The 72,089-nt window shown below is 43.9% G+C and overlaps 1 long non-coding RNA gene across 1 annotated transcript; it reads right to left on the bottom strand.

Annotated features, from left to right (window-relative positions):
* Nucleotides 1–38,360: 38,360 nt before the first annotated feature.
* Nucleotides 38,361–69,680, bottom strand: LOC138830871 (uncharacterized). Its single transcript, XR_011373076.1, has 3 exons — nt 69,569–69,680; nt 39,463–39,544; nt 38,361–38,424 (listed from the first exon to the last, which is right to left on the bottom strand). It is a non-coding gene; the product is annotated as an uncharacterized lncRNA (long non-coding RNA).
* Nucleotides 69,681–72,089: the final 2,409 nt, after the last annotated feature.

Below are 72,089 nucleotides of genomic sequence, written 5' to 3'. Positions count from 1 at the left end.
AAGAGGAAGCAGAAATGTGGAAAGGAGTGCTGTGACAAAATATTCTAGTGTTCCCAGTAATTTGTTCCCTTCCCCAAGGAAGGATTCTACCTCCCTACCGAAATGACATCAGAGTTGAATGTGTGATGCCTTACCAATAAAGTATGAGAAAGAAGGACACCTATCAACCTTAGGTAAGCACTTTGAGAACCATTGCAGGGTTCATCATGTTCTTGCTGCCATGAGAAAACCATTGTTCTCAACAGAGACGATTTTCATCAGCTTGGATTCTGAAATGAAAACCACCTCCTGCACAGCCAGAACCAATCCATAACGTAAGTAAGTAAATCTTTGAGTTTGTTAAGCCATTGAGTTTTGGGGGTCATTTGTTATTGTAGTCTAACTTAGCTTATCCTGACTAATACAAAGATCATGTTTGGTTTCAAGAATATGTAATCAATGGGAGAGGATAGAGGTGAAGTGGTGGTGAGAAGTGGGGCCAGGAATCCAGATGTCAGGCAAGGAAGACTTGAAGCAAGGTGACAAGAGAATACCTGGAAAGAACAAGAAAACTTCAAGAGCCGTTGCGAAGCAATATAGATCAGGTTTTGGTAACAAGTTGGGAACTATTTTGTTTAAGCTACCATAACAACATACTACATATTGTGATTTAAACAACAGATAGGGGTTTTCTAACAGTTCTGGAAACTAGAAGTCCAAGACCAAAGTGCTAGCAGAACAAGTTTCTTTGGCGTCCTCTTTCTAGCTTGCAAATGGCCATTTTCTCTGTTTCCTTATCTAGCCTTATCTGTATCTGTGCACCAATGAAGAAAGAGATAGATTCTGACATCACTTCCTCTTCTCAGAAGGATACCAATGTGGTGGGTTAAGTCCTCCACCCTTATTGACCTCATTTTACCTAATTACTCCTTTAAAGGCTCTGTCTCCAAATACAGATGTCATATTGGGGGTTAGAAGTTTCGGGGAATTCCTAACATAAAAATTTGGGGGATACACAATTCAGTATATGTAGATTAAAATAGGAAATAAAAAGTAAAGGGTGAAAATCTACACTCATTAACTTGTCATCACTGGAAGTTGGAATGTTTCTGGGGCCAAGATTGCAGGAGAAATTGAATCCAAGGTGTTACAGTTGGTGACTTCCTGTGGACACTGGGTACGGGGCTCAGGGCAGAGACCGAGATTTGAGAGGCTTCAGCAGGATACTGAGAGCTGGGCTGATGAGTTTATGAAAACTGCCTTTGGAGGTTTGTAAAAACAAACAAACAAGCAAACAAAAGTTGGTTGTGAGAAATGGAACACAGAAACCACATCTGGGGAGAGGCTAAGGCAATACCTAATGATTGGAAGGAAGTGGAGAGAGTCAAAGATCTTCCAGCATCATCCCTCCACCAATGTGACGGAGGGGGGGGGGCACGTGAGCCTGCCCTCCTGAGAGTTGTTGCCTGGCATAGCATTCAGGCCAGGATGAAGCCTCATACGTGAGAGGGCCCCTGGCAGGTGCTGTTCAAATGCCTCTTGATCAAGCATCATTAAATGCAAGCTAGCGATTGTTTACCAGTGTTCAAACCTCATTCATGCATATTCTTCCATTAAAGTCTCCCCCAGGAAACCCACAAGATAGGTATTATCTCCATCATTGAGCAGATGAGACAAACACTCGGAGATGCTAAGGAACCTTCCTGAGGCAGAGAGCTAGGAAGGGACAGAAACAGGACTTGAATTCTGTACTCCTGCTGCTACCCACATTGCCTCTGTGATTCTACTTGATTCTTCTTCCTGATAGGTCCCCTTCTCTGAGACACTGCAGGGTGTGGCTTTAGCACAGTTCAAGGCAGGGCAAGAGACCACATGAAGTAACCATTTCCTGGCTCTGCGGGCCTCTTTCTTTCCTATGCATTTCATGCTTGCAAATTTTCCAAAGAGAGCATATGACTTTTGCTCTAAGAAAGAACTGCATTGGATTTGAGGAAGGCCCTAAATAAAAAGTACAATATTTGCATTTTCTCGTTTGAAGAGGCGACCAAAGCATCCGCCACTCCCTGGCACTTCTGTGAAAGCTCTGTGTTCTGGAATGGACTTCCCCGATCCCCTTGGATTCCAAAAGAATATACCCGCAAGTTGCCCTGGTGAGGTTCTCGGGCAGAACTGAATGTACACAGTTGATTGTAAGGCTCCAGGAGAGTGCTCACTGCTGGGTGACAAGTCAAAGCACAATGACCCCTATTGTTCCTGTTGGCAGAAACTGACTTCTGGCTCCAGTTTCATTTTCGACCACATCTTGGTCTCCTTTAGGAGACTAAAAAACAGCTGGAGAGATGAGGTGGTTGACTCTTACACAATCGACCCTGAGAGTGCCTGCCATTCTCTTCCAGCTGTACCAAACTAGCTTGGCATGGTTCTGTACAGTAAGAAGTCATAGTGTCGCAGAGTGACACCGGCTATTGCTGTGTCCCCCAGTCGCAGTGTGGGTTGGTCCCACACTGCTCCCAGTGTGTTCCACTCAAATCCCTCCCACAAGGAAGGGAACAGTTAGCTGTATTCTTGTCCAATCTTTAAAATAAGAAGCTGGGAAGTCTCCCAAAGGCTCTGAATCTACACTTCAAGGGCAATTTTTAAAAAAGAAAAAAAAAACATTAACCTATTTTAGCTGTATTTTAGGAAACAAATACTGGGCATCTGAAAGCTGGAGTTAGGCTTCTAGCTATAGACTTTCCAGAGAGAAAACAGAGTTCAACTAGGGATGTGAACATGAATAGGACAGAGCCATTGCTTAACGATCCTGCAGATCTGGTGCCTCTGATGAGGAAGTCTGGCAGAAAAAAAAAAAAAAAAAAACACATGTGACTATATTCTGCTAACTGTGTGCATTTATAGGATGCTTGTGGCTCTGGCATTTTTCAAAGAGCTTCCTGTCTTGGAAGTGTTTGTATGGTAGACTGGGAGACACCGACAGGGATAACTGGGGGTGGGGAGGACAGGCTGGGTGCAAGCTCTAAACACACACACACACACACACACACACACATACACACACACACACACACACACACACACACACACACACACACACACACACACACACAGAGCATGGAAATACCATCCTAACTGGGAAGTTGGAATCATGGGAGGTCATTCCATTGCCTTTAAGATTCAGGGCTGCTATCAAGGGATTCCACTTTAAGAGTGCTTAGGAAGCTCATACATTATGCATTTTGTCTGGTTAACATTGCACTGGCCCCACGATCACAAGCTCTATAAAGGGAGCTAGTATATTTTCACAGCCCACCTACTAGAATTCTTTCCCTTAGCCCAGAAAGATCACTGAGTCCTGTACCAATGAGCATCTCTCCCCAGGACTCTAGGGAAGAAGCTTCCTTTTTTCTGACCTGCCATAGTTTTACCCTCCAGAGTGATATAGGACAAGGCCTTGGCTGGAGATGCTGGAATTTACCTTCATTTTACTTTTCCCCAGGGAAAGATGCTGTTCTCTCTTGCCATAGGACATAGAACAGAGAGAAAAATGTTTTTTCTCTATTTGCCAATGACTTTTCAACTTAGTAGCTTCAAGCAGCAGGTATTTATTACCTCACAGTTTTGTGGGGTCGAAATACATGAGTGGCTTAGCTGGTGACTCATGGGCTCTTACAATGGCAGCCAAGGTGTTGGGCGGGAGGGCAGTTACCTGAAGGCCTGGCCCAGGAAGGATCTGCTTACAAGCTCAGTCATGTGCATGCAGTGGGCCTTAGTTTCTTACTGGATGTTGGCCAGACATAGCAGTTTCTCACAAGTAGAGCCTCTCATAACGTGTTTGAATGTCCTTAGGACATGGCAGCTGGATTCCCTGCAGAAGGAAGACAAGAAAGAAAGAGGGTAGAGGGAGAGAGACAAGAGAGACCAAGACAGACACCATTGATAGTCCTTTATGTTTCTCTCAGTAGTAACATTCTATCATGAGGGGAGGTGGGACCTGTTCTCCGTTCCTCTAAATTGTATAGAATGTCAGTTTAAAGCTGAGCCTAGTCTTGGCTTGCTCTATTTGGTTCAGCAACAATTTTGACCTCAGTTACTCTATTTTGAGTATAAGCACCAAGGTAGAATAACTCATTTATATAAGTAAACAAGCCACCAACAACTGGCACACAAGAGACACAAACTGACTGATGCATTATTTGTACATAGTAAATCATCATACCTGTGAATATATCACATCAGATCAGAAATACTAGACCAGTCCATTTATGGCCACACCAGATGTAAGTCCCTCCTGTATAAAAGAATGAATAGCCAGAGACTAAGTTGTAGCAGGAACTCTGACCCATCACTCAGCCACATCCATGAAAATTGCCAGAGGGAAAGACTTATGCCTTTATCCTGGGCTCCAGCTCCGGAGTAATTTCTCCTGGCCAAGACACATGGCCCACTTCAAATTCACACTCAAAAATGCCTGCCACCCAGGCCTGCATTTGGCAGCTCTGTGCCCTAAACAACTCTGAACCTGAGATTCAGAAAACATCTTCTCCGGTTCTCTTTTCTTTGCATCTGTATCAGCTCTATGCTTTTGCCTGGAGCCTTTAGTACAACTCTCTGAACCCTGCATCCTCTTTAATGTTTTTTTTAATCCATTCTGTAACATGTATGATACAGATTCATTACAATTTTTATATTATGTTCACAATAATTATGTAGGGTATAATGTGTCATCTGAGGATTAGTATTAGTAATTAGTATTGCAATAAAAGAATGTGTTGGCCAATGGCCACAAGTACCGAGTGAAATCAGGAGGACTTGGTAAATGAACACCAACAAAATTGGAATTGCATGTGAATCTATTGTCGTTCAGTAAATTCTGATCTTGAGAGAGACAGATGTGCCCTTCTATATAACTGGCACAGCTTGCTCACTGGTGTCACATTGCTTTATATACTATTATATATGTACTATTATACTATATACTTTATATACTATTAGTCACACAACTAACCCATGGGCAATGTGAGAGGAAGCTATGGATGTGGATGAATATTGGAAGCAGGGGTCTTGAAGACCATCTTTGAGGCTGGCTTCCATACTTGCTTTCAGAAAGAAGGAGGTCATGTACTTAGAAGGTTAATGATATGTCCAGTTAACAAACAGTTTTATTAACTTCCATGAATGTCCTTCAAAAGGCAATATCTTTGCTGGGTGCCGGTGGCTCATGCTTGTAATCCTAGCTACCCAGAAAGCAGAGATATGAGAATCATGGTTTGCAGCCAGCCAGGGCAGGAAAGTCCAGAAGATTCATCTCCAAAAAAGACTCATCTCAAAAAAGCTGGAAGGGGCTGGGAAGGTGGCTCAGTGGTAGAGTGCTTGCCTTGTATGTATGAGGCCCTGGGTTCAATTCCTCAGCACCACATAAGAAAAAAGAAAAAAGCCGGAAGTGGCACTGTGGCTCAAGTGGTAGAATGCTTGCCTTGAGCAAAAGAAGCTTAGGGACAGTGCCCAGGCCCAGTGTGCAAGCCTCAGGACCAGCAAAAAAAAAAAAAAAAAGCCAACATCTGGACCTGGCCTATAAAGTCAGATTTGCACACTAGCATGATCTCGAAGTTTTCTAAGGTCTATGGAATTTGTAATTAGAGGTTAGTGAGGAGGGGAGAGAAAAAAAAAAGGGAAGAGTAGGAAGAGAAAAGAACTGAGCCTCATGAATCAGCTCCAAGGCCTGAGCCCTGAGCCTGAAGTCTGCCCAGTGTGTCCTACAGCCCCAAGATTAGGCTGAATGCCCTTGTCCTGACATTGACTGATTAAAAAGCTGATAATGCCTCTAATCCTAGCTACTCAGGAGGCTGAGATCTGAGGATCGCAGTTTGAAGCCACGTGGCAGAAAAGTCTGAGACTCTTATCTCTAATAAGCTAATCAGAAAGAACCAGAAGTGGTGCTGTGGCTCAAGTGGTAGAGAACGAGCATTGAGGACAGAGAGGCTCAGGACAGACCCCAGGCCCGGAGTTCAAGCCTTAGGACCAGCAATCAAGCAAGCAAACAAATGAACAAACAAAAGCTGAGAATGGAGTCCAGTGCTCATGCCTATAATCCTAACTACGTAGGAAGCTGAGATCTGAAGATCATGATCTGAAGCCAGCCCAGGCAGGAAAGTTTATGAGACTCTTATCTCCAATTAACCACCAAAAAGCTGAAAGTGGAGCTGTGGCTCAACTTTTAAGAGTGTCAGCTTTTTTTTTTTTTTGTCGGTCATGGGGCTTGAACTCTGGGCCTGAATGCTGTCCCTCAGCTTTTCAGCTCAAGGCTAGTGCTCTACGGCTTGACCCACAGTGCCATTTCCGGTTTTCAAGTGGTTTATCAGAGATAAGAGTCTCATGGACTTTCTTGCTCAGGCTGGCTTTGAATCGTGAGCCTCAGATCTCAGCCTCCTGAGTAGCTAGGATTACAGGCGTGAGCCACCGGCACCCGGCTAAAAGAGTCAGCTTTGAGTGAAAAAATTAAGGGGCAGCACCTAGGTCCTGAGATCAAGTCCCAGTATTGGCACAAAAAAAAAAATAAGGAAGGAAGATAGAAGAAAAGAAAGAAAGGGAGGGAAGGAAGGAGAAATAGAGAAATGTAAAAGGAAGGATGAAAGAAAAAAGGAAGGAAGGAAGAGAAAGAGAGAAAGAAAGAAAGAAAGAAAGAAAGAAAGGAAGGAAGGAAGGAAGGAAGGAAGGAAGGAAGAAAGGAAGGAAGAAAGAAAGGAAGAAAGGGAGGGAGGGAGGGAAGGAGAAATAGACATATGTGAAGGAAGGAAGGAAGGAAGGAAGGAAGGAAGGAAGGAAGGAAGGAAGGAAGGAAGGAAGGAAGGAAAGAATCTGAGAATGGTAAGCTCTAACTTAACAGTTGTTGCTTTGCTCAGATTTGTCATGAGTGACAAATCCAGTGGACCAGATAGATTGCATTATTCAATGTGTCTTTCGAAAATCTGATGAGTTAGCTCACTTTATGTTGCTTTAACAAAATGCCATAGATGGTCATTTATAAAGAACAGAAATTTATTTCTCACAGTCCTGGAGGCGACAAAATCCAAAAGCATTGAGCCAGTGTCTGGTTAGGGTCTCTATGGGGTCAAATAAGGCAGAGGGGACAATCAGGAGAGCTCAAGTCTCTCTTCCTCTTTTTTCTTTTAACTAAAGCTACTAATCCCATCCTGGGGACCCCACCTACATGAACTCATCTAACACTAATCATCTCTCAGAGGCCCCACCTCCAAATTACTAGGAAAATGGGGATTAAGTTTCTAAAGCTTGTGTTTCTGGAGCCCAATTCAAACCAAATTAGTCTAATCCAGCTTGTGGATGCTGCTGGCTGAAAGACCAGAACCAGTCTTCATGGGTTCAACTTGCCTTTCTTTCTTTGGGTTCAGCATTGAGTAATTCTAGCTCTCAAAATGAGAGATGCATGGTGTTTTGCAATTTTTAAAATGAGCAATTTTATGCAGAGATGAGTTATTGACTTCAGTAACAGTCTCGAGCATTCCCTGGGAGCGCCAAGGCCTTGTGATTACCCGTGTAATTTCTTGGCATGGGTGGAAGTATCTGAGTCATCCCAGGAAACATCCTGAATGTCTATTCCCAGATGCTGAGGTTTGCTCCTCAAGTCCTGAGCTTCCCCTTAGGACAGCTTCCAATTTCAAGGTTCTCATTATTAAATAACTATCTTTAAGTACGTCAAGAAGCCCCCAGGGCTGAGGGGTGGGGATGTGTCCAACATTTGCCTCAAACAAATCACTGAATACTCCTGCAGAGCTGGAATGAGACAGTGAGAGAGAGAAACAGTGGGGTTCTGGTTGAGCCAAATCTGAAATGCTAAATCCTCAGCGAGGTTTTCTTCTGGGAAAAGTTAAAGAAGCCCACTTGGAAAGAGAGCGGATTATCAGAAAGCCAGCTAAGATTTTCCCATACAGACAGCATCATAATATTTCAGACAGTAGATCTGAGGCTCTCTGTTGCCATTTGAACTGAGTTGGGATAAAATTGTACTCTCATATGAGTAGTCTCCCTAATAGCTCTGACACCTGGAAGAAAACTCATTAGCCTAGGGAAGAGCTACTTCCCAGTTCTGAATGGCTCAGGATGCTTCGCTCTTCAAGGATTTAAAAAAAAAAAAAAAAATCAAGTAATCACCAAAAATTGGCCAGGCTCCACTAGGATTCACACTCCTCTCCCTCTTTTTTTCCCCCCTTTTCTTTCTCATTCCTTCCCTTGCCTGCTTTGGTCTCAAAAGGACATTGAGTGATTCCAGATTGAGGGGTTCATGACTTTCTTACTATCATACCTCAAGAGATAAATCGGACCTTAGAGATTATCTAGTTCAATCTCTACCTTAATTCATACTTCTTCAAAGGCTTGATGGACATCTTTGCAAAAAGAAAGGACACTGTGGCTCGAAGAATCCATTTTCCTTGGAAGTTACTATAAAAAACTAATTTGGGCTGAGAAGGTGGCTCAGTGGTAGAGTGCTTGCCTTGCATGCTCAAGGCCCTGGGTTCAATTCCTCAGTACCACATAAGCAAAAAGAAAAAAGCCGGAAGTGGCGCTGTGGCTCAAGTGTTAGAGCGCTAGCCTTGAGCTGAAGAGCTGAGGGACAGCGCCCAGGCCCAGAGTTCAGGCCCCATGACCGGACCCAAAAAACAAACAAACAAACAAAAAAAAAACCCTAATTTTCCTATAGACTATTTTATTCTTAAATCTACCTTCCTGAAACTCACATTGACTCTTAGTTTTCCTTCTGGGACAAACTAGAATATAGCTACTCATTCTCTATAGTATCATTTCCAATGTTTGAACAACATTGTTACAAGACAGGGTGACACTACAGTCAAAGCATACACTGGATTTGGGCTGAGTTCCAGATATGCCACTATGGGTCATGTGTGATTTGGGGAAGGGCCCAGGATCTCATCTGCAGTTTTGAATGGGCACTGTGTCCCAAGCAGTGCTAGGGCCTGCTGTATTTCCTCCCACTTCAACATCCAGTGCCCTCACCTTAGCCACTTGAAATTAGCATTGTAGAAATATTTACAACATGGAAATTGGCAAGTGTTACACATTAGGTGGTTTGGAGGGGGTTTTGTTTTGTCAGTCATGGGGCTTGAACTCAGGGCCTGGGCTCTGTCCCTGAGCTTATTTCCTCAAGACTAGTGCTCTACCACTTTGAGCCACAGCACCACTTCTGGTTTCCTGTAGTTACTGGAGATAAGAATCTCACAGCCGGGTGCTGGTGGCTGACGCCTATAATCCTAGCTACTCAGGAGGCTGAGATCTGAGGACTGCGGTTCAAAGGCCACCCCGGCAAGAAAGACTGTGAGATTCTCATCTCCAATAAACCACCAGAAAACCGGAAGTGGCGCTGTGGCTCAAGTGGTAGAGAACTAGCCTTGAGCTGAAGAGCTGAAGGACAGTGCCCAGGCCCAGGGTTCAAGTCCCATGACCGACAAAAAAGAAAAATAGAAGAAGAATCTCAGACTTTTCTGCTCAAACTGTCTTTGAACCACAATCCTCAGATCTCAGCCTCCTGAGTAGCTATAATTATAGGCATGAGCCACTGGCACCCTGTTTAGAGATTTTTTTATTTTTACCAGCACACCACTAACCATATCTCAGTTTGATTGTGATGTTCAAATAAGTTAGTACAAGTAAGGTTTGTTTTTGTTGTTTTTCTTTTCGTTCTTTGGCTGGTCCTGGGGCTTGAACTCTGGGCCAGGGTGCTGTCCCTGAGCTTCCTTTGCTCAAGGCTAGTGTTCTACCACTTGAGCCACAGCACCACTTCTGGCTTTTTCTGAGTAATATATTGGAGATAAGAATCTCACAGACTTTCCTGCCCAAGCTAACTTCGAACAGCGATTCCAGATCTCAGCCTCCTGAGTAGCTAGGATCACAGGCATGAGCCATTGGCATCTAGCTAAGGGCTTTTTTTTTTTTTTTTTTTTTTTACTGTTGTTTTATTGCTATTATATTTTGTGAGCTCTAAAGATGCTAAAATAGTATGTACTAGTTATTTGACATCCATAAACTTGTCCCCATTCATAATATAACACTCCTGAAGAAACATTTGCATGTGTTCATTTTCTACAATGGAGTTGGGCTAGTCCTAGGACTCACTTGATCCAAAAGAATGGGACAGATATTCTAGTCCTATATCACTAGGGGATAAGTAGTAGCCACATGTACCATCCTGCTTCCTAGAGAAGCCACAAAGCTCAGGTGACACTCCCTGTAGGTGAGAAGCCACCTGGATAAGCCCGAAGGAACACGAGGTTAGAGATGCAGCCAGTCTCCAGATGTTCCATCCATCCCAGCTGAGGCAGCAGACAAGCAAGGAAAGTCACGATGGCTCTCCCAGCCTCAGGTGACCTCCCAGCTGGCTCCAGGTTTATCAATGAGCCCAGCCTACACCATTGCACTACATATGAGCTAATGTACAGTTGTTGTTGGTTTATGACACCAACTTTCAGGTGTGGTTTCTACACAGTGATAGAAGACTATTACAGTTATTATCAGTTCAAGTCTTGTCTTGGCCAAATCAAACTCTCCCAGGTTCTCTGGCTGACGTCCCGGTCTTCCTCTGAATGGGCTGTTCACCAGTTCCTGGGCTGTTCCTGGGATGGATGTGGTATTTGTTCCCACTTCCCAAACTGTGCAGAGACTGAGGGATGTATATCCTGGATCCTGGCTGATCACTACTATCAGAGAGGGAGCTGGTGTTTTTGGCAGTCATAGCTTACTCTGTGAGCTCATCCCAAGCCTTTGCGGTCAGCTCAAACCTCAGGCTGTGAAACTAAGCCCTCCCATCCTGGCATCTTCTTAAATCTCTAAGTGTCAGGTTTATAGTCATCCCCATTATCTTGCCACTTTCTACTTTGTTATTTCAGTCTTTCAAAATCTAGATGCTAATTCGATCAAAAAATGTGCAACTGAAGCATTTCTAAATGAGTCTCCCAAAGTCCACATGTTGGAAACCTAACCTCTAATGCAACAATAGTGAGACGTGTGATGGTTAAGAGGTAATTAGGTTATGTGGGCTCTGTTCCCATGAATGGATTATTATAACAGGAGTGGGTTCATTATCATAGAGTGGTTTGTTATAACCAAGTTTGGCCTCTCCCTCACTTCTCTCTCCCTCCTTCCTCTTCATGTGATGCAAAACTATAGCTCTACTAACTTAACCAAAGAGGTTTGGTTTTCTCAGACTTTTTAGCCCATGCTTAAAATAGAAGTTAGGTACCCATGCTTAGAATAGAAGTCCCACGATTTCTCTGTAATCAGTACACTTTCTCTGTATCATTCTCACGATTTCAAGATGGCTGCCCCACCCCTAAGTGTTATTACACACGATTCCAGACAGGAACAAGATAGGTAGGGAACAAAAGAAAAGGAAAAAAGGCAAGTGCCACTGAATCTCTTCCCTTTTATTCAGAAAACAACAGCTTTCCTGAAGGCTCTGCGCAGGAGATTTCTGGGTCTATTCATTAGCAGAATGGTGACCGCAGCTGTTAGGGAATCCGAGGGGAGTGAGTATCTGTGACTGGGCACATTGCCACCCTGAAAACATAACTAAGATTCTGTTAATCAGAAAGAAATGGAGAATGAATAATGAATAGGGAACTAGCAGTGTTTGCCACATTCTCCCACGCATACTACAAGTTGTTATCTTTATGTGTCCAGACACATGCTGCATTGATTGAAAAAGAGTTATAGAAAACGAGATATGGGAAAAATAAAAGCCACAATTTCCTCTTATTCCTGTAAACCAACTCTTTCCTATGTGACTTCAATGTTCCATCAAGAGTCTGTTTCTCATGCTGGGTGGGGTGGTACACCTCCCTAATCCCAGCACTTGGAAGGCTGAGGTAAGAGAATCACATGTTCCAGGTTAGTCTGGGCTACAGAGTGAATTTGTAGCCAGCTTTATCTACAGAATAAGACCTTGTCTCAAACAAATAAGCAAAACCAAACATAACCACAGAGCTGGTTTCTTTACTCCTTTTATTTTACCACTCATGGATTATTTTCACTGGTAAAATTTGGCAAAAGTATTCTTATGTGATTTTCTAGAGCTTGAACTTTGGGAAGCCTTTCAGCTTCCAATCTTGCTCTCTTAGAACTCAGTACTACACATGAAGAGTCCCTGGAAAGTCTTCTTGAGGATGAAACTCCATGTATATATCCACAGAAAAGCTCAACCAACAGCTAACACAATCAGATGCTTGGATGAGGCCATTTCAGATGAGCCAGGCCCATTCCAGTCTTCAGATGACTGTAACTGTACAAGGACAAACCACCCTGCTGAGCCCAGACATGGGGCCAACCTGCAACATTATAAATAAATAAACTGGGTATTGTTTTATACTCCTAAGTTTGGGGGTGAACAAAGAAACATCATGCATTCGTGGAATGCAAGCACAGTGTGTGATACTGGTGTTGGTGGTGAAGCCTGGACTGACTCAGACCTGGTTTCAAACTTTTTTTGTTTCTAGAAGACAACAGGAAGGCCCAACTAATTGTTCTCAGCTCCTCCAACCAGTCAGTTTGCCTGGAGCTATCGTGCAGATTTGGGTTCTATATCACGTTTTATTTAAGAGAAATATTGAAAAAAAACTAAAGATTATTTCTAAGTTTCAATGATCCCTTGTAGAATTTACTGGTCCTAGTTTCTCTCCATATTTCTGTTCCTTTGTTTTTGCATTTCATTTCATTCACTGCCATTACAATCTGTGGTGAGCATTTGGATTTCCTTCAAACACTCCCCACCCCAACCACCAACTAACTACCTACTTGCTTCACATCCAACCCTCTTTCCTTTCTTTGAAATCCTCAATAAGGACTGGGTCCTGGACTGGGGGCATGGCACAAGGGGCAGAGTGCTTGCCTAGCATGTGTGAAGTATCAGGTTCAATTCCCATTACCACAGTAATAAATAAATAAATAATAACCAGGTCTTAGGTTTTATCCTGAAAAACTGAAGGCAAAACTAGGAGCGGTGGCAGGATCTGTAACTCAGAGGGACAGACTAGATACGGTTGTAAGTGAGAACAGAGGCCTTTGAATGACACTTGCCTATTGACAAGACCCAATGGTAAGTCTTGAACAGACATTTTCTAGAACTTTCCATGTGGCATGAGCCATCCTAGCTGGTAACTTATGTCAACAAATCCTGACAGCCCTGTAAGGAAGATTTTTCCTCTCACTTTGCAGAAGAAGAACATGAGGTTCAGAAAAGAGAGCCTGGGCCAAATCATTCCCAGGGGCCTCTTCTGAACTCAGTTAACTTCCAGGGAGCAGGAGGACCAGGGGACATTGTAACCTATGCTGACCCTAGAAGTTTCAGAGGTGGTCATTACATTCTTGCTGTGAGCTAGAGATTTTTCCTTTGGGAACCACTGTCCCTCCAGGAGAGCTAGTATAGTTGGGACTGTCAGTCACAGCTCCTAACCCCAGATCCCACCATTACTCTGCCAACAAGGATTGGCTCAGTGTGGACACCTACAGACCTCCCTCTTTCTTATACAAATCATGCTGAATACATCCATTGGTTACTTCTCTAGGGGTGTGCAACACATACCTGTATAGTACCACACAATGGGAGCATAATCCTGAGCTCTGGAGTCAGACTGTGTGGGTTCAAATTCCAACTCGGAAATGCTTCTTAACTTCTCTGGGCCTATTTCTTCATTGGCAATGGAAGTAGTAATGACACCTAACTTATAGATTTTTTTAAAAATAGAGAGTAAGTAAATTTAGTGCTGTCCACCATTCAAACAGTGATCAGCTACATTGTGTTAGATTTTTAAAAGACAGTAGGCTCCAGCTCTAAGATTTACAACTGTTGGTGGGAATGTAAACTTGTTCAACCACTCTGGAAAGCAGTATGGAGGTTCTTCAAAAGACTAAACACAGAGCTCCCCTATGACCCAGCAATCCCACTTCGGGGCGTTTACCCAAATGACCACAAACAAGCCACACTAAAGTTATCAGCACAACTATGTTCGTTGCAGCATTATTTACCATAGCTAAGATATGGAATCAGCCCAGACACCCCTCAGTAGATGAATAGATCAAGAAAATGTGGCATATATACACAATGGAATTCTATGCTTCCATCAGAAAGAATGGCAGTGCCCCATTCAGAAAGAAATGGAAAGATTTGGAAAAAATCCTATTAAGTGTAGCAAGCCAGACCAAAGAAACATAGACTCCATGGTTTCCCTCATTTGTAATAATTAGTATATGTCTTGGATAGTCCTAGCAGAAGATCACAACAGTTCAACAGTTTTGTAATATGACCACATAAAATGATGCTAATCAAAATGAACTCCAACATACAGAAACAAGAGGGTTGTCTCTCTCTCTCTCCTCTGTGTGTGTGTGTGTGTATGTGTGTGTGTGTGTGTGTGGTGTGTACTGTTTCCAGTTACTTCATTTTTTTTCCTTAGGTTTATCCCTTCTTATTTTGGTACCCTTTGTCTTGATATAAGTAATTCTGATTACGGGAAGTTGAATCAAAGAAATGGTGAGACAAAGGACAAAGGGTGAACCAATGCAAAAGTGATACTCACGGGGCTGGGAAGATGGCTCAGTGGTAGAGTGCTTGCCTTGCATGCCTGAGGCCCTGGGTTCGATTCCTCAGCACCACATAAGCAAAATGAAAAAAGCCAGAAGTGGCGCTGTGGCTCAAGTGGTAGAGCGCTAGCCTTGAGCTGAAGAACTGAGGGACAGCGCCCAGGCCCAGAGTTCAGGGCGCACAACTGGACCCCAAAAAAAAAAAAAAGTGATACTCACAAGACACCATGGTGGAAATGAATTGTACAACTTGTGAGGGAGGGGAGTCAGAGGGAAGGGAAAATGGGAGAAAATGAGGGAGGGGGTAACAATGTTCGACAGGAATTATACTAATTTCCTTACTTACGTAACTGAACTCATTATATATCACCTTTACAATCAAATAAAACTGAATATTTTTTTTAAAGCTGCTCCTTGAGTAATGAGATTGCCTGCTACTTGGTGGGTCAGTCTCCTCCTCACCAGAGCCCTAAGCTCCTCTCTGGCTTCTTCTTACCAGATTTTAATTTACTGTGTGCACACATTCTGACAGATGAGACCTGCAGCTAAAAGTGAATCCATAGCCATCCAATGTTGTACTCTAATTGGGCTTATGGAATTCATGCAGCTGCATCCTGGGTACCTGGGACCCGCAGCAGGAATGTTAGTGGCCAATCAGGCAAGAAGCAGAAAGAAAGGCTCTCTGGAAAATCTCTGATGGCAGATCTAGGTGGCAGCCATCCAAAACCCAGCCTTCTGTCTGCTGAAATCTCAGCCCCGCTCCACTGGTGCATTGCTGCCTACGACCCAGAGTCAGGAGAGCTGTTGACTCTCATAGGGGAGCAGCAGGCAGGGAATCAGGGCTTGTTTTATAGACTCTTTTCCTGGCCTCTCATTTCAGAAATTAGGAGCAAGAGCCCCAGTACTGGTCCTACTTTTATTGACACAGAAAGAAAGTGCTGAGGGGGTAATTCTCTGGGAAGTGCTCACCTCCTGCCATGATTTTAGGGGATTCCAGAATCTAAATGGCTAAGCCTTAATTTCTTAGCATCTGTGATTTCCAGTCATATCCACCTGCTATGTTACATAGCCTTCCTCTCACAGGCCTCAGCTTCTTTCTCCTTCAACTTCACTATATCCTACCCACTTCCTTCTGCTCTGCCCTGCTAACTTCCTCTGCTCTGTGTGTGTGTGTGTGTGTGTACTGATACTGAGGTTTGAACTCAGAGCCTGAACATTGTCCCTTAGTTTTTTCACTGAAGGCTTGCTCTCCATTACTGAGGCTCTTCTTCTGTCTTTTTGCTGATTAATTGGAGATAAGAAATGGACTGCTCTATCCAAGCTGGCTTTCCAACTGGGATTCTCAGATCTCAGGCCTCTAACATATCCCTAAATAAATGTCAATGCTTTATCATGGGGTATGATCTCCACTTACACCACTTTGTTCTGCTGATACTTCTCTATGTTAAAGTGTCGTAAAATGTAAACCCAGGCTGGGAGCTAGTGGTTCACACCTGTAATCCTAGCTACTCAGGAGGCTCAAGGACAGTCCCCAGGCCCTGAGTTCAAGCCTTAGGACCAGAAAAAAAAAACTCAGCAGTGAGCCCAAAATGAAGCCTAACTTTAAGATATGGCCTGACTTGTGACAAGTTCAGGGACTGTCATTTCCCTTCCTGGAACTTGTGACAATCAACATGGGCAAAGGCTGTTGAGGTTTCTAGCGACTATGTCTGTCCTTCATTTACCCCAAGCTTGTAGTCAGCTTCCTATATAACACCATCAAATTGGTTGTCATTGTTTTTTCTTTTGTTTTAGAAGTTGAAAACTCTACATCTATCTACATCTACTCGTTTTAAATCTTATCTTTATTTTGTTGCATGGTTCCTTAGCTTCAAAGGAGGAAGTGACATTTCAGACTTGTCAGGTGATTGAGCCCCACTGGCATAGTCTTTGTTAGTATATGCGCTGGCACAGTGTTTGTTAGTATATGCCAGCACCTCTCAGTTCCCTATGGACAAACAGGAAGTTCAGAAAGGGCTTCCAGCATCTTGTTTTACTCCCATGCACATTTTATCATGTCTGCTGTCTCTCATCACTTCTGACAAAAGTTCACTGAAGATGAATTCAAAGACAAACAGCTGAGGCTGGGCATGGTGGCCCATGATTGTGATGCCAGCTACTTGGGGTGGGAGAATGAAGGCAGGAGGATGGACGCATCAAGACTTTCCAGGCAAAAGCTGAAGACCTTACTTAAAAAACAAAGTCAAGCCAGTGGCTCATGTTTGTAATCTTAGTTACTCAGGAGGTCAAGATTAGAGGATCGTGGTTCAAAGCCAGCCTGGGCAGGAAAGTTTGTGAACTCTTATCTCTAACTAATAAAAACTGAAAGTAGAGCTGTCTATCAATGGGTAGTGTGATAGCCTTGAGCAAAGAAGCTCAAGGACAGCTTCTAGGCCCTGTGTTCAAGCCCCAGTACTACTGCCCTCCCATACACACACACACACACACACACACACACACACACACACACACACACACACACACACACACACACAAATCGATAGGACTAGAGGTATGGCTAATAGGTTAGAGAATTTGCCCCGGAAGTATGAAATTCTAAGTTCAAATCTCAGTACCATCAAAAAAGATTCAATGAAAACTGGTTTTCAGGAAGATCCATGTGCTTCAGGGATTGTTTTCAGAATACAAGGAAGGGTGGAAGCTATAAAGACTCCAACAGAGTTATCTTACCTTCATCAGAAGCAAAATGAGGCAGGCACCAGCTAGAAGTAGATAGGAACCATCAGGAGGTGCTGCTGCTGGACAGGGTTTTGTTGTTGTTGTTGCTGTTTCTTCAGTTGTGGGGTTTGAGCTCAGGGGCCTGGGCACTGTTTCTGAGCCTCTTTGTGCTAGCACTCTAGCACTTGAGCCACAGTGCCACTTCTGGTTTTTGAGTGGTTAATTGGAGAGAAGAGTCACATAGGGAGTTTTCTTCCTGGGCTGGCTTCGAACTGCAATCCTCAGATCTCAACCTCCTGAGTAGCTAGGATTACAGTCATGAGGCACTGGTGCTTAGCCATTGAACAGGTTTTATTTTTACAGGGACAGCATTCTACCTGAGTCCCCAATACCTGGCCCACATGAGCCACAACACATCTCTATTCTTTCAGAAGGCAGATATGGGAAATTTAGAAACCAGCCTCTTCAGGACACTTCCAAGCTGGACATGGTGGTTCACACCTGCAATCCCAACACTTTGGAGACTGAGACAGGAGGATGGTGAGTTTGAAGCCACCTGGGCTACATCTCCTGTATCTAAATGATCAAGGACTGGGATGTTGTTCAGTGGCAGAGAGCTGTAGCCTGTCCAGGGCCCAGGGTTCCATGATCCCCAATAATAAAAGATAAACGTGATTAAAATTATTAAAGCAGAAAGCAGAACATCTAGATTTTTCTGCTGATTTAATTTTTTTTTAAAGTTGACATGAAATTAGTGGCCTTTTGAAATACCTTTGCATTTTCTATTAAACTCACATTCCTTTAGGGGAGCTTGTGACTACCTACAGTGCTTAGAAGAATCCGTTATACATAGTAGCTATCTATCTATCTATCTATTAATACTTACTAATAATAAAGAGAAGAATGTTTTTACACCTGGACTCCTGAGGCCTGTATACCACTAATATTTCCTGAGCCAACCATCACTTGAAACAGTTTACAAATGTCAGCAGGTAACTGGGGAGGTTGGATTTCTTCCTCCAAGGTTGTTTGTCACATGACCTGCCAAGATGGAGAATCCAGTTACAGTTTTCCTCAGCGTTCAGACAGCCTTGAGTGGAATCCCATAATTCACTTACTCATAAACAGACCCTCCGTATCAATTGGTAGTGAAGTTAGCTTATCACAAAACACTTCCCACTTCAGTTCTTCATGAACAAAGCTACTATTGACTAAGCTCAGCCAGACGGGTCAAGTGGGGACACAGCTTCTTTCTTTGCCTGGTCTCTGATTCCCTGTGGGCCTCCTAGTATTGTGAGTCCAGCAAATCCTGAGGAAATGAGATGGATCGGAGGTTTTTCCCACCTATGGGTGGTGTCCTCTCAGAGTCAGGATGAAGAATGATGGGGAAGTTCCATCTGTGGCCTAGGCCATTCTCTTAGAACCTGTAACAGGGTCATGTCATTACTAATAGGTCTAAACAAATCATTTCTGTCTCCCATGGTCCTCTTGGCAGTACTTTGCCAGGAGTGCAGCTAAACCTGTGAGGTCTTTGTTGTGACAACTTAGGGTCATCTATTATGGCAGAGCCTCCTAGAGTCCCATTTTACCCTTTGTGTGTGTGTGTGTGTGTGTGTGTGTGTGTGTGTGTGTGTGTGTGTGTGTGTGTGTGTGTGTGTGTGTGTGTGTATGCCAGGCTTGAACTCAGCTTCATATTCTGTCTTGGCTTTTTCCACTGAAGGCTGGTACTCTACTCCTTGAGTCACAGCTCCATTTCCAGCTTCTTGGTGGTTAATTGGAGATAAGAGTCTCAAGTACTTTTCTGCCTGGGCTGTCTTCAAACCATGATCCTCAGATCTCAGCCTCTGGTGTACTAGAAGTACAGATGTGAGCCACCAGAGCCCATAAATACTTATTTTTGTTCTGTTTTGTTTGTGTACCATCCTGGGCCTTGAACTTAAGGTCTAGGTGCTACCCTTTAATTTTCTCACACAAGGCTGGAGCCTCACTATTACCCTTCTTCGGACCCCATTATCCTTCTAGCAGACCCCCAATGTGTAGCTGGCACACAGAAGACAGGACGCCTTCTCCCACCTCCCGCACCCACATTGCTGCTCTACCTGGTGATGCCAGTGGGAGTGGTATGTGGGTGGCAAAGAAAGCAGGCCAGGGAGGAGTGGGCAGGTATGCCCAATGCTGAAAGGCTGAGAAAGTAGATAGAAAGATACCAGACCCACAGCTCATGAAGCCAAAGTCCAGACTTCATTGACAGGAGAAGGAGGTAGATTTCTACCTTGTTTATATCATTTGGGGGTGGAGGGTGGGTTCATTAGAGCTGAATCTAAATTCTCATTGTCACTTAGATAGGACATGGAGTCGCTTGTTCCTAGGAAGTCAGCCTGAAGCTTTGAAGACTTCTGGATGGAGTATGTCCTCCATGAATTATTTTCCTAGTGGTGGACCAGTCCTTGTGGCCAAGTGGGGAGTGGGGAGGAGTCCAACAAGAAAGGAATCCTGGGGGAAAACCCCACTTTCACCTAAACACTGCATGCCCAGAGCAAGTCCCTCACACTTGCCTTTTCAAGGAGATGTGGCTAAAAGTGCAATGTAGAGGAAAGAAAGCCCCAACTGCAACCAACATAAACACAAAAAGATCAGCTGATCAGCCATTGGCTCTCAGAATTGAACCTCCTGGGGCATCACAAATGTCAGCAGTGTCATCAGGATGCCTCCTCTGAAAGCTCTTTCTTCTGTATGGCCCCAAACAATAGGCCAATGGCTGCCATATTGGAATATGTGAGCAAGCCCAGTAGAAGGCTAGACCCTCCTATACAAACATCCTGGAATTGGCCTTATTTGGCTGACTTGGGATTGCAGCCATCCTTAAATTCATTGATGGACACAGTAAGTAGGGGAAAGGTGATAATATGCCACAAATAAAGCGGGGCAATGCTGAGCAATTGAAACAGTAGTAGGTGTTCCCCCTATGATGCCCAGAGACACCTGGATTGCATAAATCTAGCCCAGGAGGCAAACCTGGCCTGCTCATTTCAGTGCTTCTTACTAGAAAGACACATGGAACAGACAAGAAGGAACAGACAAGAGGAAGAGGAGGAAAGGAATTTTTCTTCCCTTCCCAAGTTCATTGTCAACTGTGTCTGGGTGAGGCAAAGAAGATGTCAGGAGTGTGTCTATGTGTAGTATAGTAGAGCATGGGCCTAGAAATGGATTAGTTATAGTACCTACTATACTACTTCTTTAATATACTTGTTAAAAATATATGCAAGAGGCAGATACTAGTGACTCATTCTTATAATCTGGGTGAAGTGCATGGGCTGGCCCTTAGAACACTCATCCTTAGGAAGTAGGCCATGTTCTTGTGCATACCACAGAGGAGGCTGAGACCTCCCTGCAGATTAGGGCCCTTGAGCAAGAACTTCTCATCACTAAGACATCCTACCTCCCATTCAAGTAAAAATGGCGATCCTGCCACCATGCTATCTGTACTGGTGTAGAAGGAGGACAACTGGGCCGAGGCTGCAGCATGGTGGATTCTGCCAACTTCTGCAGCATAGAGAATGCAATTGAGTTTGGCCTCCATTATCTCACCTTGCACTGGGGGTGGTCCTGGGAAGTAGAAGGGCGGAGCTTAGCTGAGATGCCCATTCTAAAGAGGAAAGAGCTTTCTTTCCCCTGCCCCTGCCAAACTGGGAGCCTGGATGCTTTGGACTTGAAACTGGTCTAGGAGTTTGATTTAGCTGCCATTTATAGCTGACAATTTAGAATGGCCACTTTATAACACCCTTTCTTATGCCATTTTCCCAAATCAGTTAAAAATTTACAGTCATCTCCAAGAGAGCAAGACTGGAGACCATCTTTGGTCCAGCCTAGAGACATTTATTCTCATGGAATAAACCAAACATAATCCTTTTTCTTTTTCTTCTAATCAAGAGCAGAAGTCTTTTAATATTCAAACTTCGTCGACCAATAGAATGTGCACCACAGAGTTAAATATAATAAGTAAGTCACAGTGACAAATATTAAAGCCATTACAACACAAAAGCATCAGAGACAGCACCAAAATTCTGCTGAGGCCACCATTTAATTAATCCAAGTTGAACATATGGCATTGGTCACGTGTGGTTCCCAGCCAGAGACATGAAAGCTAGTGTTTATGGGACAGTTAGGAGGAAACACTGCCAGCCCAGGCCACAGAGCAAGGAGTGCCCTTCTCTACTCACACTGTGACACTCAGGCCCTGGTGTCACACCATGTGTCCACCCCCCCCCCCCCACTTCACCTCTGTACTCACTGCACTCTTGGAATATGGCACTTGTGAGATTCCTTCTTTCTGTCTTTTAGTATTAGGGTTTGAATTCACGGACTTGTGCCTTCTCAGCTGGATTGCTTCCTTGCTTGCTTGCTTGGCTGGTACTCTACTACTTAAGCCATGCTTTGAGCCTTGCTTCCTGTTGGTTAATTGGAGATAGGAGTCTCAAGGAATGTTCTGTCCCTCTGGCTTTAAACCACAAGCCTCCAAATCTCAGCCTCCTGAATAGCCAGGATTTCAGACATGAGCCGTAGGCACCTGATCATTTGTTTCTTTAAAATGTTAAGGTTGCCTAATTCTTTCTAGAAGCTGTGGTGTGCTTGTGGAGAAAATGAATGATCAAGCAGAGATGAATAGGAAGAGACAGAGAGAGGGCAAGGAAACTTAATCTTCTAGAAAATTCTTGATGGTCCTGGAGGGAATTGACTGAACAAAAGACAATTGTGGTTTATTCCAACTGTTCTTTTTTATTTTTTATTTTATTTTTGCTGTTTGTGGGGCCTGAACTCTGGGCCTGGGTGCTGTCTCTCAGCTCTTCAGCTCAATGCTTGTGCTCTACCACTTGAGCCACAGCACCATTTCAAGCTTTTTCTGCTTATGTGGTGCTGAGGAATAGAACCCAGGGCCTCATGCATGCAAGGCAAGCACTCTACCACTGAGCCACCTTCCCAGCCACTGTGCTTTAAATTTTTAATTAGCTCATAATAACTGCCCATATTTACAGGTAGCATGTGATTATTTCAACACATATATGCAATGTGTAACAACCATATCAGAATAGCATAAACCATTACCTCAAACATTTATCTTTTTTTCTGTGTATAGGTCTGGATCTGGGAATTATCCCTTAGCTTGTTTGTTCAAGACGAGTGTTCTACCACTATTTTTACTTTTTGCTGGCTAACTTGGAGATAAAAGTTTCACAGACTTTCTTGCCTAGGCTGGCTTTGAACCATGATCTTCAGATTTCAGACTCATGAGAAGCTAGTCTTATAGGCATGAGCCACTGGCATCCAGCTACATTTGTCTTTTTTGTGTGTGTTGGAAACATTTAAAAATCCTACTTGCTGTTTTGAAGTATTCAAGTAATTGCTGTCTACCATACTGTCAATCATACCAGCTCCTCTGTCTCATTACAATCCTCTTCCATGCCAGGTACCAGTGGCTCACACTTGTAATCCTAGCTACTCAGAAGTCTGAGATCTGAGGATTGTGGCTTGAAGCCAGTGGGGAAGGAAAGTTTATGAGACTCATCTCCAACTAACCACTTAAAAGCTAGAAGTAGAGTTGGGGCTCAAATGGTAGAGTGCTAGCCTTGAGCAAAAAAACTCTGGCCCCAAGTTCTAGCCTCAGGGCTGGTACAGGAAAGAAAGAAGAAAGCAAGAAAGCAAGCAGGAAAGAACGAAAGAAAGAATGAAAGAAAGAAAGAAAGAAAGAAAGAAAGAAAGAAAGAAAGAAAGAAAGAAAAAGAAAAAGAAAGAAGAAAGAAAGAAAGGAAGGAAGAAAGAAAGAAAGAAAGAAAGAAAGAGACAGAGAGAAAGAGAGAGGGAGGGAGAAAGGGAGGAAGAGAGAAAGAAAGGAAGAAAAGCAAGGAAGGTAGGAAGGAAGGAAGGAAGGAAGAAGGGAGGGAGGGAGGAGTGAAGGAAGGAAAGAAGAAAGAAAGGAAGGAAGGAAGGAAGGAAGGAAGGAAGGAAGGAGGGAGGGAAGGATCCTCTTCTCTCCAGGGGGCAAGGGCAGGAAGATCCTAAGTTCAAGGCCAGCCTGGGCTACAAGGCAAGACTCTGTACCCCCCCCTCCATCCTTGCCTCTCCACCCATCCTCCTTGTAACTACTATGCCTCTCTTCACTTCCCTGACATCATGTTTTCAGCTTCTATGTATAAGAAATGCATTGGTCTTTCTGTGCCTGGCTTGTTTAATCTGCCATGTCGCCATGTCTTCTAGTTTCATCCATGTTGTGGCAAATGACAAGGTTTCATTCTCTCTTGCAGCTGAAGAATATTCTACTATGTATGAACAGTATATTTTCCTTTTTTCTTTTCTTCTGACACTGGGGATTGAAGCTAGGGTCTCTGCATGCTAGGCAAGCAATCTACTACTGAGCTATATCCCTTGCTTTACTCCTTTGTTTGGTGGTACTGGGGTTTGAACTTAGGGACTTGTACTCACTAGGTAGGTGGTCTGCCACTTGAGCCACACTTCCTGGTCTTATTTTTTTTTGCTTTTCATATTTTTTTTTGGAATAGTTTCTCTTGTTTATGTTCAAGCTGGTTTGGACCCAATCCAATAAAGTTTGTGCTTATCACAATACCCAGCTTTTATTGAGATGGAGTCTTTCAAAGTTTTTGCCCAAGGTCTCCTCTAACCATGATCCTCCTACTCTCCAACTCTCCCTGGGATTACAAGTGTGAGGTACTGCACCTGGCTCTACCACTTTTTCTTCATCCATTTATCCATGGACAATTACCTAGGTTTAGCTCCACCTCTTGCTTGTTGTGAATAGTGTTGCAATGCACAAGGGAACGCAAAGATTTCTTCCAGAGTCTGATTTCATTTCCTCTGGATCTACACCCACAAGTGGGATTGTTGGATCTGATGTGAGTTCTATTTCTAGTTTGAAGGAACTTCTATGCTGTTTTCCATAATGACTGTACTAATTTGCATTCCCAACAGTGAGATATGATTTTATTGCTTATATAATTATGGTTTTATTATCACCTAACTTACCAAGTTATTATGGGAGGTGAGAGTGTGCATCAAGGACTTTTCATTGGAAGAAGCAAAGACCTACAGAGTTCTCACAAGCACGGTGGGCTTTCTTTGAAGGCCACATGTGGATAAGAAATAAGGGCCACACATCAAATGACTAGTCTGCTCAGGAAAAGCCACGGTACTCAGCCTGAAGGGAGGAAGGGGAGCAGCAGAACATGTGTGCAACGGATAGAAACCTCAGTGTAGCTCAAAACCCAGAGTCTCTCAGGATCAAGCACAAGGCCCTGGGTTTGATTGGTCGGGGGTGGGGGGGCTGAGGGGGAGACAGAGACTGAGAGAGGCAGAGATAGACAGATAGACAAAGAGAGAGAGAAAGAAAGAGAGAAAGAGAAAGAAAGAAAGAAAGAAAGAAAGAAAGAAAGAAAGAAAGAAAGAAAGAAAGAAAGAAAGAAAGAAAGAAAGAAAAGAAAAGAAAGAGAGAGGGGAAAGAGAGAAAGAAAGAGAAGGGAGAGGGAGGGAGGAAGGGAGGAAGGGAGAAGGAAGGAAGGGAGGGAGGAAGGAAGGGAGGGAGGGAGGGAAGGAGGGAGGGAAGGAATAAAAAGAAAGAAGGGAAAGATAAAAAGAGGGAGAGAGGGAGGAAGAAAGGAAGGGAGGCAAAAGGAAGGAGGCAGGGAGGCAGGGAGGGAGGCGGCAGGCGGGTTGTACCTCATGCTCTAGTGCAGGGTGACTTTGGGTAGTCATCTCTGTACCAGCGCTTCCTGTGTTTGTCGGGTGTTGATTGGTGTCCTCAAATGCCTGCTTTTCCTCTTTCCTGTACTACCAAATATCCAAATACTCTCCTTTAGTATCCTTATCAACTCTGCTGGCACAGGGACCTCAGTGATCTGGTCAGACTGTATCTTCCTCTGCTGGCTGTCTAACCAGTAAGTAGGCTGCTACTTAGATCCATGTCTGTATACAGTTCACTCAGCCATGGCTGGCCCTGGGATCATGGGAATGAGCTGGACAGAGGCTCCTGGCAGGGCTGAGGGCATAGAAGGCATCCTGAGGCCCAAATCAGAGACATGGCATGAATCAAAGGGAAGCCCAGAAGGGCAGAGATTACATGGAGCATGTTGTTTGTATACTTTGAATCATTGTAGCTTATTTCTAGAAAGCACAGATGCAAAGGTGGGGAATACATACTCCTAGGTTTCTCTAATGGCAAAGTATGTTCCAGGGAAAACCAGAGGAGTCAGAAAGTGAACAGTAGGTGTTTTAATGTGCATCTCATGCCGATAGAGGATTGATGGGGACTGATTTAAGGAGTCAGTCACTCATAAGGGGATCTGCAGACATGAACCTGCTTCAGAAAGGGTCAGAGAAACAAGGAATGCTAAAGTGAGATTGCGAGAATTAGATACAAAACTAGTAAAGTCCTGTAAAGCCACAAAATTATAACCTTTAAGGTTAATTTCTTTTTTGGGGGAGAGGTAATTTGTTTTCTGCCTGATAGAAATTATTTGCATTTCTACTGAATGGAAATATCATTTACATTTTAACAGTTTCCACACAAGATGACCCAATTTTACAGTTATAAAGTCTAGGGTCTAATGAACAATAAAGATTAAGTCAAAGTTACAGTCCCCTAGAGAGCTAGGTGACTCAAATAGTCTTGTTGGATGTTGTTTTGATTTTAATATTTAAATTAAATAAAATTTCACACCCACTCACAAGCTTTTATAACTTTTCTTAACATAGGGGTGGGGTGGGGGTGGGGACAAAATGTTGCTTCAGCGGATATTTAAAACAGAAAGTGTGGGGGCACTGGTGGCTCACGCCTGTAATTCTAGCTACTCAGGAGGCTGAGATCAGAGGATCTTGGTTGGAAGTCAGCTGGGGCAGGAAAAGCCAGTGAAAAGTCTTATCTCCAATTAACTACCAAAAAGCCAGAAGCAGAGGTGTAGCCCAAGTGGCTCAAGAGCACTGGCCTTGAGCAAAAACAAACAAACCTCAGAAACAGCATCCAGGTTCTGAGTTCAAGTCCCAGTACCAGCAAGGGTGAGTGAGAATCATCTCAGGCAAGGCATGCTGGCACCCAGCTACAGCAATGTGATCTGAACTCTCTGAGCTCTCCACTCACTGTCCCTGTCTATAAAACAGAGCCATTCCCTACATTACTAGTGGGGCGGGGCTGGGTTGAGAACTGGAGGACCCAACACCACCAACAAGAGCACCAGAGAGTAACCAGGAAGCGGGCACCCAGACACCCAAGCAATTAAGCAATTTCTGTGCAGACGTTCTGGGCTGGGAGCGGACAGGATCCGGGCTCCAGACTCCGTCCCCAGTCTGCATCCTCACCGCCAGGGAGGACAAGGGAAATAAGGGCCTGGCCTGTGCTGAGCCTCAGTGGAGGCCCAGGCAGGTCAGGAGTCCCCGGTGACTCTCCTTCCAGTCATCTCCTGTTCACCAGCAGGACGGGACACCTCCCGCCCTCCTCCACCCCACCCCACCCCACCCCACCCTTCTGTTCTCCTATCTGCTCCACTCCGACACTGCAGGGATGGGAAGGGGAGAGAGATGCGTGGCTCAGTGCCCGGCTGCAGCAGCAGTAGCGCTGCAGGTTCGAGCCCAGCCACCCCCCACGCTGCAGGGGAGGAGGGTGAGGGAGGGGTGCAGGACACGGAGCCACCCCTGGTTTCCTCTGCAGGCCGTTGCCAGGGCCATTTTCTGTTTTGACAGAAGCAGAATGAGTATGATTGTGGATGTTGGGGTTTCCGCGGCTGCTGCTGCTGCATTACCCCCCAGAAAGGGGGAAGAACCCTCTCCAGGTTCACTTTTCTTCTCCCTTCATCTGCCCTTGCTTAGACACGAGGTGTCTTTTCATAGACTTGAGCCTTGAGTCTTCCCCGCCCCCCCCCCCCCCCCCCCCCGGGAGTCACCAGATGTTCATGAAGCTGCAGCTCCATCCCCCGGGGACCAGCTGAGCCACACACCCCAGCCCTGAGCCAGCTGACCCTCTGATTCTCACAAACGTGAGAATCAGCTCAGCAGAAACTTATGTTCCCAAACGCCTCTAAGAGTGAAGGGCTTCTTTAGGTTGAAGTCTCCTGTTAGATCATTTCCGAAAACATAATCCAAAAGACTTTAATTCGTTCCTCCACCTATAAATAGGTGCTGTGTGAAGAGGTCTATGGATTTGGAGAATGGTGGGCATAAAGTGAAAGTTATTTACAAGCTTTCTCAGAACCTTTCATGTATAAAATAGATCCCCAGAAGGGGATAGAGTATGCAGACTCCCAAATTTAATTGTCCAGGGAATTTCTTTTTCTTTGAGACTCGTGTTAGATGGAACCACCATCAATGATGATGATGATGGTGATGATGATGGTGGTGGTGGTGGTGTGTGTGCCCCAGTATTAGGACTTGATCTCAGGGCTTAGGCACTGTTCCTTACTTTTCTCCCTCGGGGCTGGCACTCTACCACTTGAGCCACAGCTCCACGTCCAGCTTCTTGTTGGTTAATTGGAGATAAGAATCTCACAGACTTTCCTGCCTGGGGTTAGCTTCAAACCTCAATCCTCAGATCTCAACCTCCTGAGTATCTAGGATTACAGGTATGAGCCATGAGCCCCAAGCATTAGATGGCTCTTAAGTACACTTGATGCTCCATTTTTGCTATGGGGGTTTCTGTACCCTTACAGTGCGACGCCCAGGAATGAACAGTCAAAAGGCCCTTGTATTTCCACTGAATGGAAACACCTTCAGGACTCTGGGGAAGCAGGAAGTGAAGATAACAGGAAGGAGACCAGGGCTTCAGGAAACCACAGTGAAGATGACCTCACAAAGAAACCAGTGTGGTAGGCTCCTGACACACTCGGGCTGGTGTGAAGCGACACATTCTGAGCCACAGAAGGAGCAGTGTGACCCATGCTTTCAGTTTGCATGGTTCAAGGAAATGAAAAAGGCCCAGGTGGCTGGAAGAGAACCACGTGGGGATGAAATGATACAAATGCTGACGGATGGATTGGAGGTCTCCTCTCCTGCCGATGGCCTCACCATGGAAAGTCTTGCCTGGGACGTGGGTCACAGCAGCTCTGGTGAGATGCTGGAAATATAAGCCCAGACAGATCCAATAGCAGTGAGTCACTGCAAACCAGCAGCCATCAGGTGCTAAAGGGGACTGAGCCGAGTGGAGGAGCACGCATCCCCTGCTGTGCAAAACACAAAGAGTGGAGTGTTCAAGTGCAAGGATCAGGTTTCTCAAAATGGAAGCCTGAGCAGTGCCCGCTGAGCCTCAGACTCACCTCCAAGGTCAGGAGTACAAAAACCTGCCTATTCCCATCTACTCTGCACCCCTATTCCCCCCCCCTCTGCTGCTTCCTCAGTAATCCTGGGGGAGCCATCCAGCAGCTGTCAGGGATGCTCCCCAACTCCCACTCCGACCACCCCAGGTTTGCACAGCTGGGTTCTGTCCTCCCAAGAGTCTGTGCTAACTAGAAACTTCTCTCTGAGCAGTTTAGAAGCTGTTGGCACTTAAGTTTTCCAGTTTAACTGGAAGGACTGGTGCCTGGGGCCCCTGTGTTCAAAAGCACACACCGAAGAGAGACAAGAGAGAGCAGGACCTCACTTCTCCAAGGCTGAGGGGTCCCAGGACCCTGCCTCAGCCTGATGGACAGCCGATGGGGGGAGGGGGGTCATGGACTCTGTTTGTTTTCTTACAGATCACAGTCGATTTATTAAACGTGGATGACAGTAAATCAGTAAACTAACTGAGTAATCAAAACCACAAGCCTAGAGGCCTGGTGAGTTTCCTCTTCTGGAATCTTTGTTAGCCTGTTCCCTAAGCAACTTGCCTCACAAATTTGAAACCCTCTGTGGTCACCTTCACCTCCTCCCAAGGTCGCTTCTCCACACATCATGGCATCACCCCCTCACCCCACCATCCCTGTCCACTTCAAAGAGAGAGGAGGAAATGAACCCACAGGCCACAGTGCAGGCTCAAGTCTTGCTAGGCCCCCTGAGAGAAGCATGGCAGAGGGCTCCAGCCCAAACCAAAGCTGCTCCGCAGAGCTTCCTGTGTGGCAGGGCCGCTGGAGGCTCAGTGTGCAGCCCTCGGCTCTCTCTGTTCTATGCAAAGTTGCTGAGAACTTCAAAGTGACAAGAGGCCCCTGGGTTGCTTCAAAGACTGACTCCCGCAAGCCTGAATCTTGGGAATATTTCTCCCCAGTTCCTGAAACAACATAAAACGGTGGCTGAGGTTTACAATGTGTCCCCTGGGATACTTCTGTGTTTCAACCTTTAATCTAGCTCCCCCTCTCCCCCTCTTCCTGCCCCAGACCCCAGGCCCCTTTAGGAATGCCAGGACTCCATCTGTCTTAGGATGCTACCATCAGGCTTCTCCTGCCTCAAACTCTGCCTCCTCCCTCCGCTGCAGGTACCTGTAGCCTTTCATCTTAAGCAACTGCCCCTTTCCAGATGGGGGTGCAGGGCGGGGTACACTTAGGGGTGGGTGTGGTGCTGTGATTTGGACATGGCCCCTGAAGCTCGGGTGTTGGAAAGTTAATGCCCAGTGCTCCAGGGAGATGATTAGAAGTGAATCATTAAGATGTTTACCAAGTCCGCTCTCTCCTGACTATGACCATGAGGGTAAGCTTGTCAGAAAAGCCAGCTTGCCCCTCTCGCGCTCACCATCACTCTCCCTTGTATGAACATACACGGTATGGTCATGAGGTGTGACCCTGCCTAAGGCATGTTTGGACCAAGCAGAAAGTGCTCACCATATACAACACCTTTCTCCTGCATTTCCCAGCCTCCCAAACCTTGAAACATATGCATTTCTGTTCTTTGTAAATAACCCAGTCTGCTATCCTATTATAGCAGCACAACGCAGGCTAAGATGTGTGGGCTGGGTGACTATTATACACTCTTCTAAGAACACATTTCTAGTTGGAGTTGTTTCAGTTAAAAAAATAATAATGGGATTTTCTCCAGATCTTTGAGGATCTTTGGTTCAGGAAGGTATGGCCGTTTATACCCTTTGAGCTGCTGCTTCCCTGTTCTCTCACAAAAAAAAGCAGGAGTAATTTGATCTAGATGTGGTGGCTCAAGTCTGTAAATTCCAGCTACTCTGGAAATAGAGATTGAGCAGATTGTGGTTCAAAGCCAGCCTAGATAACAAGTTCATGAGGTCCTATTTCAGCAGATAAAACTGAGTGTCGTGGCATACACTTCTCATCTCAGCTACGTGAAAACTGCAAATAGGAGGATTATGGTTCAGATTATGATCCTGGCCTAAGTATGAGAACCTATCTCCAAAATAATTAAAGCAAAAAGAACTGGAAGTGTGGTTCAAGCGGTAGAGTACCTGCACAATCACAAGTTTCTGACACACACACACACACACACACACACACACACACACACACACACACAGAGCAAGAGTAATTTGGACTTGGATTTTTAGCAAGAATTGTTTTCTTCTTTCTAGAGGGTAGGAACTGTCTGGTGTTCAATCTTATGGTCTTATAGTCAATCCTGGAAAATAGTAGGGGTTCTCAAGAAATTGTGTTTATTAGATTACTATCATTTCCTGAAAGAAAAATATATAAAGTTACTCCCTGTGCTCAAGATGGTTGTACATGTGTTTAGCAATGCATGTTGAGCAATTGCACACATATGGCCTGGATCTCATGTCACCAGGAACCAGTGTCACCACCCTCACATCTCCTCCACCATCTCATTCTGTGGGTTGAGCAAACCAGATGAGCCCTCAGGAGACCTGTCCATGGACAGAGCATTTGAGACAAAGAAATTCTGTAGAGTGATACACAACAAATATAACTATGGTTGTCCTGGGAAGGAGCCCCAAGCCTCCACCAACATTAGAAGATGCTCAGTGAGGAGCTGGCTTACTGTCACCATGACTTCCTAGCTGACCAGCCTGAGATTGTTAAAGGAAGAAGAGCCATGTGAGCTCTGGGAGCAGATGTAAATAACAGAGACTACAGGGCAGTGGCCTAGGACAGATGAAGTTCCTGTGGGTCCATTTCTTCTATTGAAGTGGTTTTCTTAGCCAGGCACAGGTGTCTCATGCCAGTAATTGTAGCTACTCAGGAAAATTGAGGTCTGAACATTGTGGTTTGAAGCAAGCTCAGGTGGGAAAGTCTGTGAGACTCTCTAACTAACCAATAAAAAGCTGCAAGTGGAGCTGTGGCTCAAGTGGTAGAGAATTAGCTTTAAACAAAAATAGCCCCGTGACAGCTCCCAGGCCCTATGTTCAAGCCTCAGGACTGGCATAAAAAAAGATAAATGTCACAGTCAAACTATTAACAGATCAATTTAAGCTAGAATAGCACATACTCTTGCCAGTTGCTGTTGACAGGATTTCCTGGAAGGAAAGACGGCCTAGCGGGCAGTTATTAAATGTGATGATAGCTACCAATTTGGTAAAGGGTCAGTGACTGGTGGGTTTATTTATTTTAAAACTGAAACCCACTGATCACTTACTTGAAAAATACCAAATAGTAGCATTACAGTCACAGAAAGAATTCAGCCACTTTCTGATAAGCATTGAATATTTTGTTTAAAATTCTTCATTTTATTCTACTTTTCTAGAGTTTAAAAGTCTTTCAGAAGTAAGCGGTGACTTGGGTAGGCCTAGATCTAAGAAGCTCAGCCTTGGTGTCTCTTAATTAAACTAACCTAAGAGGGTCTCTAGAACATATTCTGAGACTCATCTTACCCCCACGGTTAACTGTTGCCAACAAGCCAGGACACTCAGCCTAGAAGGCAGTTTATTGGTTATAATGAGACATCCTTGTTCTGAAGTACCCCTGGGAGAGGTGTTATGGACATTTTGCCAAGCCTTGACTTTTGCAAGAAGCAGGTTTGGTTTTGTTCAGGCGGCTCAGTTTGGTGATAAGAATGCATTCTTTTGGTCTAGGGCAATTTCAAAGTCCTCAGCCTCACAAGTAGATTGTTTTCCTAGAGCAGTTGTGGCCCACATTATACTGGGTTGTTCTGAAATGTCATTCTGCCCATTTTCTTTACTATATGTTAGGGTTTCCCAGAGCAACAGAACCAGCAGACAGATGATAAACAGATCAATAATAGATAGATAGATAGATAGATAGATAGATAGATAGATAGATAGATAGATAGATAGATAGACAGATAGATAGATAGATAGATAGATATTATGATAGGGCCTGGCTCATGCAGTGACAGAGGCTGAGAAATCCTTCCATCTGCTACCTACAAGCTAAAGACTCAAGAGGGCCAGTAGTATGATTCAATCAAAAGCATGAGAAGCAGAGGAGCTAATGGTGTAGGCATCAGTTGAGGACTGGAGATGAGCTGTCCCCATTCAAGCAACAAAGCAGGAATTAGAGGGCAAAATCAGCCTTCCTCTGCCTTTTCTTATCTAGGCTCTAGCAAGTGGAGACTCCCCATTCGCCAGGGCACATGCCCTGCAATCCATGTCAGACAGCCCCTACTCTACCTCCTGCTTAGCATGTCCTGAGGCTGTGAGGGGCAGCTACCTAGCTGTGTCATGGACCCCAGACCCCCTTTCTCTCTGCCAGTCTGAGGTGTCTAGATACACACTTCCTGGATCCCAAGTAGCCCAGAAAGCCCAGTTTTTTTTTTTCTGCTTCCTGATTTATGAAGCCAAAGAATGTCAGGATTAACTTTCAATTGACCCTTTTGAAACCAGGGTGCAAGGCATCATTAGCCTTAGCATTCCAAGCTCTTCATTAACACAGGGGCTTTTTGTAACTCTGAGACAGCTGGAGACATGTGACTATGGATGGAAAAGCCCACGTGGTGGGTGCCGGCCTCAGCATGCAAGGAAGGCCCAGCAGGATTTGCCATCTGCTCTTTGGACTCAAGGAAGCTGTCTGCCCACCACACAGTGAATGGCAGAGCTAGTGAGGGGATGACTGCACTTCCGGCCTCTGGTGAGCCCAGATACAGCCTCCAAAGCCATGTTGACCTTGCATCAGGAGTCCCCCACACCAAACCAGCCAGATACCACAACGGCGGGGTGCTCTTGGGGACCACACATTCTCTCAGGGGAGTTCACTAGGAAGTCTGCCTGTCCTTCAAACTAAATTGTGTGGATAATTATGGAGTGCTTAAGGGACTCTGGAGTCAGAAGATATGGCTTCCAACAGCCTACACTTTTCAGAAACATCTAGAACACTTCAAAATACAGATTCCTAAGCTCTAGCACCCCACCCCCACCCTGTCTAAAACACATACTGGTGGACGGGAGGACTTCCATGAGCAGTGAAAATTGGGGTACCACTGATGTCAAATCTCTCACCTGAGTTTCTCAAGCACAGTGCTAGGTTCGACAACTTCCAAGGGCAGACAGCAGGTTTGCCAGGCCTGGGGTTAGAGTGTAGAGCTCTTGACTGTAATCCGTGGCTGTCTATAGCACACAGCTTCTGGAAGTACCCATGGAGGAGCTGTCAGAATACCCCAAAGACTTCATTAGGCCTATCAAGTGACCCAGGTCATTTCCCCATAATGGCTTCTGGAGATTTGTCACTCAGGTGTCCCAGTGTTGTCTATATGATCAAACTTTCTGCTCACTGGACACCCAGTGGCTCATGTCTACAATCCTAGCTACTTGAGAAGCTGAGATCTGAGGATCAAAGCTCAAAGCCAGGAAAGTCCATGAGATTCTTATCTCTGATTAACTACCAAGAAGCCAGAAGTGGAGCTATGGCTCAAATGGTGGAGCACCAGCTTGAGGGGAAAAACAAACAAACAAACAAACAACAAGCAGCAAGAGCACAAGACCTTGAGTTCAATCCCCAGTACTAGCGCGCGCGCGCACACACACACACACACACACACACACACACACACGCACACACGCACACATTTTTGTATATTTTTATTGTAAAAATAATGAGGGGTTACAGTGACATGAGTAAAGTAATGAGTACATTTCCTTTTGAGCATTGTTACCTCCTTCTTTATTTTCCCCCACCATCTCTTCCCTCCCCCCTCCCCAACTCCTCCCTCCTCTACCCCGAAGTTACAAAGTTCGTTCTCAATATAGTGTCTTCTACATCTCATTGTTACAATGGGTCAACCTGTGTCCTTATTTCAGCATTTTGTTATTTCCCTTCCCCTCCCCAAATTAGGAAAATAGATATACAAGATGCAGGGCACCAGAATCAAATACAGCACACAAAGACATTCTGTCTCTAGGTCTATAATTACTTGTCCATATTGTATGTATGTGGAGACTTCTCTGTGCCTCACTTTACCTCTTTTTGAAATGGATAAGATGGCTAACACCCTTCTGTCTTCTTCCTTGGGGCTCTGCAGATGAGTGAAATGACCACACAAAGAAATCCTGGGATTCCCCACAGGCTGGAAAGAGGCTTTCTGTATCCACACAGTGGTGTCTTCAAAGACAGGGCTGTTCTTGCCACATATAGTAATTAGGCAGATGTTGTCAAACCCCTCACTTGAGTATAACCTCTGGTTAGACTCCTCTTTGTCAGTCTTGGGAAGGCTGGTGAAATATTTCCTAAGGGTGATCTCAAGAAGTATCTCAGTTTCACAATACTGAAAAAGATTTTTAAAAAATTAAATTCTACTGGGTGCTATCATCCTAGCTACTCAAGAGGCAGAGATCTGAGGCTCAATGTTCAGAGCGAGCCAGAGAAGATAAATTAAAGAGACTCATCTTTACTTAACCGGGAAAAAGCTACAACTGGAGGTATGGCTTAGGTGGTAGAGTGCCAGCTGTGAGCAAAGAGCTTAAGGCTTGAGTGCAAGCCCCAGTACAGGCATACAAACAAAATTATATACTACCCCTAATAATAATAAGTAGTGGGGGGGGGAGATGGGAAGGGATGGGAAAGGGAAAAAAAGGAGAAGGCAACAATGCTTGATAAGAAATGTACTCATAAAAAAAAAAAAAAAAGAAATGTACTCATTATCTTGCCCATGTAATTGTAACCCCTCTGTATGGTATTTTCACAATAAAAAAAAATAAGTAGCATTGAGATGTCACTATGATCCAGACACCATCCCAAACATTTTTTTTCTTTCATCATTTTTGTAAAGGTGATATACAGAGGGGATATAGTTACTTAAGTCACCTCTTGCTTCACTGTCTCCCAGTTTTTCCCTCCTACCCCCCCGCCACAGGTTCATTTTCAACATGGTGTCTAATGAGTATCACTGCTGCATTTGTTTACCTTTTGTCCCACCATTTCTGTGCTCCCTGCTGGCCCTCCTCAAAACAGATAAACTTATCAACAAGACAAAAGGTACAGAAAACAAAAACAGCAACGAAGGAAAAAAAAAAAACCTCTTATTTCCATTTCTTGGAGTTCATTTCAATAAATATTATTTTATATGATCAGATGCACACAGCTATTGAGCCTTTCTGATCCTCTCCTAAGAATATTCTCCTTTGGTCTCTCTGTGTGAATGTCTAGAGATCCATATAATTTGTCATGTCTAAGTCATGCCTCACATTTTACCTGCCATATCACATTTAGTCCCTTCAACAGCTCCCATATGTAAAATTAAATTTAAAAGTATAACTATGAAGGAAATGGTATAACTGTTCCCATTGCACAGATGTGCAAGATGAGGCTTGGAAAAGTGAAAGAATTGCCCTAAATCACATGAGTGCTAAATGATACAGCCAAGACTCAAAGTCCAGCAAACTCCAGGGACAAGGAGTTGATAGGGCGATTGGTGACCAATTGCTGTTAGAAGCTTGACCTTTTACCTCAGGTCTCCTTAGTGAGATGTGACCTCTGACACATCTCACTGAGGCCCAAGGGTGGCATAGGCATGGTGCTTGTGACCGAACCACCACAGCATTACAAGGACTGCCTGACCCAGCCTGGCCAAGGTAGAACAAGCTCTGGGTGTGACGTAATTTGACATGCACAGTGTTAATTGAAGCCCATAGGAGATGATTTTAAATAGAGACAAAATACCATGCTGTGAACTATTTGGGTTATGAAACTCTCAGTCTCTGAGTCTGACAGGAAGAATGAATTGTGTCATGGAAAACTGACAAGGTCCAGGAAGTGGTTCCAGGCACGAAGCCGGAAGCAAACTGGGCTGAGGAAGGTTCTTCTTGGGCCTGCAACAGATTTCCCTGTTACTTCCTATCACCTCCTCCCTCCCCCACCCCCCAACATACACAAAGCTTGAATTAAGAACCAGTAACTGTACCCAACGCTCCCTGAGAGGGCCTGGAACTGCAGTTACAAAGCCAGACCCAGAGGACTGCAAGTTCTAGGTCAGTCTGGGCTACATAACAAGACCCTGCTGAAAAAAGACGGAACTTCTGGGTCTTCCTTAACTTGTTCACCTACCAACTATATCAGGCCTTACCAGGAGCCATCTACTTCCCAACATGTAGACTTCTTGGTTGTGGAAGAGAATAAAGCCTCTTTTTATGTAGACTAAATGAATATATAATACCTTTCAATGACTGTGCTCACAGGCTATGTTTTGTCATTTCAAAGCATCTTATCAAACAAGTTAACAAGCCACCAAATAACAGCTGACTCAATTTTGTACTCCCCAAGAGCTCTAGTCCTGTGATGTCCCAAGGGAATGAGGAAAAAACGGTTTCAACAGTGTAAACTTGCTGTTCTCTTCTCCAAGGAAGGCTGGACTCTGGCTGCAGCCCTACACTGTCATCAAGATTTCTTGCTTCTGTCTCCTTTGTTCTTCTCTCGTTAGTGATATGGTTTTCAGTTTTAAGATAACGTCATGGCCCAATATGGAAGCTAGAGTTCCAGCCATCACATTGATTCTCCTGTTCAGGAAGATACAGGAGGAAGGGGAAAGGGGAAGAGGAGTACATTGGTAGCTTATCCTCTCTTCTAGAGTCACCCCAAAACGTATGCTTAATACCTCATTGGTTTAATAGTTCAGGCTGCCAAGGATGGCAGTCCTCTGGGTGTGTGAGTGGGGGAAAAGAGGAGAGTGAATTCTAGCTAGGCTTCTGGCAGTTTCTACCCCCCCTTACTTAAACAAGGCCAGCTTCTGTGTTCAGATCTGCTGCTTGGCGCCCACTCCTCCAAGGAGACCTGTGGTTCGAGAAAATACTTTCCCCATAGCTCTTAAGATAGAAAGCTGGGATCCTCCCTCCAGCTGTCCTACCCACCAAGAATCCTCCAATTTAACATCTTTTGTTCTTCCCAGTTAAGGCCACTCACTGAGTATCCTACATTATTTGGAATTTCCACGTTTGTGTGTGTGTGTCCGTCCGTGCACGCGCATGCAAACGCATGCACCTATACTAGGGCTTGGGGCTTGAACTCAATTCTTCACACTCTGGATTAGCTTTTTTTGCCCAAGGCTAGCGCTCTACTGCTTCAGCCACAACTCCACTTCTGGCTTTTTGCTAACCAGCCCTCCGCATGTAAGCCCCCCAAATAACATGGAGATAAGAATTTCATGGACTTTCCTGACTCAACTTCAAACCATGATCCTCCCATGTCAGCCTCCTGAGTAGCTAGGATTATAGTCATAAACCACTAGCACCTGGACAGAATCTCTACTTAGCTAATAGCACACCTTGAATTTCATCTGAGAAGGCTCTGGTCACACCCCATTCCTATTTACCCTCCATCTAGGAGTCTCTCCCTGGAACCAGATTCTTTCCAGCACAGGTCTGTTCTTAACTAGTTGGTTTCTAATTTCCTTCTAACTGGGGTGTAAGGACAACACAGCTAAGTGGGGGCTGGTCCTCTCCAAACACCATGAAAGACAGGCTGTGATTTGCTGGGAAAGGGGGACCAGGTGAGTGGAGGTGAGGTAAGAGTAACGATGTCTTTTCACTTCTTCCAAGGCCTTTGGACCGCTATCTCTCTATTTCAGACACCGTGGATAGCTTTACAATAGCCTTGCACAGCACAAACAAGGTGAAGTCAAACAAGACGTGAATTATTGTTCCAGGAAAGACAAACATCTGCTCCTCCCTCTCATCAGCAAAAAAAAAAAAGCGCTTTAGAAATAAGGGCAAGAAAAAGTCGACTAATGCTAACAAAACATGTTACCTTGACTCCTCATGGAGAGACGGCCTTCCAGAAGTTCCATTCACTTGAATTTTCCCATTTTGATCTGAATTATAAATAAAACTATTGTAAATCACAGCTACATTTTCTGTCTTTTCAAATAGAAGAGTCCTCACACAGATGGAAGCAATTATCCCCAGTTGTGAATTTAAAGACAAAAGAAAGAAAGAAACAAAGAAACAAAACAACTTTGAGCTTCTGAGGCACACCTAAAGGATGCTTTCCATGGCTGTTTTAAAGATGAAACTGTTGGAAGGGGTGTGGTTTCTCACAACCCCTTGGAATCTAGTATTTGGGAGGCTGAGACAGGAAGATCTTTAGTTTAAGGCTAGCACCTGGGCAATCTAGTGAAGACCCTGTCTCACAACCAAAACGAAAACAAGCCAACGAAAAGCCTAAACCCCATAAGACCTGATTTTTATGGGGTTTGACTTTGGATTGTAATTAATGTAGCCATCTCTTTTGGTAAATGAGAAATGATGACACATGCCAAAGAGCAAGCGGTAAGAAGTTTGAGGTTTACAAGGCTCTGCCACCCAGTTACCACCCAACGAGGGTAGGTAAAGAAATTCTAGAAGGGGACCTTGGTCTGTGTCCTCTCCGCTCCTCAATTTCCAGCAACAGTCACAGACAGTGGCACGTGTCTCCCACTGATGGCTTGCACTGAACAGAGCAAGCAGAGCAGGTTGCATCCACTTGAGCAAGGTGCATTCATTTTGCTGATAAGCCATTACACCCTGGGACCTCACCCCAATTTCAGTATGCCAGGATCTTGTGTGAAAGCAGCAAGGGAGTGACACTGCACCACCTACAAGCACCCAAGGGTGACAGGAGAACTGAATGGACACCAGAGGTCACATCTAGGGGAACCAAGAAGACAAAGGAGCACAAATATGGGCACAGACAAGACTTAGCAGAGAAAGGTCCTTTGAAGGAGAATTTGCCCAGGAATGGTATCTCCTCTGCCTGTGGGTTGAAGACCAGCCAGGTCTCTGGCATTCCTACTGCCTGGGCGCCTATCAGGACTGCTACACCCCTCTGGGAAACTGAACACTGTGACCCCGGGCAGGTCTTTGAGACTCACCTTGTGCTCCCCTTGGCTTTGAGAATTCTCTTTTCTCTCCCAGCATGGCAGAGCTTGATTTTTTTTTTCCTCTCTCTCCTTCCTAGGATAATATTTTGCAAGATTTCTACAATTAGCTGTGTGAAACCAGGCAAGTCACTTACCTTCTCTGTGCCTTGGATATAATAATGGGAAAACGGAGATTAGAATAGCATTCACTTCCTGGAACTGCTAATGGGTATCACTGAAATGCTATGTGTAAAGCCCAGGGGAACAAATAATGCCTGGCTGATTGATAGTCACTGCTCCCTAAAGGAGTTATTGCTACAATGACAGGTGAGCACTTCCTCCAATTGTGCTTTCTCCCTGGATTTCCATCCCATGAAAACATACTCATAAGACTAGGATAGGGGGAAAAATAGGCAGAGTATAGTGGTATATATCTGTAATTCTAGGATTTGGGAGATGAAAGTAGGAAGATTGTTAAGTTCAAGGTCAGCTAGGGCTTCATAGTGAGACTGTCTCAAAACAAACAAAAACAAAAAGAAATCAAAAACAAAAACAACAAGCTGGGTGCTGGTCACATCTATCATCTTAGCTACTCAGGAGGCTGAGATCTAAAGATCACAGTTTCACAGCTTGAAGTGAACCCTGAGCAGAAAAGTAAGGCTGTAAAGAGCCCCAAATTCAAGTCTCAATATGTCACATGTGTGCACATGCATACAAGTGCACACACATGCACACGTACACATATGCACACACTTAGAATCCCTTAATTTTGCCAGTAGTTTTTGACATAATCAGAAAACTGAGGATGCATGTGGGGGTATAGATTCTCTCAATTACTTGGGCTATGCTGATTCGGTTACATTTTAATCTACTGGTAAAAGCTAAATCACATGTGTTAACTATCAGCACTCTGGGACCTTCAGGAACACAAGAATAAAATGTAACCAACATTATCTTGGTTCAAATTCCGCTTTTTGTGGCTGACTGCTGGCTCAGTGAAGCTCTGCAAGGTTTTTGTTTGTCTTCTTGGTTGCTGTAGAGAGTCAAGTAAGAGCATCCAGCCCTTTGCACACAGAGCTAGAGCCAGACCAGCTCCAAGCGAGCTCCGTGGAGGCCTCATTTTGCTTCTTTGGTCACTGTCCAGAACGTAATTTCATGCACCTTGAAGACACTCCATTAGTTCTTGGCAAGGAAAAGTAAGTTTTCAAAATTGCTCTTTCTAACAAGACTCTCCTTTCTTGTACAAGAAACTTCTGGAAACTTCTCTGACAACAAGAATCTCTCCCCAGTTTGTTTTTTGTTTGTTTATGCTGGCACTGGGCTTTGAACTCCTGGTCTGGGTGCTGTCCCTGAGCTTTATTGTTCAAAGTTGGTACTCTACCACTTGAACCACAGCTCTACTTCTGCCTTGTTGGTGGTTAATTGGAGATAAAAGTCTCATTGACTTTCCTCATGACTTTGAACCATAATCCTCCAATCTCAGCCTCCTGAGATCTTTGTGAAGAGAGGCAAACTACATCCATAGCAGTCCTTCTGGACCCCAGCCCATCCTCACTCCTACTATGCCCCAGATGAAAATCTCTCCCTTTTTTTTTTTTTTCAGAGAAGCCACACTTTCACTTCAAAAATCTATCATAAAGGTTATGAAAGGTAATTCACAATATCTTTCCATTCCAGTCCTGTCCATTCCTTTCTCCATTCTCCTTGCACTGAGCCTTATGTGGTAGCATTTGTGGAGTTTCTGGGCTCCTACTATGCAGTTTTAAAAAAGAAACAAAAAATCTGCCTCTATTAGATACAGTCAAATTGCAATCATCACCATGTGGGTTGAGTCAATTTCCCCCTGGAATCCTTAGCTTGGGATCCTGGGAGGAAAATTCAGCAGATTTATTGTGTGCCCCCTAACCACCACTGGGCGTGGACTCTTTAACCTAAAAGTGTTCTCTGAGCCCAGCCTTTTTCCTGTAGACACGTGAACACTGTAGTAAGAAGTGCAAAGATCAATATTTGCCAGCAGCCAGCATTTTGGAACATGGTTACCATGGAAACGTTGTCAGCCCCAAATGACTGTCATGAGGTGGAAAAAAAAATACTCTTAAAATAAATGAAACAGGAAAGGTATATTTATAAACTTCTTACCAAGTACCTTGCTGTTTACAGGGTAGGCCATGCTTTTTAAGCCATAGAGATGCAAAAGATTGGGGGACGTTCTATGACAGGATTTTTTCTTAAGTTCAAAAAATTGTTATTCTTACCTCTTCTCCCAAATGATACGTAAAAATAACTAATCTAATTTTTTTTTGGTCGGTCATGGGGCTTGAACTCTGGGCCTGCACTATTCAGCTCAAGGTGAGTGCTCTACCACTTGAGCCACAGCGCCACTTCCAGTTTTCTAGTGGTTTATTGGAGATAAGAGAGTCACGGACTTTCCTGCCTGGGCTGGCTTTGAACCATGATCTTTAGATCTCAGTCTCCTGAGTAGCTAGGATTACAGGCATGAGCCACTGGCACCCAGCCTAATCTAAGATTCTTAAAGGAAAGTAACTCTAAGAAATAGGGACTTGTATTTTTAGATATTACTCAGCTAAACTTTGTGTGTGTGTGTGTGTGTGTGTGTGTGTGTGTGTGTGTGTGTGTGTGTGTGTGCCCGTGCTTGCGCCCATGTATGCACATGCTTATATACAAGTACTGGGGCTTAAACTCAGGGTCTGGACAATGCCCCTGGGCTTTTTTTTGCTCAAAGCTAGCTCTCTACTACTTGAGTCACAGCTTTACTTCAGCATTTTGATGGTTAATTGGAGATTAGAGTCTCACAGACTTACCTGCTCAGTCTGGCTGGAACCATGATCCTCAGCTTTCAACCTCCTAAGTACTAGGATTACAGGCATGAGCCAGTTTCTGGCTCTACTAAACTAATTTGAAATTATTAAAACAGTACTAATGGTTGAGATTAAAAGCCAAATTTTCTTTTTTTTTTTTGGGGGGGGGGGGGTCCGGTCGTGGGGCCTGAACTCTGGGCCTGGGCGCTGTCCCTCAGCTCTTCAGCTCTAAGGCTAGTGCTCTACCACTTGAGCCACAGCACCACTTCCGGCTTTTTTCTTTTTGCTTATGTGGTGCTGAGGAATCGAACCCAGGGCCTCAGGCATGCAAGGCAAGCGCTCTACCACTGATCCACCTTCCCAGCCCTAAAAGCCAAATTTTATTATGCCTAAGTTCTGCCAGTTATGTTTAAAAAGAGGGTCAGTAAATTAGGGCCATGAAAATTTTTGTGCAATGAAAAATAATATTCCTGCCACACATTTAGATTTTAAAAAGAAAGGAATCATTAGCTGGGTGCTGGTGGCTCACACCTGTAATCCTAGCTACTCAGGAGGCTGAGATCTGAGGATCACAGTTCAAAGCCAGCCTGGGCAGGGAAGTCTGTGAGACTGTTATCTTCAAAAAACCATTAGAAAACTGGAAGTGGCAGTGTGGCTCAAGTGGTAGAGTGCTTGCCTTGAACTGAAGAGCTCAGGGACAGCGCCCAGACCCAGAGTTCAAGCCCCATGACTGAAAAAGAAAAGAAAAGAGAAAGGAATCAAATCTTGGACACAGTATTTGTCTTGCACTTATAAAGTTCATTTGTCACTTATCTCTTTACTAAGAAAACCATAAAATTAATTAGAGCATCAATTTGCTCTAAGATCTTAATTCATACCTTCTCTCCCAATAATCATGGCCATATGACAGTTCCAGCCAATAATACACAGCAGCCCTTGCACAGAAGAATATTGGGAGACAATTCTCCATTGTTTTCTCACAGTTAGATACTGACCAACTTTTACTTAACTACCTTGACAAGGATTTTTTTCCCCACAGTCTTAACACATTGACTCTCCAGAAAAAGGCTTGCTTAGAACCTTGGAAGATGAAGAAAACATTTCCATCCAGGGCAAAGGGCAGGCTTGTCACATGCTCATTATATAAGATGTGGGATGCCATAAGCCCAGGGTTCCTATAGAGATCACTAAAATGAGAGGTATAAAGTATTTTTTAAAGAAATTGAAGAAGACACTAGCTAGCAGGATTATTTTTCTGGTAATGGCTAATTATCAAAAGTGACCTACAGATTTAATACAATCATCATCAAAATCCTAAGGACATTCTTTGCAGAACTAGAAAGTACAATCTAAACTTTTATATAGAAAACCAAAAGATCCAGAATAGTCAAAGCAATTTGGAGTAAAAAGAACAATGCTGGAAGTATCACAATACCTTACTTCAAATTATGCTACAGACCCATAACCAAAAACAGCATGGTATTGGCACAAAAGCCAATATGTAGCCAATGGGACAGAATAGAGGACCCAGAACCAAGCTCACACTGCTGCTACAAGCCATCTGATTCTTGACAAGGCTCCAAAAACCAATATGCTCAAGAAAAGGCAGTCTCTTCCACAAATGGTGTTGGGGAAACTGAATGTCCACATGTAGGTGACTAAAACTAGACCCTTATTTCCTACCTTGTACAAAAACCAATTCAAAATGGATCAAAGATCTCAACAATAAGACCTGAAATTTTGAAACTACCGGAAGAAAACACTTCAGAATACAGGCACACACAAAGACTCTGATTGGGACTCCAATTGTTTAGGAAATAAGAGTAAGAACTGGCAAATGAGATTACATTAAATCAGAGTTTCTGCACATCAAATGAAATAATTGTCAGAATAAAGAGACAGACTATAGAGGGGAGAAAATGTTGGACAGCTATATATCTGACAAGGAATTAACATTTAGAATATATAAAAAGTTGAAAAATTAATGCTAAAAGAACAAAGAGGGGGCTAGGCTCAGTGGTAGAGTGCTTGCATTGCATGCATGAGGCCCTGGGTTCTATTCCTCAGCACCACATAAGCAGGGGAAAAAAAAAAAAGCTGGAAGTGGCACTGAGGCTCAAGTGGTAGAGCGCTAGCCTTGAGCTGAAGAGGTAAGGGACAGCGCCCAGGCCCAGAGTTGAGGCCCCATAACCAAAAAAAAAAAAAAAAAAGAACAAATAATAAATGGGAAAAATGTACTGAACAGTTTTCAAAAGAAGTACAAATGGCCAATAAAACCACAAAGAAGTCTTCAACATCCTTAACTATAAAGGAAGGACTTATCAAAACATTGTAGATTCCATCCCATCCCAATTGGAACATCAATAAGAATAATCAAGGAAACAATAGGGTGAAAATGGTACTTCACTCTGGTAATATCAACTGCTGTGAGGCATAATTAGATGATTATGATCAGAAGCAGCCCTAGGCAAAAATTCAAGACCTATCTGAGAAAAACAACTAAAGCAAAAGAAGAAAAGGAAGAAGAGGAGGAAGAGGATGAGGAAAAAGAGGAAGAAGTAAAAGGAAAGGGTTTGTGGCATGTTTCAAATGGTAGCACAAGGTCCTCAATTCAAACTCTAGTACCACAAAAAAAGGAAGGAAGGAAGGAAGGAAGGGAGGGAGGGAGGGAGGGAGGGAGGGAGGGGAAAAAAGAAAGAAAGAAAGAAAGAAAGGAAGGAAGGAAGGAAAAAGGTAGATAATATGATTGAAATTTATTATCTGAATGTATGAAAAGTTGTAATAAAACTTACTTTTTTTGTATATACTGGTCTTGGGGCTTGAACTCGGCCTGGATACTGTTCCTGAACTTTTTTTTTTTTTGGGGGGGGGGTCCAGTCGTGGGGCCTGAACTCTGGGCCTGGGTGCTGTCCCTCAGCTCTTCAGCTCAAGGCTAGCACTCTACCACTTGAGCCACAGCACCACTTCTGGCTTTTTTTTTTCTGCTTATGTGGTGCTGAGGAATCGAACTCAGAGCCTTAAGCATGCAAGGCGAGCGCTCTACCACTGAGCCACCTTCCCAGCCCTGTTCCTGAACTTTTTTGTTCAAGAGTAGTGCGCTAACACTCAGTCACAGCTTTCTTCCCCAGGCTGGCTTTGAACCATGATCCTCTGAGCTCAGCTTCCTGAGTAGTAGATTATAGGCATGAGCCACTGTTCCAGGCAGAAACTTTATTTGCAATACAGATATAAAAGTGAGGTAGCAGAAAAGAAATAGAGGAAATGAATATGATCAAAGTATATTATAGGCATGTGTGGAAATATCACAAAGAAACCCCTGTCATTGTTCAGTTAATATGCGCTAATAAAAATCAAGAAGGACTGTGCAGACAAGGTTCCTGTGGCCTGTCAGTATTTCCCAGCCATGTGGCTTCAGGGCAGTGGGATCTGCCTCCAATACTCTGTTTACCCTGTTCTGGGCAATCGAGTCCTTGGTCTGTGATCCAGGAGTCTCATGTGGTCTCCAGTATCTATAGGCCCAGGGCAGACTGATCTGTTGGCTTGTAAGTAAGACAAAAATCTCAGATTTTTTGTGGTTCTGGATAGGATATTTTTTCCAGAATTAAATAAGGTAGAGACCCAACAAGCACGGGAAGGGCTAGGAGCGTGGCTCAAGTGGTAGAGTGCTTGACTTGTAATTTGAGTTTAATCCCCAGTACTACCATCTGTGAAATAAACCCAAAAGGTATGTTTGGGTTTGTATCAGGAAGAGAAAATAGCACAGATTTTAAAGTTGTTTCTGAGAAGTAGGAATCTGACTTAGTGGAAATGTGCTTGTTTAACGTGCGTGAAGCCTGGATTCCATTCCTCAGTACCACATAAACAGAAAAAGGCCAAAAATGGTGCTGTGGCTTAAGTGGTAGAGTGCTCACCTTGAGCAAAAGAAGCTCAGGGATGGTGCCAGGCCCTGAGTTCAAGCCCCAGGACTGGCAAATAAATAAATAAATAATTGTTTCTGAGTTTGGTTTTATTTTTTCTTTCTTTTCCTTAAAACCTGACTGCATGTTACCCTGACGCCATGGCTAAGATGTCTATGACATTGCTGAAGCTTTCAGACCGCCACTGGAGTAGTCAGAGGCCTCAGGAAAGTTTGGTAGTTTGGCAATTTTGTTCCAGTTTTTCAGTTCACAGGAGGTTGTGTCACCAGAAATTCCTCTAGATCCCTAAACCTGCATTGTGCCAGAATTTATTCATAAAAAAAAACTGTTACTTTAGGATTCTTTCCACTTCTATCATCTGTGTGTTTTCTGTCCTGTATATTTCATAATGTAGCACAATGAGTTCTGATTCAGCAGTTAAAATCATCAGTGCATTAGCAATCACTTCCTTGTGACCCACTTTCTACACAGTTACTCATTGTGGCATTAAAAGTTGAGCTTTCAAAAAATATCCCTGGGACTAAAGTATGTACTGGAGGCAAAAGGAATGGAAAAGACAGTGGCTGAGAGGTCCAATGTTTGTTGGTAGCACTCAGATGACGCCCAAGGGTAGGCACCCCTGCTGAGCCTTGGGCTTCCCATGTCAATTCTCCCGTTGTGATGCTGAGGGCTCACACCTATAAACCTAGCTACTCAGGAAGCTGAAGATTGCTGTTTGAAGCCAGCCAGGGCAAGGAAAGTCCATCAGACTCTTATCTCCAATACACACACACACACACACACACACACACACACACACACACACACACACACACACACACACACACACAAAAGCCGGAAGTAGAGCTATGACTCAAGTGGCAGAATGCTAGCCTTAAGCAAACCTCGGGGAATCTGGGCACCAGTGGCTCATGCCTGTAATCCTAGCTACTCAGGAGTCTGAGATCTGAGGATTGTGGTTCAAAGCCAACCTGGGCAGGAAAGTCTGTGAAACTTTTATCTCCAGTTAACCACCAGAAAACCCGAAGTGGCACTGTGGTTTAAATGGTAGAGCACTCACCTTGAGCTTAGGGACCACACTCAAACCCAGAGTTCAAGCCCCACAACCGACAAAAACAACAACAACAAAAAATACCCCAAACCTCAGGTATAGCCCAGGCCCTAAGTTCAAGCCCCAGGACCAACACACACACACACACACACACACACACACACACACACACACACACACACCTTTCAAACTTTACCCTCTCTGATTATTCGGCAGCCATTTCCCTCTATCCTTATACTCATCACCTTCCAAGGATACACCTTGTGTGTCTACCAAACACTTGTGACTGCTGGGCATGATTGTGAGTGCTATGGGAACACAAAGGCAAAGAGACAGGGCAGATCTCAGTTCCTAGGAGACTCATATCAGGAATATTCTTCCACCAGCTCAGTCTGTACTAGACCTGGACCAGGGAGCTCGGCTCAGGCGGTGTGCACCCAGAGGATTCTGAGTGGGGCCTTCAGACCTCATTTGGGGAAGCATTGTCACTGGAGGGGAAGTGGTAGGTAGGCTTGGTGTTAGCCTGTGTGAGGCCTGAAGCCCAGGAAAGAGCATAGAGAATAGAGAGAAAGAGAGGTCAGTCTGAGAGATGAGAGAAGGCTTTGTGGAAGAGGAAACTGAACAGGTTGGAGGTAGCTGGCACTGTCACCTGCTGCCATTCATCACAGAATATGAAGGCAAGACTGGATCACATACTTCCCATTCCCAGCCTTGGAAGCACCAGGGGATACTCGCTTCCACAGGGACCCAGATGGATGATGGAAAACTACCTGCTAGCAGAGGTTCCTGGACAAAGGCCTTACCTCCTCCAGCCTCAGATGACAGGTGACATTACTAGCACTGCAAGGCTGGGCAAAAATCTAGGGAGCAAACATGGGAACTGTCAATGCACAATTAACATCAATACTATATTTCTTATTCTAGATTTTTCTGTGGCTACAGTCCTAAAAATGTGATTACTAGAACAAGGAATCCTATAAATGTTAGTAAGTAGTTCAGATAGAAACTGCATACAATTGTGTGTGTGTGTGCACACACACACACACACACACACACACACACACGCACGCACATGATGATACTAGGGTTTGAATTCAGAACCTGGACATTGTCCCTTAGCTTTTCTACTCAGGGCTGGTGCTCAACCACTTGAGCCCTAGCTTCACTTCTAGCTTCTTGCTGGTTAATTGGAGATAAGAGTCTCACAGACTTTGTTGCTCAGGTTGGCTTTGAACTGAGAACTTCAGATCTCATCCTCTCGAGTAGTTAGGATTACAGGTGTGAGACACAAGTACCTGGATTAATTTTCTTTTAAGTTTCAACAAAGTAGCCTAATTTATCCATGTTTTTCTGTGATGCTAGGTATCTGGGGGAAAAACGTGTCACAGCATTAGCAGTGGTGACCTTTGGGTGGCAGGGACAGTGGATGTTCTATGCTCTCATTGCCAAATGATCATGGAAGTCACTATCTTCTTCAACCATCACTTTCTCCTCTTACCTTTCCTGTTTTATCTCTTCTCCTCCCCCATTTCAATCTCTCTCTCCTTTTCTCTCTGTCTCTCTTCCTCTCTCTCATACACACACACACACACACACACACACACACACACACACACACACACACACACAGAGTTCTTTCTTTTTTCTTTTTTTTTTTTTTTTTTTTGTCTGTGTGAGGCTTGAACTCCGGGCCTGGGTGCTGTCTCTCAGCTCCTCAGCTGAAGGCTAGGACTCCACCACTTGAGCCACAATGCCACTTCCAGCTTTTTCTGTTTATATGGTGCTGAGGAATCGAACCCAGAGCCTCATACATGTGAGGCAAGCGCTCTACTACTGAGCCACCTTCCCAGCCCCCAGAGTTCTTACTTCTGGAAATTCATTTTAAATAATATTTCTCCTCAGTGTCCCCTATGCAATGCAAATACATTTCCTGAGAAATACAGCTTCTGGCCTCATTACATACTTCTCCTCTGTTTATTGAGCCAATTGCATGATTCTTCATACCTGGCCCAACGGCAAGACAGAAAGAAGTTCTGTGGACAGGGCTCTCACTCTGGAAGGACAAGACCAAGTCAGGGGAGTAGCAGTAGGAGTCTTGAGAGCTAGAAAGCACATAAAGAGACATCAGATGCTCAAGATAAGGGAACCCAAAACCCAAAACCATGGGCAGATTGCCAGCATAGCCATTGCTATTGTCTGAGATGGCTCACATGTGAAGGCAGGAGGCAGAGGAAGACCCAAGAACCTTTGGAGAACTCCTGCACACTATGTGAAAGCCCAGTCACTGGGTGGGAAAAAAAAACTGATCATGAGACAGATTGCCTATCTGTGCATGCCTTGGGCTTCTTGGCATATATTTTATACCAGAAGGCCACAGTTGATGCTGGTGCATTCCAAAGTGCTGACAAGTGAATCACTCTGGAAGCAATTGTAAGTCTCAGATGCTTCAGAGTGATTCATTAATATCTCTTTTATATGAAAACTTCCCTTTCTTGATTATCTCATTACAGCTTTGTATTCCTCTTGACTACAGGGTTGCTTCAGGCAAACAAAATCTCTTTTAACTTTGCCATGGGTATCTTTTCCTCCCATAATAGAAATCCAGTCATCCGAAGAAAAGATTTGAGAAATTCTTAGTTGAATTAGTTGAATTCTTAGTTGCAATGCAACGTCGCTGCTTTGGCTTTTTCCAAATTCCCTTAATTCCAATTTGGAGCCAGACAGCAGTGGCTTGTGCCTGTAATCTGAGCTGCCCAGGAGACTAAGATCTGAGGATCATGGTTCAAAGCCAGCCTGGGCAGGAAAGTCTATAAAACTCTTATCTCCAATTAATCACCCAACAACCAGAAGTGGAACTGTAGGTCAAATGGTAGAGTGTTAGTATTGAGTGAAAAAAACCTAAGAGACAATACCCAGACCCTGAGTTCTAAGCCCCGATATTGGCACATACTAAATAAATAAATAAACAAACAAACAAATAAAAAGTGAAGCAGAAAACTTTGTACCTCCTTGAAAAAGCCCAAGTTCTTTCAGATTGCTCTCTAGAAAACCCTTTTTCCTGAGAGGGCGGAGTAGTCTCTGTCTAGTTAAGAATTTAAATATCATAAAAAATCCAAGCATTGCGGGTGGTACATAACTATAATCCTAGTTACTCAGGAGGCTGAGATCTAAGGATCACAGTTCAAAACCAGCCTAAGCAGGAAAGGTCATGAGACTCGTATCTCCAATTAACTACCAGAAAACCAGAGGTGGCACTGTGGCTCAAGTGGTAGAGTGCTAGTCTTGAGGGGAAAAAGCTCAGGGACAGCTCCCAAGCCCTGAGTTCAAGTCACATGACAGATGAAAGAAAGGAAGGAAAGAAGGAAAGAAGGAAGGAAGATTCTCTCCTTTCCCCCCATATTCCCTAACTTTTCTGGTCTCCTCTTTTCATTCAGTCTTTCACAAAGTAGGCTTCTCCACGGCCCCATAGTATTCTATCTCCTTTCCAAATTGTGAAAGATGTAAAATCAAGGAACAACGGGTTCCATTCTGCCACCTAACTATAGGTAGCATGTTGAGAACTTTAAAGGCCACAAAGAATTGGTGGAGGCCAGTGAATGTATTCCAGACAGGGAGAAGTATTAGCCTAAGTCACTGAGAGTGGCTTGACAATGCAGCACCCTCATCTACTCAGGAAGCTGAAGCAGGAGGGTGGTTTCAGACTCTGGAGGGATGGGCAATGGCCACTAAGTGGATAATTACCCTTAGATAGGAGAAATAAATTCTGCTGTACTCTTTCATTGTAGGGTGACTACAGGCAACAACTGCTTTTAAAGGCTTTCAAAACATCACGTCACCTCATAAATATGTGTAACTTTATGTGTCAACTGCAAAATTAAAAAAAATAGGCAAAACAGTAAAAAAAAAAGAAGGAAGGAAGGAAGGAAGGAAGAAGGAAGGGAGGGAGGGAGGGAGGGAGGGAGAGAGGAAGGGAGGGAAGGATGGAGAGAGAAAGAGGAGAGAAAGAAAGAAAGAAAGAAAGAAAGAAAGAAAGAAAGAAAGAAAGAAAGAAAGAAAGGAAAGAAGGAAGGAAAAGAAGGAAGGAAGGAAAAGAAGGAAGGAAGGAAGGAAGGAAGGAAGGAAGGAAGGAAGGAAGGAAGGAAGGAAGGAAGGAAGGAAAAGAAAAAAGAAATGAAGAGATTTCCAGTTCAAGCAGACAGAGTCTGGGTGGAAGGGAATGTACCCAGATAGTCACAAAGACGAACAAAGCTTGACCCAGTCTTATGTTTATTATAACAAAGAAAGGGAGGTGAGAAACCAAAGAGAAGGGGCTAGGCAGGCTCTGTCCACTTCCGCTAACCTTGCTATCAGCAAAACGGCTGACTAGCTCTGCATGCCCCTGTTATCCCAACAAACCCATACTCAAGGGGGGAAAAAGGTCCTATTTCTTCTTCAATAGAAGAAGGGAACAAGGAGAGTGACATACCCAGAATGCCAGCTACTCATGACAGCAGATTTTCCAAAATGCCTAATATTTATTCAAGGCAGAAGCCAAGATGCCCATCTTCTCAGCTCAAGCCTCTGTAGGTGAGCTGCCCTGTGATCTGGAAGACCACAGATCACAATGCATTTGCCATACCTGAAGCTGCACCTTCACTAGGTCTGACCTTGATGGGTCTGACCTTGGTTCCTGAGCAAAGACCTCCATCCACATCCAATTAGGGAGGTGGATGGCTTATAGAGAACTGGAGGAAGTGATGGTCTCTACCACAGCTTGACCTTGTACAAGGAGGAGGTGGGAGACAAGGACTTTCTGGGTGTGGCCTAGAGGGGGGGGGGGCGTTGTGCCTACTAAAGTCAGGGGAATCTGCAAACCTGAATTACTGCACGCTTCTCTTTCTCAGGCTATAACCCACAATGTTGGCCCTCTGTTCACTTCTGATTCTCACCTGCTGATTGATCTCTTTCCTTCAGCCCAGCCTCCTGCATGGACCCCCCCTCCACTCACGCCCACAGGCACCTCCAAGCCAACCATGCCTGACTGAACACCCAGTGAGTGAGTCTGCGGGCCTCCCCCTACAATCTGCTCCCTCCTTAGCCTTGCCCAGCCCCTCCCCCATCTTGTTAAACTCTGAGCCCTCCCATTTGACTCCCAAAGGGCCCTCTCCCACCTCCTACCCCCTCACCCCAGAAGTCAAGTTGTGCTGTTCTTCACAGGATGGGTGTGGCCGTTTCCTCACTGCTTTCCCAGCTCCACTCTTCACTCTCCTCAAAGCCAGGCTGAGATCTTTTTAAACAAGTCAGTCTGAGTGCTCCATCAAGCCCCTTCCTATATCCACACTCCTTTACCTTATTTGATTGTATTTTGTGTCAGGAATGAGGCTTGAACTCAGGGCCTCATGTGTTTGGCTTTTTTTGCTCCAGGCTGGTGTTCTACCAGTTGAGCCTGTTTCACTTCCAGCTTTTTTGCCAGTTAATTGGAGATAAGAGACTCACAGACTTTTCTAAGCCCAAGATGGCTTCAAATCACAATCCTCAGATCCTAGCATCCAGAGTAGCTAGGGCATGAGCCACCAATGCCCAGCTCAGGTGTACTTTTGAAAGGTCACATTATAAACTATGTAGAACCCACAAAAAGGCACAAAGAGGGGCTGGGAAGGTGGCTCAGTGGTAGAGTACTTGCCTTGCATGCCTGAGGCCCTGGGTTCGATTCCTCAGCACCACATAAGCAAAAAGAAAAAAGCTGGAAGTGGTGTTGTGGCTCATGTGGTAGAGTGCTAGCATTGAGCTGAAGAGCTGAGGGACAGCGCGCCCAGGCCCAGAGTTCAGGCCCCATGACCGGACGCAAAAAAAAAAAAGTCACAAAGAACATAACAACACACATATCCATCTTCGACTCTGTGCTGGAACCTCACATCTGTAATCCTAGCTATTCAGGAGGCTAAGGATCATGGTTTGAAGCCACCCAGAGCAGGAAAGTCCATGAGACTCTTATCACCAATTAACCACCAAAAAGCCGGAAGTAGAGCTATGACTCAAGTAGTAGCGTGCTATCCTGAGCACAAGAGCTCAGGGACAGTACCCAGGCCCTAAGTTTAAGCCCCAGGACTGGCACACACACACACACACACACACACACACACACACACACACACACACACACACACACACACACACACACACACACACACACACACACACACACACACACACACACACACACACACAAGAAAAAGTGGAACAATGGACATTGCCTGTGGACTTACACATTCCACTTCTCCCTGGTGAGGTAACTAGGGTCCTGAATGCGTCATTATTCTAGCTTTCTCTTACCCAACACAGCTTCTTTATTTCATTGTAACTTAGCTGTCTTTCCTTAGGCCTCCCCGGCTAGGTATTAATGCAGTGCAGGAAATGGCGTGTTGAAATCACTGAAATACAGTAAGAAATCCCTTCAGGCCCCATCTCCCCAGGCTGTCTCTCCTACCCCCAAAGGCTCTCCAAGACAGCAGCTGCCAGTTCCTTGGATGGGATCTTTTGTGACCTTGTGGGTGGGACTTTGGAGTTTGGAAGATGAGTCTCTGGAACCCACACAGTGTCCTTTAGATCCTCATGGAGCCCTGCTGCACAAGGCCTGGAATTCTTTGGTTTCTCAGTTTAGCAAGGGCGCAGGGATTTCCCTAGGTAGACCCAGCCCTAGCTTATCTCAGCCAGAAGCAAATCTGACTCCAGAAGTTCCCTGCTAGTCTTCCATCCAGGGCCTGAGAGGTCCAGAAGCCCTTGCTATAGGCTTACTTTTCACTCCCTTACTGGGGAACCTGACTCCAGCTTAAACCACAGGGGTTCAGAGAGACTAAAGCCCAGCCCTTCCTCTGCTTCATCCCATTCTTTTATCTGCATCACTATGATGTGTCAGTACAGACTGAGAAGTGTTCCTCTTCCAGGTTCCAAATAGGAAGAAGGGTTACCACCCTCTTCCTCCCCAGGTCTGACAGCAGACAAGACAATCCTCCATTTTCAGCCCTCTTACCTCAGTGGTAAGTGTCTCCAAACAAGGTCACTGTCAATTCATCTTTCCCTCTATTTTCATATTGGTCTTCTCACCAAGAAGTAAAGGCTGTTTCCTCTTTCCAGTCAGGGCTAGCCTTGTGACTTGCTTTGGTGGGCTGAGTGCAAGTTGGAACTTGCACTTGTTAGGAAACTTAAGCCATGAGAGTATTAGAATCAAGAAAGAGCAGAAAACCACCTCAACAGATGAGACCCACTTTAATGGAAAGTTGAAGAGGAAAGTAGAGTTAATGGGAGGGGGCAGGGCCCCAGGTAGCTGAAGGGTTCAAAGAGCTTTGAGAGTTTAAGGTACAGGTTTGGCTCCCAGAGCCTATTGCTTGAGCAAGTCTCCTGCCTGGTCTCTCAGGCTCTTATCACCTGAGAGGATGTTTTCATGGGCTGGAGACTGGGCTGGAGAATTTTCTGGAAGATCCCCTGGGGGAAGGGTAGTCAGTGGGCCAAGCCATGGGAGCCATATTGAGTTCTGAGAACAAAGCAGATTCCCATCAGAACATAGTGGAGCCAATATCGTGGTACTCCTGAGACCAGACCTTAAAGGCACCAGCAACATCCTCTTTCTCTCACCTTGAAACCATCCACCATTTAAAAAGTCCAACTACTTTGACATCACCACACTGTGAAGAAGCCCAGACTTCCCACACAGAGAGGCTTCATGAAGGGAGAGAATGCTGTCTATGTGGTCAGCTACTTCCATGATCACAGCTGGAACTACCAAATCTGGAAGTGAAGCCGTTGTTCATTGTCTTCAGTGTTTGAATCTCAACAGACACTATGTGAACAGAAGAACCACCCAGCTGTGTACTCTGCTCAGATGTAGAATTATGAGAAACGATAGTGTTGTGGAAACCACTTACTTTGAGGAGTAGCTTATTCTGTAGCAATAGCTACATGAAACATCTACTTCGCCAGCAAGATTGCCCACGACTGCTGGCTGGCCTTCTACTTCATGCTCCAACAGCTCAGGCCTGCTTGTAGCCCACACTGGCTACAAGCCTGTCTCACTTCTATGCATTTTCTCAAGCCACAATTTTCCCTCCCATCTCTTATGTTTTGCCTGGCCTAGTTCAAGTTCACTTTTGTTTCATTTCTTCTTTTTCCCTTAAATACCCATGAACCATTATGCAAAGCAATATCATTGCACTAGTGACGATCTCTCATAACTGCTGTTTCATGCAACAGCTTCCCAACCTGGTCTCTGGACTCTACAGGGATGGACATCGTCTCCTGTTAAGCTTGGAGTCTCACTTTATGTAGAAATGTAAGCAGGTCAAAGTGCAACTTGCTTCCCCTGAATCCAATAGGGATTGCATTCAGTTGTCTTGAAAAGAAATCCAATCTGACTGGATTCATCAAGTAATAGCTTTCTTTCTCCCCACAGAGCAAATTTAAAGGTACTTTGGATCTTTCAGAGAGGTCAGTGGCTTTACAATGTCAGCAATACCTCAGATTCCTTTTGTCTTCCAGTTCTACCACGCTCAGAATGTGCCTTTTCTCTTTGTGGTTGCCTCAGTACTACGACATGGCTTCTTTGTCATTTGCCTCACACCCACATTCTGGGCAGAAAGGCAGAAAGGAAGAACAAGAAGCAGCAGTGCCCACATCCAGAAAGCAATACATCTCCAGAAATCCCCAGACTTCCAGTCGTTCCACTAACCATATCGCAAGGACCCCCAAAACTATAGGAAAAACCAAAGCAAACGTCGAGGAGAGCCTGCACTTTGATCTGGAAGTAGTCACTTCTTATAGCTCCTCTTGTGAGGAACAAGGAGAACATAGAACAAGAAGACAATAAGGAAATAGGAATGCTTCATTCTCCAACTATAAAATGGGCTTGGGACCTATCTTAAAAAGTTGATGACATCAAGAGAAAATATGGGCAACATTGTTCTTAGCACTAAAGACTTAGCAAACAGTCCAGGCACCAGTGGCTCATGCTGTATTCCTAGCTACTCAGGAGGCTGAGATCTGAGGATGATGGTTCAAAACCAGCCAGGCAGGCAGGAAAATCTCTGAGCCTGTTTCCTTCAATTAACCACCAACATGGCAGAAGTGGAGCTATAGCTCCTGCTTTTTGTGGTCCTAGCTACTGAGGAGGCTGAGATCTAAGGATTACAGTTCAAAGTCAGCCTGGGCAGAAAAGTCCCCAGACTTTTATCTCCAATTAACCCTCAAAAACTGGAAGCAAAGCTGTTGCTCAATGTGCTAGCCTTGAGCAAAAGAACTCAGGGACAGCATCAGACCCTGACTTCAGGCCCCATAACTGACAAAAGGAAAAAAAAAATTAAGAAAAAGCATCCAGGCCCTGATTTTTAGCCCGGTACACACACTCTGTCTCTGTCTGTCTGTCTGTCTGTCTGTCTGTCTGTCTGTCTGTCTCTCTCTCTCTCTCTCTCTCTCTCTCTCTCTCTCTCACACACACACACACACACACAGATTTAGCAAACAGTCATCAAAAGTATTTCTATTTTTTTTAATTTCCAGATGAGGCCCTTAATTCAAATATCTAAGAGTTTTCCCTGAAAGGCAGAAAATTCCTTGGTAAAGAGAGTTGTCCCAAGCTGTCCGCAATTCTTCTACAATGAGATTGCTTCTTGATTAATGAATCTTTTCTCAATAGTCTATTCAGCTGTAATAAATACAAACTGGATTGTCATTACAACCCTTCACTTTTGTGTAACACAGAAAAAACAAAGCTTGGAGAGACACAAAAGGCAAATGGAGTGTTTTCATTGCTTTGTAGCTACAGGGCTGCATATTTCTTTTCTGATTCATGGAAAATTATCCAGCACACAGAAGTCAGCTAGATCAGTGAAATACTTTGGAATTAGGAGTTTAAGAATAGAATTTCAACATCTTAGTCACTGGGGCCTAGGAAGCTGACCTGGAAGGTATTTGCTGCAGGAAGACTTCATGAATCTGAAGGTCCTTCTACCTCCACCCACTTTCAGCTTCATTTCTTTTTTTTTGGGGGGGGGTATGGTCATGGGGCCTGAACTCTGGGCCTGGGCGCTGTCCCTCAGCTCTTCAGCTGTAGACTAATGCTCTACCACTTGAGCCTCAGCCCCACTTCCAGCTTTTTTCTTTTTGCTTATGTGATGCTGAGGAATCGAACCCAGGGCCTCTTGCCTGCAAGGCAAGCGCTCTACCACTGAGCCACCTTCCCAGCCCCAGCTTCATTTCTTTATAAAGCAGATGATAAAGATTTTTTTTTTTTGCTGGTCGTGGGGTCTGAACTCTGGGTCTGGGCACTATACCTCAGCTTTCAGCTCAAGGCTAGCACTCTACCACCTGAACCACAGAGCCACTTCTGGCTTTTTCTGCTTATGTGGTGCTGAGGAATTGAACCCAGGGCCTCATGCATGCAAGGCAAGCACGCTACCACTGAGTCACCTTCCCAGCCTGATAAAGATTTTTGTATTGGTCAAGATTTTCTTTTCTAAGTGAGGACAAGTCAAACACAGAATCAAATTATTTAAAAAATGAATTTATTGGGTAACTAAGACATCTGAGTGTAGAGTTTCAGTCCACTGGAATCCGGGTGCTCAAATGAAGAATTTAGGAATATCTCTATTTGGATGGTTTCCCCTCTATGATGACAAAACAGGTCCCTTCTGAATGATAGTCCACTAGCTTAGGAACCCCAGCAGAGAGAGCATACCTTTTTCCCAATAGTTTAGGCAAAATCTTAGGACTATGACCAACTGAGTCATAGCACCACTCCTGAACCAACTGTACTAAGAAAATGTTCTCCGACTGGCCAATCTGAGTTACATGCTGATCTCTGAATCAATTACTATGTTAAGAGGATATTATTTTCTATTGGCCAGTCTGGATCACATGCCCATCCCAAAACCTATCACCATACTCAGGGGACATAGCTCTCTTATTGGCCAATCTGGGTTACATCCATTCCTTAAGAGCCTAGATAGACCAGCCTCGCTCAATCTATTTAGACTGAGAGCAGATGGAAGGTGAATAGCTGGTTTTCTCTTGCCAGCAGAAGTAGGCAGAACCCTAAAAAAGCTCCATGATATAATTAGATAACAGATATTACAACGCAGTAATACTATAGTAATACTAGTGACACCCTTTCCATCTGTCATTATCCCACTCATTTTTCAGGCTCATTTCAAATGTCACCACAAACAAATCTCCCTAATGAGATTAATTTTCCACCAGCGCGCTATTTGTTTTTCTCTCCTGGTATGTATCATAGCTTCCTATGCATTATGGTGAGTCACACATTCATTTGTCTCCACTCTGGTTTGGAATAAGCTTATGGCAAAGCCTGAGCCTAGCACACCTCCCATTCAACACAGAGCCTGAGGATGCACTGCTTGCTGGCTGCTAGTCCTGAAGGGACCAGATTATGGAATGAAAGGAATTCAGGATGGTACGAAGGGGAGAAATCTCATGGCTTCCTTCAGGAAGAATATTCATCCAAGGAACAAGAGTGGGTTTTAGAAACAGGCTGGCTTTCTTTTTTGCAAGTCATATTTGGGTGGTTTTTGTTGGTGGTGTTTCCAGTCCTGAGACTTGAACTCAGGGCCTTGGTGCTGTCCCTTAGTGGGGTTGCTCAAGGAGAACACTACCATTTGAGCCATAGCTCCACTTGCAGCTTTTTTGGTGGTTAACTGGAGATCAAAGTCTCATGAACTTTCTCTCCTGGGCTGGGTTCATACTGCAATCCTCAGATCTCAGTTTCTTGAGTAGCTAGGGTTACAGGTATGAACCACCGGCGCCCAGTTCAAGTCACATTTGGAACTGTGCTTCTTTACTAAATGTGGTGAAACCTGGCGTGGAGCTGAGAACAAATCCAAACTTTAAGTTGGCAATTGTCTTAGCAGTTTTATATTGTGAATGAATTAGAGAGATAGAGAGAAACAGAGACAGGGCTTAGTTGTGAGGGGCCTTCCCTTCAATAAGCATAAATGGAAATATCTCAAATACATTTCAAATCTCCCCAGAGACGGCACCTTATTAATAGGTTCAGAGTCTTTTGCTGCAGCGCATATACTTTATGAGTTATCTGTTTCTTCTCCTATCATTGGTGGCTTTATTCCACGGACATTCCCCTTGGGGACCCACAAACCAAGGTCCTTCTAGCTCCACCCTTGCTTGTAGGCACCTGCAGATCTCCCTCAAATGTGTTCTGCTCAATTCAACAGGCTTTAATTATGTGAACTAATATTTGCTCACTATTAAAACTGTGTTTACTCTTGTAAAATGCAAACTCTCAAAGACTGAGATTAGGCAAGCCCAGAAAAATCTGAAATGTTTACACAAACATGCTCATGTTTCCTGCCACCTCAAGCTGCTCTGTCATCATGGATATCCTGCTTTTTTGGGGGGCAAGGGGGGATATCTACCTCCTGGTCTTCTCATTATTGAGGTCACAGGTTCTCTCTTTTCAATGCCAACCTCTGCCTGGGAAAGCAGGAGTGAGATCTCCTTCAGATGCCCTGTCCTCCCATACAGAAGTGGCCTCTGATGGCTTCTTAGCAAATTGACACCTGTTGGGGAGCTATTGGATGCTTCCCTTCCTGTGGCTTCTACATCAGTTTCTGGATCCGAAATTGAGAACTAGCTGGGCACTGGTGGCTCACATTTGTAATGCTAGCTACTCAGGAGGCTGAGATCAGGGGATCACAGCTCGAAGCCAGCCTAGAGAAGACAAGTCTGTGAGACTCTTATCTCTAATTAACCTCTAAAAACCCAGAAGTAGAGCTGTGGTTCAAGTGGTAAAGCAGTAGCCTTGAGGAAAAAAGCCAAGGGACAGCAACAGGCCCTAAGTTCAAGCCCCAGTACTGGCACTAAAAAGAAAAGAAGAGAAAAGGAAAAGAAAATGAGAACTGGAGTTTGAGGAGAATCTGAGATATGTTGTTTCTCAGTTCTTGTCAAGCAAAGCTCATAGTTTGTTCCACTGCCAAGTTTCTCTCATAATTCTGACATGTTTGTCCCAAAACACACTCATTTTCCATAACCAGAAGAGCCTGGGGGGGTGGACACATCGTAATTCAAAGGCTGGAAAGATGGAAACTAATTACCTGGGACTTCAGCTATTATGAAAGTGAATTCAAGAGTTTCTAATGTATTGCTTCTGGTCGTTGCCAGAATCCAATATCCTCATTTTGAGCTTAAAGATAATTCAAAGCCCCATCACGCACACATAAGGCTGCTCACAATGGAGAGTATTTTGGGAATGGAAGCAGATATCAAGTCATAATCTCTCAAGCATCCACAAGAGAACCATTTAATCCGTGAAGTAGACGGAAGGAAGAGTGTATAAGTACCCTTTCTCCCATGATAAAAGCCCAGAAACAGAGTACCAGAAATTCAAACCCCTCCAGAAATTCTCTAAATGGTAGATATTTAACAAAGCAAAGGACACACCCTTCCTCTGCACTAAACTAGCTCTGGGAAGGTGACCGAATGAAAGGCTTTGGTTTTCAATACACATCACTCAGATATAAATAACTGCCTCTCGTGACCTCAGACTTCCTCAAAGCTTCGGACTCACTTCCCGTAGCCTGTGACCAAATACACCTGTTCCTCTAAAAAATGGCTCACTGACTTCTCCTAAGTGAATTTTTTGGGGAGATGTGATGGTACTGGGGTTTGAATTTAGGGCCTGTGCACTGTCCCTGGGCTTTTATTGCTCCATTTTGGCACTCTGCCACTTGATTTACAATTCCATTTCAGCTTGTTTGGTGGTTAGTTGGAGATGAGCGTTTCACTGACTTTCCTGCCTGGGCTGGCTTCAAATCTCGCTCTATCTTCAGAGCTCAGACTCCTGAGTAGCTAGGGTTACAGGCATGTGCCACCAGTGCCCAGCCTAAATGAATTTTCCTTAGTGAATTTTCTGAGACAGGGTCCTGCAGGAAGTCAAAATCATTTTACCCAACACATCAGTTGCATTTATATGTAAGATTTTCCATCATATTTCTCAAAAGACATGAAATCACAAATATGTGATTTTGAAATCAAAGGAAAATTTCCATACTCTATGGTCTTTAATCATAGCCTGTCTGACTGTACTAGCAGTTCAGCCATAACCCATACCCATGCAGACAATCCTAAGCGCTCTCTCTCTCTCTCTCTCTCTCTCTCTCTCTCTCTCACACACACACACACACACACACACACACACACACACACACACACACACACACACACACAGAGTGTCCTAGGTAACAGACAATAGCAAATTCCATGCTTTCCGAACCAGCATCAAATTCTTAAAACATGAAACTATGAATGCAAGCAGGAAAACTTGTGATTTCAGGCCACTTGGACTCTATTTCTGGAGCTGTGCCAACAGAGCAATTTCCAAGAAAAGCAGCTCTGACAGTTGCCTGCTCAGCTCTCCTGCCTCAACCAAGCTCTTTGTCAAGCTAAGTGGGATCTTCTTCTCTTCCTAGCTCAGGCTCTAGTACCACAGGCTGGTAACTAAACACCAAGAAATCTGACCTGATAGGGTAAATTAGACTTTGCCAGAGAACCATGCAGACATCCAGCTACAGAGAACAAAGAAAGGTTTATTGTTGGGAAAGGGGCTGGCCAGACCCCTTCTCACAAGAAAGAAGTGAGAAGTATCAGCTATTGTCTGAGGTGACCTGTATAACTAGGAGGTTTAGGAGGGGTTACAAGGGGATAGAAAGTAGAGACCCTGGTGTGGACATGAGGTCCATAAGCTTTATCATGGCAGACTAGGATTGATGGCTGCTGTCCAAATAGTGGATAAGAAGCCCTGCAGCTGCCTAGACCAGATCCTGGCAGCCTTATATGGTGGTAGCTGCCCACTCTGGGGCATCCTTGGGAGGCCCCCTTGCCATCCCAAAGTAAAGGGGGTTGGAGGCTGATTATTTACTGCCTTCACAATAATTTAAAAAAAAAAGCCGGGTGCTGGTGGCTCACACCTGTAATCCTAGCTACTCAGGAGGCTGAGGGCTGAAGATCGTGTTTCAAAGCCAGCCAGGAAAGTCCATGAGACTCTTACCTCCAATTAACCACCAGAAAATCAGAAGTGGTGCTGTGGCTCAAATGGTAGAGCGCTAGCCTTGAGCTGAAGAGCTCAGGGACACTGCCCAGGCCCAGAGTTCAAGCCCCACAACCGACAAAAAAAAAAAAAAAAGAAAAAAGAAATTTGTCCACACCAAAAGTGTGTAAAAGAAAAGGAGAAGAAAGACTAATATAAGATTGCCTCACACTGCAAACAACCAAACAAGTACAAGCGGAGCACCACCAGCCCAGACACGAGAACACTGAAAGGTATTTCCTCCTTCTGTTACCCTGACACCAATCACCAGCCAGCCAAGACAATATATTCCCTCAGCTGCACACCGATAATCTTAACTAGGGAGGCTGAGATTTGAGGATCACAGTTCAAACCCAGTCCAGGCAGGGAAGTCTATGAGATTCTTATTTCTAATTAACCACCAAAAAGCCAGAAGTGGAGCTGTGGCTCAAAAGGAAGAGAGCCAGCCTTGATCAAAAAAAGCTAAGAGACAGTGCTTTGAAGCTGAGTTCAAGCCTTGGTATGAGCACACATATACACAAGAGAGAATAGTTTTCCTCAAGTAGGCAGCTTTGCCTGAGGAAGTCAAGTCTGTAACCAAAAGCTGATGGGTGGGGATGTTACAGGTACAAACTGGATCTCTCAGTCCTAAGGAGGATTTAGAGCACATGATCCATTTGGGGATCTTCTGTAGCCTTGGGAGGGAAAGAAACCACTGTAGTTTTACTGACTCAAGAATGAGACACCCCCACACCCTGTACCATAAGCTGGGAATGTGGCTTAGTGGTAGAGTGCTTGCCTAACATGCAAGAAGCCCTGGGTTCAATTCCTTAGTACCATATAAACAGAAAAAGCCTGAAGTGGTGCTGTGGCTCAAGTGGTAGAGTGCTAGCCTTGAGCAAAAGAAGCTCAGGGACAGTGCCCGGGCCCTGAGTTCAAGCCCCAGGACTGCCCCACCCCCCAAAAAAGAAAAAGACCCCCTTTGTAGGTAAGTAACTCTGAGCATCTCAAAATGAAGAGTTTATTCCTATTGGACACACCAGTCCATGAGAACTGTAATGTAAATTCCATACTTATGGAATAGTCAATGGATTAAGTAGCCACCAGGCATATGTGTGTGTATATATATATACATATATATATATACATATATATATGTATATATATACACACATGTGTATATATATACATACATACATATGATATGTCTGTATGTGGATATATATGATTATATATATGATTTTATATATATACACATATAAATACATATGTATATATATATATATATATATACATACATACAAATGGTATGTCTGTATGTGGATATATATGATTATTTGGTCTCAACCACCAGTTTAAAGTATTTACTTTAGAGGAGGCTATCCTGACATGAAAAATAAATTTTAAATATTTTTTACATATTCTTAGCTCTAATGTTATTGTCTGTTTGGGGATGTTATAAATAGATATTAAGAAGTCTTGAAAGGAAATGGTTTAATTTTATTCATCCCCTGAGTGTTAGATAATTAATTAGCCTCTACGTGCTACTTACACAAATAATTTCCAGACTGATTAAAAAGCCTGATGTGAAAATCCAAATAAAATGAATCTTAGGAAGGAACACAAGAGAATATTTTATAATTTGTGGTAGAGAAGGGCTTTATAAGCAAGATATAAAACCCCCAGACCAGAGGTGAGATTTGACTACATAAATTTTAAAAAGATTTATTGTTATTATAAAGGTGATGTACAGAGTGATCACATAAAATTTTAAACGTCATGAAACAGAAAGTGCTAGAGCTACGTACTAGTGTCTCACACCTAACTACTCAGGAAGCTGAGATGTGAGAATCATGGTAAAAAGCCAGTTGGGACAGGAAAATCTGAGAAATATTTATCTTCAATTATCTATTAAAAAAATAATAAGTGGCCAGGTGCCAGTGGCTCACACCTATAATCCTACCTACTCAGGAGGCTGAGATCTGAGGATGGTAGTTCAAACCCAGCCCAGACAAATCTGTGAGACTCTTATCTCTGATTAACCACCAGAAAACCAGAAGTGGAGCTGTGTCTCAAAATGGTAGAGCACTAGCCTTGAGCAAAAAGGAGCTCAGGGACAGCACCCAGTCTCTAAATTCAAGCCATACAACCATCAAAAATAAATAAATAAACAAATAACTGGGAAGTGGTGCTGTGGCTCAAGTGGTAGAGCGCTCACCTTGAGCTGAAGAGCTCAGTGACAGCGCCCAGGCCCAGAGTTCAAGCCCCACAACCAACAAAAAAAAAAAGTACAAAAACAAATAACTGGAAGTGGAGGCATAACTCAAGTGGTAGAGCTCCAGCTATAATCACAAAAGTCAATGGAGGGCTTCAGGCCCTGAATTCAACCTCCACTATCTACTGGCATGCACACAAAAAAAGGTACTGTACTAGCAGAAAATATTTAAAGCAAAAATGACACCAAACTAACATCTAAAGTAAGTAGAAAACAAGTGGTCAACAGACATATAAGATGCACTGTCCAACTCATAAGTCAGGACAATGCAATTTAAAATGACATTGGTTTGGGTTTTTGGTTTTGGTTTTGGCTTTGGTTTTTACACATGATGCTGGTAGTATGTGTTTTAAAGAAATGATAATGTCCATTGCTGGTAAATATACTCACTACTATATAAATTAGACCAGAATTTTCTGAGAGAAATTTGACATTGTTGACAGCATTTTTTTTGGGGGGGGGTCCAGTCATGGTCCCTGAACTCTTGGCCTGGGCGCTGTCCCTCAGCTCTTCAGCTCAAGGCTAGCGCTCTACCACTTGAGCCACAGCGTCACTTCTGGCTTTTTTCTTTTTGCTTATATGGTGCTGAGGAATCAAACCCAGGGCCTCAGGCATGCAAGGCAAGAGCTCTACCACTGAGCCACTTTCCCAGTCCCGAAATTTGACATTGATAAAATATTTTATTTTTTAGTCAGTCATGGGGCTTGAACTCAGGTGCCTGGGCGCTGTCCTTGTGCTCTGTTTGCTCAAGGCTAGCACTCTATCACTTTGAGCCACAGTGCCACTTCCACTTTTCTGGACGTTAATTGGAGGTAAGAGTCTCATGGACTTTCCTGCCCTGGCTGGCTTTGAACAGAGATCCTCAGATCTCAGCCTCCTGTGCAGCTAGGATTATAGGCATGAGCCAGTAGCTTCCAGCAAAATATTTAAATGTTCATACTCTTCAATTTAGAAATTCCACTTTGAGGTTATGATTATTTAGTTTTCTTTTTCTTTTCTTTTTTACTTTTTTATTACCAGTTCAGAGCTTGAACTCAGGGTCTCAAGTTCACTGGCTAGCATTCTACCACTTGATCCAGGTCTCTAGTCCAACCTTTTGGTGGTTAATTGGAAACAGAGTGCTGAGGACTTTTCTGTCTAGGATGGCTTCAAACTTTGAATCTCAAGATCTCAGCCTTCTGAGTAGCTAGGATTTCAGGCATAAAGCACTAGCACCCAGAATAAAAATGTGGCCAGCACAGAGGGAGTTCCTGGGAATATTAAATTAATTTTTTTAAAAGTCAAACCAAGAACAGAACACATTGCATGATAACCTGCATGTCAACATTTAAGAAGAAAAATTGAAAAAAAAATTAGTTCAAAGAAACACAAATCAAATCTGTTGCAGCTAATTTATCTAAAGGCCTTCCAAAACTGACCACAAAATAACTTCTCTGTTGAGAAGTTACATGTATGTACTATACAGGAATTTTCTGAAACCTTACCATCAATCTGACAAGATTGTACTGCAGCTGTAAAGAGCTCTTTCCCTGTCCCATAGACTCCCTGAGAGCTTCTGTGTCCCCTCAAAAAAAATGCCAGCTCCCACACAGACCTGCTCAAGAGTATGTGGAGTCTCTCCAGACCTTTGTGCTTCCGAAGCGCTTTTCAATAATTAACTAATCTATCTAAGGGCAGGGCAGGCTACAGCTCCCACAGAGGCAGAACTCTCCCTCATGCCCGCTGCCCTCCTCTGGAATGTGAAGGCGTCCCTTACAAATGGTTGTCCTTCAGCTCCTACCTTCTCCCAGGCCCCAAGATGCCAGGGCCCACCCAGGACAAGAGAGCAGCTTTCCTCCAAATGTTCTGTAGGAAGTTGGACTAGTCTGTAGTTTGGCCTGTCCCCTCCTTCATCTTCTCCACCATAGGACAAATCCCATCTCCATTAAGATCAGCTTCAATTCTGCCATTCTTTCTTTCAGGATCCTTTCCACTTTAATGAATGAGTGACAGAAATAGGAGGAACGATGTCTATTTCAATATTTTTGTATTTCTGCTATCTGAAGAAAGGGATCTCAGACCTTGGATTCTAACAATGCACTGAAATTTCAAAACCTTTGGAGAAACCAACATAGGATTGCCAGTCTGTAATTTTGCCAAGCACAGACATTTAAAAATGCACTCTGAACTACGATCACCACCACTTCTGAAATGAGAGGGCAACACCAAAACAACCTAATCATGACCAGACAAAATTCATTTATTCATTTATCTGTGTATTGTGATGGCGCTGGAGCTTGAACTCAGAGCAGCATGCTTTCACTTGGCCTTTTCACTCAAGATAGTGCTCTACCACTTGAGTCACATCTCCACTTGCAGCATTTTGCTGGTTTGTTGGATATAAGAGTCTCTCATATTTGTGCATAGGGGCTAGCTTTGAACGATGAGCCTCCAATGTCAGGTTCCTGAGTAGCTAGTATTGTAGACATGAACCACAGGCATCTGGCTCAGGTTTTGTTGTTGTTGTTGCTGCTGTTGGCTTTGTACTAGTACTGGGGCTTGAATCTAGGCCGCCCTCCCTATGGACTTCCCACTCAGCTAGCTTTGCTCACAGCTGGCACTCTACCACTCTACCAGTTCCTGCTTTTTTGCTGGTTAAGTGGAGATATGATTATTTTGGTTTTGTCTGTCCAGGCTGGCTTCTGACTGCGGTTCTCCTGAATAGCTAGGATTATAGGCAAGAGCCATAGGCACCCAAAAATGTTATATAATATAATTCTCAATGTAGAGGTTGGTAGAGCGGCCAAATTTATTCTTAGGTATTTTATACTTTATGATGTTACTATACATGGAATTATTTTCTTAATTTCCCTTTCAGATTTTTCTTTGCTATGGTAGTGTAACTGATTCTGCATCCTATCCTACAAGTATGCTGAATTCATGGTTTAGCTCTGTGGGATTTTTTCCAGTGTGAAATCTTTAGTTTTCTACATACAGATCATGTCATCAGGAAACACGTAATTTTACTTATTTTTCCAATTGGGATATCTTTTATTTCTTTTTGTTACCCACTTGTGTTTCTTCTAATACTGTGTTGAACACTAGTATTGAGATGGAGTATCTGTTTTATTCTTGACCTAAGAAGAAAAGTTTCACCTCTGTGTGATATTGACTGGGGTTTATTATATATGGCCTTTATCATATTTTAAAAGCTTCCTTCTCTTCTTGGTTTTCTGAGCATTTCCATTATGAGTTAATACAAACATTGAAGTTTGTCAAATACTTTTTTCTGCATCTATTGAGACTGTCACAGGATCTTTTCCTCCATTCTGTTAACATGGTATTTTACATTGCTTGCTTTTTTTTTAATGTTGAACCAACTTTCAGGAATCAATCCCACTTGGTTCTGGTATATAATCTTTTTAATATGCTACTAGATTTGCTTTATTAGTATTATGTTGGGGATTCTCGCATCTATATTCCCAACAGGTACTGGTATATAGTTTCCTTTCTGTGGAGCCTTTTCCTAGCTTCAGAATCAGGCATGGCAGGCCTCATAAGATGCTAAGCTAGGAAATACTCCTCTGCTCCATATTTTTCTAGAAAACTTAGGAGGTATTGGTGTTAATTCTTTATAAAATGCTTGTTAGAATGCACCAATGAAGCTATGTGTCCTTAAAGGTTTTTGTCTGTTTGTTTTTTAAAACCATTTCCTACTACTTCTGTAGAATAGACTTACAGTTAAGCTAAAGACCAACTACCCAAAATATCAGATTTAAATACCTTTGGGTACAACTCTTGATAGACCATTAACATAAAGATTTTTTTTTAAAAAAAGAGGCAAGTACTAGTCTGTCACGTCTGTAATCTTAGCTACTCAGGAGGCTGAAATCTGAGAATGGAGGTTTGAAGCACTCAGCTGCTGACCTCTCTCAGGCTCCAAGATGACAGGGCCCAGGATAAGAGAGCAGCTTTCCTCCAGATATTCTGTAGGAAGTTAGACTAGTCTGTACTTTGGCTGGTCTCCTCCCTCATCTTCTCCCTCAGGTGGAACAAGAATGTTAACACCACTATAGGACAAACCCCATCTCCATTAAGGTCGGCTTCCATCTGGCCATTCTTTGTTTCAGGATCCTAGGAATCACAGAAAAATGGATAGGTCTCCTTTCCATTTTAATGAATGAGTGAAGAGAAAAAGAAGGAAGGAAGGAAGGAAGGAAGGAAGGAAGGAAGGAAGGAAGGAAGGAAGGAAGGGAGGGAGGGAGGGAGGGAGGGAGGGAGGGAGGGAGGGAGGGAATCAAGTCACTCAGCCTAGAAGCAGGAGGAAAACAGGATCTGGACAGGTGAGCCTCTGCGGATGGCAGAGGCTCTGGAAGCATGGGAGCAGAGGGGTGCCCCAGCGTATACCTGGCACTCCTTCACAAGTTGCCAGTAACATTACCGCTCCACCCCTTGGTTCCCTTAGTCTGCAGCCACCAGAGTTCCCAGCAAGTTTTTGGTCAGTAAGAGGGTGGGGTTGGGAGGTGTTAGCTCAAACATGATTCACTTGAGTCAGAGGGCTCCAGGTAAACAGCCCCTCTGCAAATGCCCCCTCTGAGCCTTAATAGGCCAAGCAAACAGTCGGCAGGAAAGAGGATGCTTCTGGGCACAAACATTAATTCAAGGCTATTCTCAATAAATATTTTCTTAGTCTATTGGTGAACAAAAACAGAAAGATCATGGACCACAGAAACCTATTAGAGAATCTAGACAGAAAAAATGCGTTTTCCACAGTTTTCCTTTGCTTTTTAAAGTGCCATCTCTTCTTCCCTCATGCACTAATGTTTGCTTCTAGTTTAAAAAATAAATAAATAAATGAAAAACCTGCTTAACCACTTTTGTAGAAAGAGGAGTGAAAGTAATATTTGAATACTCAACTGACTGGTTCTCTTTGGGAGCAATCAGTCAAGTAAATAGCCAAGAAAAAAGACTCCTCCCCCCTCAAAACAAAAAGGCATAAAAATGGCACCCAACCTGAATTCAGAAGTCCTCAGTCATCCGGCACCACCCTGGGTCTTCACACACAATGACAACTTCTCTCCTGTGAGTCACAGCCTCCCACACCCAACAGGGTGTAGAAACATTTGACTGAAACCTGAATAAAATAGTAAGAACGAGTCAGGCAGGTAAAACATTGTCCTGCTGTCAATTTGATGAAATGTTCCAGCCTGTTTCAAGATGGAAGGCAGGGAGAGAGGGAGTTGTTTGGTTTTTTTTTTTTTCAGCCACATTGCTGCTTTTTTGCATAATTCCACAGAAACCTGAGGGTTTGCAGTCCCACAGATATTTCCATCTGCAAACACAAAATTCCCATGGAAACTCTGTACTCGAGTGTTCGTTTATTTTGTATATAGAAGATGGGTAAGCCAGGCTAGTGGCTATAATCCTAGCTACTCAGGAGGCTGAGATCTGAGGATCTTGATTAAAAGCCAGTCCAGGTAGGAATGTCAAGGACTTTTATTTCCAATTAACCAGCAAAAAGCTGGAGGTAGAGGTATGGCTCAAGTGGTAGAGTGCCAGCCTGAGTGAAAAAGCTCAGGGTCAGTGGCCAGGCCAAGTTTAAGCCCTAGTTTCAGCACAAGAGGAAGAAAGAAAAGAAAAGAAGAGAAAGAGAGAGAGAAAGAGAAAGAAAAGAGAGAGGGAGGGAGGGAGAGAGGGAAAGAAGAAGAGAGAGAAAAAGAAAGAAAGAAAGAAAGAAAGAAAGAGAGAGAGAGAGAGAAAGGAGGGAGGGAGGGAAGGAAGGAAGGAAGGAATATTTCTGTTGAGCTTAAGACTTCAAAGAGGTAATAGTTGGAAGAGCTCCCTTTCCTCTCAAAACTGTAGGTAATGAAGTAAAGAAATATTCTTATTTCTATCCTTTTACCCTTCTACCTCTCTTTACACATGAAAAGCAAGAAAAGAAAATGCTCATCCATTTTAGCAAATCAGAACTGGTTCACAGATTAGGGCCTTACCAGAGTCTGTATGCAGTATTAGCAAGATAAGCCCGTGACTAAAACTCTCAAATTTAAAACAACTATACATAAACCCAAGGCTCAAATAGACTAAACTGTTACATCAAAAACAGTATTTACTGAGTCTGTAGAGGCTGAGTGGAATCGCTTTTGGGCCTACAAAGCTTCAAATAGCTCAAGTTCTGATCCTAATGAACACTGAGGCCTCTTGCCTTCTCTAAAAAGAAAATGTCTCAAATTCACACAAGTCGTTGTTGTTACCAATCAACACTGATTAGACACCTACTTGGTGGCCTGGACTGACCTGACCAAACCTATTCCATTATCCTTGAACCACCACCTGGGCAGTGAAGTGGTATTGTTTCATCACCATTGAGAAATCAGACCCTTTTAAATTGTAAGCACTAAAATAGAGGCTTATAACTAGCTCTCTGGGGATGCAAGTGTGTGATGGAACAGAGCTCAGCAGGAGGGAAGCTAGGCAGGTATTGGGGAGACACCGCATGCAAGTGTGGAATGTGAGGGTGTTTTGAAGTGTGGGGGGAGGGGTTCTGTCACTGTAGACTCCTAGCTTAAACATGCACAGGGACTAGATGTGTTTCTGAAAGTGTACTTGGGATTTATTGAATACCATCTAATCTGGGAAACCTGGAGTGGCTTGAGTGTAAGATATAGGATCACTTGCCTAGTGATCATAAGGCCTTGAGCTCAAACCCTAGTACAACCAAAGAAAGCTATACCACATAAACCACACATCCTGGAGGCAGCACCTTATCTACTTACATCAGTATCTCCAGACCCAACACCAGCTCCTTATCCTATAATGGATTCTCAATTTGTTTCCAGAATCACATTCCTCTAGATCTCCCCAACTGTCGTAACACCCTCCCCTTTTTTTTCAGTATTGGGCTTGAACTCAGGGCCTTGCATTTGCTAGGCAAGTGCTCTATCTCTGAGTCATGCCTCTCACTTCCCCCTTTTCTTGACTGATTGTTTCTGAGTTAAGGGCTTCCCTCCTGAGCCCAGGCCTGGACTGACTTTTTAGACTGCCCTCATGCCACCACGCCCAACTTCTTCTGCTGAAATGGAGTCTGATTAATTTGTATGTTTAGGTTGGCTTGTAACCACAACTGACCCAATTTCAGCTTCCCATAACTGGGATGACTGGCTTGAGCTACAGGGTTGGTTTGGGTTAAAATCTTTTCTTTTTCTTTTGCAATTATTTTATTAATATACATTAGTTATAAAGGGGGAGATTTCATTGTAAAATACTTTCCAATTGATCTCTCCTTTTCCATCTCCAATTAACCAGCAAAAAGCTGGAAGTGGAGGTGTGGCTCAAATGGTTGAGCACCAGCCTTAAGTAAAAAAGCCAAGCAAGAATGTGTTAGGCTCTGAGTTCAAGTACACATATACACAAAAAGAAGAGGCTTTTGTGTAAGTGGGAGAAATAAACTACTAGGATAAGATACTCAGAAATAATAGTCAAGAGGAGTTAAACCTGCCAAAAGGATTTTAAGATACAACCCAGCAATTCAAAA

Source organism: Dipodomys merriami, unplaced genomic scaffold, assembly GCF_024711535.1.
Source record: "Dipodomys merriami isolate MVZ:Mamm:240054 unplaced genomic scaffold, mDipMer1.0.p SCAF_1, whole genome shotgun sequence".
NCBI lineage: Eukaryota > Metazoa > Chordata > Mammalia > Rodentia > Heteromyidae > Dipodomys > Dipodomys merriami.
This window is presented reverse-complemented; position numbering and strand designations above follow the sequence as displayed.